This window comes from Styela clava, chromosome 3 (genome assembly GCF_964204865.1).
Source record: "Styela clava chromosome 3, kaStyClav1.hap1.2, whole genome shotgun sequence".
NCBI classification, from domain to species: domain Eukaryota; kingdom Metazoa; phylum Chordata; class Ascidiacea; order Stolidobranchia; family Styelidae; genus Styela; species Styela clava.
In genome coordinates, this window is record NC_135252.1 from 18,120,815 (window position 1) to 18,181,762 (window position 60,948).

A 60,948-nucleotide genomic window follows, 5' to 3' on the forward strand; every position below is an offset into this window, starting at 1 on the left:
TCTATAGACTTTGGAATTTTCCCTCATAGTTTGAAAACTGCCAAAGTTTCACCGGTATATAAATCTGGGGATAAAGAATGTACATCAAATTATCCAATATCAGTTCTATCCCCATTGACTTTAGTATTTGAAAGGCTTTTACATGCTAGACTAACCGAATTCATAGAAAGACATGGCATTATAAACAAATCCCAGTTTGGGTTCCAAAAACAACACTCCACTAATCATGCAATTCTCGATATGATTTCTTATTTCTATGATAAGTTAGAGAGTAGGGAATTTATCAGTGCTATTTTTCTTGACCTCAAAAAGGCATTCGATACCGTTGACCATAGCATACTAATTAGAAAAATGAACCATTATGGTTTTCGCGGCCACACGTCAAAATTTTTCCAGAGCTATCTGAGTTATCGCCAGCAGTGTGTAAAAATCGGATCAAGTTGCTCCGAGCTTGCAACTGTACAATGTGGAATTCCACAGGGTTCGATAATTGGCCCATTAATGTTCCTCCTTTTCGTCAATGATCTTCCGCACGCCACTAACTTGCTTGTCAAACTCTTTGCTGATGATACCGGATTGTTTGGAAGTTCAGCTTCTCCAAGTGATTTGGAATTGGGTATGAACTCTGAAATGGATAAAATTTCAACTTGGATGACTAACAATAAACTCACGATTAATGTCGAAAAATCTAAATGCCTATTGATTAGCCACAAAAATAATCGTAAAAATAAAATTCGACTTGAGATTAGCATTAATGGATCTCTACTCGAAAATGTGAACTCATTTAAATACCTTGGCATCCACATTGATGATCAAATGAAATGGGCCACCCATATTAACTATGTTGCTGGAAAGCTGGCAAGTGCAACTGGTATGTTATACAAACTTAGAAAATTTCTTACCATGCCAGTCCTTCGAATGGTCTATTTTTCTCTTTTCCAGTCATATCTACAGTATGGTATCATATCATGGGGTAACGCATCGACTACTCTCCTTCGAAGATTGGAGGTTTTACAAAACAAAGCAGTTCGATTCATATGTAACGCACCATTTCGGTCTAGACTAGATCCTTTATACCACAGATGTGGAATAATTAAACTTGGTCATATTCATGAATTTGAGGTATTGAAACTCATGCACCAGTACTTTGATGACAAACTTCCCATGGCATTCACCGAATTTTTTACGAAGCAGAGTAATATCCATTCCTACTCTACCAGATCGGCTTCATCAGGTTCATTCCATGTCCCAAGGTACTCCTCGAGCAGAACACAGAAATCCATTAAATATATAGGTGTGAAACTGTGGAACGCTTTACCTAATACCATTAGATCCCTAGCATATTGCACTTTTAAAAGAGACCTAAAAAATAAATATATCGGTGATTATCTCTCCTCTTATACCAGTACGGGTAACCATTGAAATTTCTACTAAGATCGCTTACGGTACTTTTTATTACCGTAACGACCTGGCCTACACTGGCTAACGTCAATCAACCCGAACAAAAATAGGTGCAAGGAGTCGGAATCCGAGAGTATCTGCTACACTAATAGTTGATTCAAAAATCGTTCAGAGTGGAGAGCGATAGCTTATTGCCCTTAACCTACGTTCGCTATTATTTTCAATGACCAGGCCGTTTTATCTTTTCCTCTTTATTATGTACATTATATAGATGTAATAGTTTGTTTGTATTCCTCATTAGACCTTATCAATTTTTCGTAAGTGTCTCCTAAATTGCATTTGCTGTAAATATTTTCGATTTACTGTTTGCCTTATATTGCTTTTAGTTGCATATTCCGCCAAACTTGCCCTTCCTATAATTTTTCTGTGCTTTTATCTTGCTTTCCTCGCGTTTTTATTAGTTGTTAGTAATTATTCCGTGAAAGTTACATTTTCTGTTTTACTGTGTCATAATTGCATACACTTCGAATGTCGCTGTAAATGTATCAGTTGTGACTTATTCCTAGGATTTATTCATTTTATCCGTCATTCAATTATATTTATTCTAACCTGTAGCGCTGTAGGTGTCGCTGCTTGAAGACCTTCTTAGGTCCCTCGCGACTCCGGTCACACAAAAACATGATTCGTACTGTAATTTATTCATTATGTCACTTCATATTTGAACATGTTTTTTTTGTGATGACAAAATAAACGATTGATTGATTGATTGATTGATTGATTTCTTGCAACGTCTGATGCAGGTATTGAAAATTCTGAATATTTTTTTTTGTTCATTGACTGTAACTTTCGGTTGTGTGCATTGGGAAACGTCACACATAGTTAAGTAAATAGTAAATACGTGCGATCAGAACCACTATGTGATATTTGTGTTTTTGTAGTTTTGTTTTTCGTTTGAAGCATAGGTATTTATTTCAGTTTAGCTTATAAACTATTCTTGTCAATAATATCTAGCATTGGATTCGTGACGTCAAGTTATATTTTCTTCAAGATAAAATTTGTGATGAATATTTTTTTTCAGGACTTTGGAAGACATTAAACAAGCCTTTTTATAAACTCACGTTTTACAACACCGATTCTACATGGCAGGCTGCAAAATCTTTTTGTGAGAACAAAGGATCAAGTCTGGTTCAACTTGATGTTATCTCTGTGAAAGATGACGTTGTTAATACAGTCAGAAGGTAACATTTTATTTCATTAAGACGCTGCTTATGGTATTTGCAGATTAGTACTTTTGATAATTTATTTCCGTCAGAGTTGCACTAAATTTTTAAATAACACATGTCAAGTCTATTAAAATGCATTTTCTATCATAAATTTTTTCAAATACATTTCCAATGTCATCAATCAGTAAAAGGTTTGTTATGCATTTAGAAATGATTTGAAATTCGAAGAAATAATTTTCATGAATTTTCTCCAAATATGATAATATTTCGGTTTGACTTTTTTGTAATCTTAGTTGTTACCGGTGATTTAGTATTAATAATTTTGACTCGTGGGGGAATGATTACTCCGATAAATTCAAAAATATATTAGTTCTTAAAAATTCTCAGTTTTGCATCAATTCAAATTAAAAGTTTTTTTACACAAATATAAATCTCTTGTATTCATTGGGATAAGTTAAATGCCATAATACATATCATTAAACCTATATAATTTATCTATAATAAAAAAATTCAATATTTTATAGATCTGGAGCAACTGATTTCTATTGAATTGGAGCAACAGATGAAGCCTCAGAAGGACAATGGAAATGGATAGATGGATCTTCAGCCTCGATTACTTGGTAAATATATTTTTTTGCATCCTATTAAATCTAACAACTGACAAGATAATGTATGTTTACCATTGCTCTCAATCATAGTTAAGAAATCACAACATAAGTAGCTTTCGAACATGAATATTTATTTTTACAAATGTTCTATTCTGAAGCTTTTTACCAAATAACTTCTTTTATTTTTTAATTAACGCTTTGGTACTTTATAGGAATTTAGGACAACCCAATGGAAAACGAAGAGAAAATCATCTAGTAATTGGCAATAACGGAAATTTTATGATTATGATAAAAATCGCCACGAAGGAATTATATGCATAAAAGGTCAGTAAACCAATCATAATATGTACAAATTTTGTGACATTTATTTGCCCAATTTCTATCATGATCAGTTTGTCAAAAAAATAGCTTCATCACTCGGGAATTGTTATGTAAATTGATCTTCTCAATATTATCATTATTTTAGACTAAATTGCGAAAACCAACGTCTAACTTTGTATGGAACAATTGAAATATATTTGTTTCTACAAAATCATTGCAAAATGTAATTCCGCAATTTGTAAATATTTTATAATTACTATTAATCTTTCAACGGATCCCGCAGTAAAAATACAATTAGTCAAGAGTGCTAGTGTAAACAATAACAAACATCTCATGAAAAATAATGGGATGAACGGTATATTTTTGCGGCAACTTATTAATAGTCCGACAATGCTCCAGCAATCGAGTGAGATCTTGTTACAAGCCATATTTAACGATGTTATGTACGAGAAAGTTATTATATAAATTTTGTAATTTTATGTCAAAATTTGATATAAAAATTGACAATACCTCTTTTAAATTAAACTGATGTATCTTTGTAGAATAGTTTGTAGATTATTTTACCCAAGATACGTCATATACATTCTTAATAAGTCACAAGATTTCAAATGAGCAAATGATATAATACATTGAAAATCCATTTTTTTTTTAATTTGAAGTGAATTTAATTCGACCCCTTGTTTCAATGAGCATAAATGCATACGCCCAAACAAAATAATAAGTTCAAACTCCATTGAACGTATAATGTTTTCGATAAACCAAAACATCAACCAACAATCATTCTTCTATACCCGGGATGGCGAACCACTGACCCGCGGGTCACAAAGTGACCCACCGCGTTTTATTTGTGACCCGCCAAGCGAAGGCACGAATGAAATAAGATAAAATGCTAACAGATCAGTGATAAAAATTGATAAAACCGGCTTTAATTTAATCTAACAATAACTAAACTATTATAATGTACCGGCAGTTAGACAGTCAGGAAGGGCTGCGATCGCTCATGTTCGAAATGTTGATTTCGGGCCGGTATGGTAATTTTCAAAACCCCTAACCTTGGACGCATGTATGCACCGCTGTGTACCGTTATTCAGCTATTGGGCCTGACATCGTTTATGACATAACAATGCAATTGATCTGTTCATTTCTCGCAACGCCTGTCTTTTTTGGAAGTGCATCTGCAGACTGTTTTAGGGGTTATACGAGAACTAGATGCTACTTTGCATTTATTAGTTTCTCGTCTACGATGCCGTTGTGAAAACAAAAACTTACAGACTTGAAATACAAATCTAGAAATCTGATATAACGATGAGGCAGTGTAAAAGTGGCTTAATGTGGTTGGAAGCTGGTCGAAAATTATAACACTATCAAAGCGGAATTACCTCCAAACACTAGAACCGTAAAATAATTTAACGCATCATCCTAAACGTTTTTGGTAATTCATGTGCGTGTTTTCGTACTCTAATATCATAAAACCGAGTGACATGAAAAGTCCCTGATAGAAATGCTGCATAAGAAAGCCCAAAACTACACCAACATCAGCTTATAAGATTTGTTTCAGAAGTTTCTTATAGATACAAACGTGAACTAAATATCTGTGACCCACTCTCTTCTGTTCCGCGAAAAAATTATAATTTTTGACCCATTCATCGAAAAAGGTTCGCCATCCCTGTTCTATACATTCATATTTTGTTTTAGCGATTCCCTTTACAATTTCCACGGGATTATACAGACTGACTGTTGTTGGAAGACCTCACCCTAAAGTTACTTATGAAACAGCTCGTGCAAAATGCGAAAATGTTCAATCACGAATTTTGAAATTTTCATCGGCCACAAATTCAATTATCAAGACCTATTCGGAGTGAGTAAATATCAAAAATTAATATTGATAAAGTAAATCTAAATATACTATTTTGGAAAATTCTAAACTATTTATGTAATTTAGTCGTTTCAGAACTGATGACAAGCTCTGGATGAATCCTAATTCAGATTCTGGTTCTATTTGCTATTCTCTATCATTGAAAGATTTCAATTCGAGAGCCACATATTGTTATGAGCAGCACTATTACATCTGTGAACAAGGTAGAACTAATTATATGAAACTTGATTCGAGTTTTTGTTTCCAAATAATATGTTTTAATTAATCTAGAAGTTTACTCTACCATGCCCTTTCCACCGAAGCTCAATGAATTACAATTTATATCAAATATATTTTGGTACTTAAATTTATATTTCATAAACTTCTTTAAAAATTACTTTATTGAAAATAAAATTCCAGGTAATCATTTATTTGTATTTATTGAAAATTTTTCAGTTAAAACGAAAGATATGCAACTATCATTATCGAACTTCATTGTTGATTCGAATACTGGCACGAAAGAAATAACGTGCATGGCATCCGGGTTTCCACTACCGACTGTTAAATGGATGAAAGGGAACATTGTAATAACTTCAACACCCTTGAACTATCATTCCAAAGTAGGACAAAAATTAGTGTTCAATCTAAAACAATTGACAATTGCAGACGAGGGACAATACAAATGTTTTGCATCAAATACAGTTGGGAAAACATTTTACGAGTTTACACGAACCCTTCATGTAAAAGGTGAGAAGATGTATACAGTATGCCACATATATAAATAAAATTTAGTAATAAACCAAAAAATTGCCATTGTAGAGTAGGAAGGAGAAATTCTTTTGGTATCACTTAACTATTCAATTCAATTATTATAAAAGTTGAGAATAGGAAAAATGTTCTGCATAGAAAAAATATATAAACAATATTAGTTTGTTCAAAGGGCACAAGGAACCATTTATTCGTTCGTTATTGCTCAACTACTTTTTCATAATGAAATGTGTAATGCTGATATGTGTTAAAAGATATACAAACATTTAACAGTTCTGGTGAATACAGGTTAAAACATATTTTCAGTTCCAAGTCAACCATCAATCACAAATATTATATCGTCGCCATGCAATTCCAATTTATTGGTCACTTGGAAACCACATGTCTGCGGAGTTGGAATTGAACACAGGTATCTGTCTGCATAGCGGCGCAAAATACGTTACCATCGCGTAAACTCACGAATAAAACAAACTAAATCTGAATAGCGTTGAAATTTGTCTGACATGGTAATTGCTAAATTTGCAGTATGTTTTTGGAAATTCGAATTTTTAATGTTTGTTTCAAGTGTTTGTAAATAATTTTGATACGTTTAGTTGTTGTCAATTGGTTTTAAATCGTCAATGCTTATTGGATCTCCGCTCTAGGGAGCCTTATGGTTGAAAATTCCAATAGGAGTTTCGCTGTTATTGTCCTACCGGATTGTTGTTTCGTTTTCATGGCATCAATAAAAAAACGCGACGATCGTTGGAAAATTTTTAGTATTTGTTTTAAATTTGTTGCTATTCATTGGTAAACTATCTTTAAATTTAAAATTCCGCGCAGAAGTAAATACGTATTCGCGTAAGACATTGTTCATTATCATTCATAAACAGTGAAAGACTTGGGAATTTCAGTGAACTTGATTGAATATTATACACAACACAGCTCTCACCCAAGAATACCTGGGATACGCGCGGAACTAAAATGAATTGACAGTTTCGGTATCCCGTATTTCCGTTCACTGTCGTTACGCAGTACGCTGTCGTTATAGGTGCAATATTGCGTGATTGGGACGTTTGATGATACGCGAGCTGCTTCATGTATCGTTATATCATAGATTTCAGATTATGGATCCGATCAACAGCAACAATTATAAAGTTTTCCTAACGACGCCGAATAATGTCTCCATGACGTCCTACGTGACTGGTTTGCAACCGTCAACATCTTATATTATTAAGGTAATTTATTGGAATATAGGATTTATAAATTTCAAATGGGTGAAATCTCTTTGTTACAAACGCCTATGGCTGTATGAAAATAAACAATTTGAGAATATCCGACTCTAAACTTTTAGATTGAGCCATGCTTAACAACCCCATCAACTTGCTTCAGCCATTATGCAACAATCACAAATGCAACCACTGGAGGTCTACCCGGTCCTGTTACAAACCCAAGTCTGACGATGACTTATGATGGTTCTTGCAATGTATCTTGGTCAACAGAGACGAATCCGGAATATATATCCGGGTTCAAGGTTCGTATACTGTGAACTGACGACGTGAATGAGTATTTGGCAAGACAATTTTTTATTTCTTCCTGTTCAAACGTGGATACTATCATGTGACATAGAAACCCCATTTGATCATTTAGATTTTAAAGTGGTTCAAGTTGATTTAGTTTAATTTAATTGCTTCAGCATATACAACTCTTTGAAATTGAACTCTATCTTTAGGACTATGGTTGATGCCGAAAAATAGAGAATAATGTTACGTAAATTATAAAAACAATTATACCTGGAAACTGATCATTTTATTTAAGCCTGCTATCAACTCAACAAAGGCCATAGTATCGTCATACTATAAAGATGATTTCGAAATAAATGAATTATTTCTACCATTTGAGAAAACTTCATATGTTCTTGCAAAGATTTTCAATAGAAAATACAATGTCTCTATTCAAGCTAAAACTTGTACAGGGTTTGGACCAGGGTCAGAGGCGGTGGGGGAATGTGTTACTGATACTAATGGTAATTCCGAATTTTCCTTAGTTATTCTACGTTTCAGGCTTTCGTAATTTGATATCACAATGAAATATAATTATTTCCGATTATGTATACTATACAGCATATACACAATATATATCGTCACGCTAATAACCGAATTGCGTAAGTCATTTTTAGCAGTTTTGAGAAAAACGTAAAAATCTTCCTAATGATATTGTTATGCCATTGAGAGTCAATAATTTGCCATGGTTCAATTTTTTGATCGTAGCCGGATTTAAAGTTAATTTGTATGACGCAGTTAAGTGGCGTCATAATGTCGCACTGTGACTTAGGCAGAAATGCGTCTATGACTTGGGGACATACGCAATTTTGCAACTTTACTATATACACCGGTCCTGAAAACTAAACATTCCAGAAACGAATGTAATTCTCAGTATCTACAATGTCTAATCCCCAAAATAGCTAATCAGTTTTATTTACATCTATTTTTGGTTTGAAAATATATATTTCATCAATTTAACACGTTCTGCACACCCACCGAAATAAGACTAAGATTAAATATAAAGAATAAAACAGCAATGCACCCAATAAGAAAGGTAACCAAGGTGAATTGAATTCGGACAGTGAATATCATAAGTGCACGTCTTCCTATACTGTAGTATAAATTCAAATTAATACGCGCTAAGCTAGAATCCGAGATGCAAAAACTCGAAAATACTTGCCGCGGTTATTTTGTCTTTGTGACGTCACAATAGTCCTGCGGTACCAATGATAATTCATTATGACGAAACAATTGTACAGATGTATATGTCATACTGAATCTCCATTTTTATGGGTTTCGGAATTCTTAAAATAAAATCTGAGGTAACAGACAGTTGCGCAGCAATACATAAATACCTATTTTTTAAAAAACTCAAAATCGCCAAAAATGACTTATGCAAATCGGTTATTAGTGTGACGATATCTTTATTGCATTTCCGCTTAGATTTAACTTGCAATTGCCGGCCAGATGCAATTTTATCAAATACGTAGATTACGTTGTAAAAATAATACCACACTCGAATAGTCTAGGCCAGGGTATTATCTCTTTATTTGAACGCAAAACGCATATGCTTACTGTATATGCTATAAATAAAATAAAAAAATTATGTAATTTACAGCATCATCCAACATTCAGGCACCAACTGCCAGAGATAAAATGACTAATTATGAAATTATGGGATTTTCTTGTTAGCAACACAAAAACATTTTTGTCGGTGATATATATAACTAACCTCATACATCTAGACATAGACACACAACCTCAAACACACACAAAAAAAAAGTTTTTTCCTGTAAACAACGAATTAAATAACTCTCACGATGTCAAAATTTTATTTATATTTACATTTATGTGGAAGATGTGAAATTTCAATTTTTTTGCATAATTTGTTAAGAAGCAACCCTCAACTAACTGGTCAAATGTTCATCGGTCAATTGCCTTCTTCTTCTGCCTTTGGTGAGCTTCATTTTGAAGAAAAATTATCTTATAGTAATGATGGCACCGAGCGAAACGGCGAAAGATTTAACGAAGCGACAAAAGCCGTGTGTGCATTTTTCACTGACAAGGGTCACACTAGATGACATGTCAGGCCATGTTGTGGCCCGCAGGCCGCCTGTTGCACAGCCCTGATTAATACCAATATTTTGGGGAATCAAAATCTGAATATTCAATCATAGTATGAAAAGTATGCTACTAATTTTTGTATTTCATTGCAAATGACAAAAGTGTAAAATATCGATTGAGTGTATATTTGATTTTCAATGAATACTTATATAATACTTATACAATACTTATATAAAAATAAAGTCAATATAAAATGTTCCTATTAACGCTTTTTATGTTTACAGTATCATCTATTCTACGAGCACCTACAACCGAAGAAAAGATAACTGACAATGGAACTTTAGCGATTTCAATTAACGTTCCAGATGAAACCAATGGCCCTGTGAGGTATCTAGCTTATCCTAAATGTTTTCCTAGTCAAAACAAATGTAAGTTTTGAACAATTCTAAAAATTAATCTTCACGAAAAAGCAACGCTATATTTCTAAAAATTAAAATGATAAATCATATATATTTTATTTATTTATTTATTGCTCGTAGTTTTACACTGGACATATTGATCTTTGTCAAGAATTACATTCTTCTTAATTTAATCATTTTGACTTTTATCTCTTATATATTACAGTTGTTTATTCATCATTGTTCACGGCAATATAGAAGCTAAATTTCTATCTTTAATCGAAAAATCACGTATGGCCGAACTGAGTTCTGGAAGACTGCAAGATGAATACATTGCAATTGCTCTAAATAGAAACAGGTTTGTCTAACTAACACAATTTATCAAGTAGACTATCAATATTGCGCAGGTTGCATTGTTTATTGGCGTAACTAATAATTTCCTGAATATATTGTTTATCACTGTTATAAGGAATGACTAAGTGGTCTTATGCGTAATAATTAATATATGGCATATTCTGCATAAATGTAAATTAATTGATTTTTGTTCTTTATGTATAGCTAAAACAGAGTAAAATTATTCAATAACATATATATTCGAGACCTATTCTTCACCTTCCTATAAATTTGCTTTGTTCATGACTGACTTCATGGTGATTTGTGATTAACATTAATGTAGTTAAATTAAAAACTATTCACGCACTGTACCAAGGTATTGATATAAATATAATCATTTTTTTTGCTTTTGAAGCATTAGGTCAAATCTTTCTACCATCAATCTTATTCTTGGAAACAAAAAGAACACCACATGCGACGCCAGTAAACCAAATCATCAACAACAAACAAACAGCTCTGACAATGTATATGAAGCATACAACAAAAGATTATCAAATTCGCAAACTTACAAGTGAGATAAACTGCGGCAGTTAGCAATTAATTGATTGTCTAATTTTTCTGTTTTAATTTATGATCATAAAAACAATATTTCTGATATCAGCCATTGATTGATTGAATATATTATGAGAATGCTGTCAGTTTGTAACTTATTGAGAAACCGCATAGATCTATTTTATTTTGCAGAATATTTCTTGTAACGGCAACACCGAGTAAAGACACAGTTCTATTCAAAGTCAGTGATGAACTTTTAATCGAAAAAATTGTTCCAGATACCAATCAAAGTAAATTTGCAATTTTCAATATTTAATCTGTTTCGCACATTAACGTTCTTTAATTAGATTACAACACAAATTGTGACACAATAGATTCACAGTGACAAATTTTTTTTTGTAACCGTTTAAACCGCCTTAAATTGAGGTTTGGATGATAGAGGAATGACATTTTGGTAAAAGTTAATCCTGGTCTTATTCCAAAGTACAAAATACATAATAAATTTTTACAGCTAGACGATTCATTCTAAAAGCTTCGGCAATTTTTTTCAATTCTTCAAATTTTATGCATTACTCGGTCATTACTCAACGGCTACGTTTTACATTCATTTCCATACAGATATCATCTTAGCAGTAGTAGTTGGAGGAATACTTGCTATTCTGTTTGCTTTTGGGTCTGTATATTATGTGAGGCATCGCAATAATCAAAAGAAATGCAAAACCCCCGAAACAATATCGAGCATTTCAATGAATGTTTCAAAAAAAGAAAAGACGGAATATGTATCAGCAGGTGAGAATGTCGACATAACTAAAACTCTTTAACATGTACAACTGGACTTTTGATGCCGATATTTGAACTGTAACCATTTTCTCATTATAAAAATTAGTCCATTTTTAATTCGTTTTTTTCACTTTATTTTGGTAAAATTAATCTTATTAGCACGAAGAACCTCATAATACATGACAATTGCTAATTTACTCGGAGCGGACCTATAAATCGTTTTGTCATTTTATAGTTTTGTCAATCAATCTCTTTCATCGTTAACTGCTGTACCAATTGTCTTGAAATTTGTCAGTGGTGAAAGATTGATGTTTTCGCAAGGAGTTTATTACTTAATTTATTTCATAACCTCCTGTTTATTACATGTAGCGGTTTTGCGGACGCAGGTGAATGTTTCTCGCGCTTAACCCCAGTAGGAGGTTTTTTGGGGGGTAGAGTAGACTATGGCAGAGGTACTGTAAAATATTTGTTGAAAATTTGTGACTTGGATCATTTGGTATTCAAATTCACGTTGAGACTGAAAGCATGAATCAATATCGTCACAGGACCCCGATATCCGGATGCAGGTAATGGTAAGTCACCGAATCTGTTCCACAGTTCCAGCTTTGTTTAGGATATGACTTTTGTTGTGAAATTGTGGGTAAAACAATTCGTTTGGCTTCCGTGTCCATATACATGAATATAGCCATAATGTTTATAAATAAAACATGAAAATGGAAAATATTAATGGGATATAACATAGGTATTTGAGTTTCCAATTACCTGATGCAAACACATATTACAACAGGTACTACAGATACACAACACCATCTGAATGCGTCAATCAACACTTATGAAACGATTGCTGATAATGGTTACGAGGAAATCTCTAATCGTCCAGAATGGAATCCATACGATATAGCAGTTAGCCAATATGAGACTGTTTTATGAGAGTTAATGTAATGTGATATATCAGTTCTCTTTTTTTGAAAAAAAAATTAAACAAATATTTTAGCTCTACGTTATTGATAGTGTAAGCCAGGGGTGCGCAACATTTTTGTCGGTGAGTCATATAACCAGCTTCAGACATCTGGGACACACGAAAAATCATCAAAATATAAAAAAAATTTCGTTTAACATTTTAGTTCGACACTCCGAGTTTTTGCATAGTTTGTTAACATAAGCTTCGACAGAAATTGTAGCAACCCTCACCTGACTGCTCGATATTATGTAGCTATACCCATGTGAGCACCTTTATGAACATTAGCAGTCTTATTATAATTTTATGCTTGATGGGGAAAAATCTGAGCGATGACAAGAGGCAAATTAAATCGCTTAACAGGCTGAGTTGTGGCCCGCAGACAGCATACCCTGTTATAACCCCCACTGGCACATATCAAAGAAGTAGTGAAATACGGAAATTTAAAATATTATGAAACAAAGCTCCAAAATCTAAAATTTATTTTTAATAAAAGTCATTGAATCTGCAACATTGCGTAGAAATTACTTTATAATACATTATGTATAAAATAAGTGAGTTCATATTCTAATCCTATTGAATTCATATTCAAAATCAAATTGATATGTAAATTCGTTAATATAGCCATTTGAAGTCTGTATCATTCGTATGTTCACCGATTCGACAAAAAGTTGAGCATTGGTGAGATCATGTGAAAATTTGCAAAATGGAAATAACATGTAGTGATTACAAATTTATTTTCAATATAAGTTATATAAACAATCTTTTCATACGGCCGTTCCATCCATGGTATAATATTGAAGGCATGTACTGGCTTTTGTTTCATTAGTTTCTAAGTAGTAATGATTCAATTTTCTTTTTCGTATACTTGCATTAAGATTTGAATCTAATTTTATTTTGGTTATGCAACTCATAAATATATACAAGTTAGCAAATATTATGTGTTCATTGGATTTTGAAGAATGTTACAAGATATTCCGATGAATACGTTTTTAGCACGGTAAAAAAACATTATAAGAGTTATATATTTCTTTTGCAGTCTATACTAATGAGTAGTTTTACAAGTTCAGAGTGATATTGGAAATATTTCCGACAAGTGGATGTTTCTACGATATTTAAAATTATATTCTTGACAAAAAAAATCGCGGCACGGAAACAATGTAAAAATATATACATACAACAGTAGACAAATGATTCCCAAATATGTAAAAATTAAAAAAGAAAACACAAGCACGATGTATGTACAATTAACAAGTGAAATCAAGAGATGCATAGGAAGTGTTATAGACTACCGGTTGTGGTACACTAATATATATGCATCATTTTGTGGTCTCTTTCAAACCATGACCTCTTTTAAACCATGGTGCCTGATACAAATTGTTTTGCAGCGTATAAAACTAAACAAAGAAAATATGAGCGATACCTGTATCATTGGCAAAATTTTTCAACAATAATTGCATATTCTTTGTATCAATCTTGGAAAACGGATGGAACTTTGGCAATTTTCCAACAGTTGGGGAATGCCATTTACGTAAACCCTATATAGCAGGGCTCCGCAACTACTTTTTAGCGCGACCCCCAAAAAAAAATTTCTAACTTCTCGCGACCCAAGCATTTGGTAAACATGTAATTAGTTATCGATTTTAAGACTAGTGTCGACACTAGCACTTTTCTTGCACAAAATTGTATGAAACTTATCACATAAAATTGTGAATAATAGCGTTTAATATGACTAATGCAATTTATAAGCTTTGTGTATAATACACAACTTATCAAATCGAGGTTTAATTTGGGAAACGGCAACGTGAAGATATTTTTCTACCTCTAGCCGTGATCTGTAATTGTATTTTATGTATGAAAACGCTGATAGGCGGGAAAAAATGTATTGGTTTTTTAATGAATTTTGGATGCTTTGCTGTAAGATATACGTGAAACCAATCTTTATACATTATTCGCTGTTATTTCGCTTATGTTTATGGTTTGAGTGATGTATTTCTATCCGATGATGGTGAGAAGATGAGTCTATTTTCGGGCGTTGATCCCCACTGCTATAAGTGCTCCGTACGGAGCCTCAGGGCTCCGCGAGCTATTCGTTCACTTAAAAAACTGACTTTGTTAATTTTGTATCTGTGAAGAAGCATTAACGTCACTAATAAAAGTTGACGACGGTAGTGTCGAAATGTGGTAGTGATTAAAATATAACATTATCTATAACTAAGGGCGCAGCAGCCATGGTTTTCTAAAAGGGAGTGGGTTCAGAATAGAAAATTCCCGAGCAACACTCATTGCTCAATCCATGGCCGACGCGAGAATTTAAAATGTCTTGTCATATCAATTCAATTGTTTTCATCGTTGCTCGCCTCTGAGTTGACTAATATACTACGGCAACCATGAAATACTTGTTAAACCGTCTACTAGCAATGAATGGATTGAAATCGTAATTTTGAGTTGCTCTTTCAGCACTTAGGATTATCGCAATGTTTCGTTGTTAAGGAAGAGTTTGCAGTTATGAAGCAAATTATATTTGATACCTTCATATCGAATTCAGTCTATGATAAATGTATCAGTGATTTCTAGATGCAGTGATGGGACAAATATCGGCCGACACAGTAAAATGATCAAAGACTTTAGATCAGGGGTCGGCAAACTACGGCCCGCGGGCCGGATTCGGGACCCTTAACTAAATTATATTAACAAAACAGCTTTATTGACGAATATATTCTTTACGTGACAAAATTTGTTTTGAGAAACTAAATTATACTATAACCTATAAAGTATATAATTCACAATCACTCGTTTAATGAGCCTATAATTGATTATAATAGGCAAACGAACGTACAAAAAATGATGCTGAGCGCAAATGGTTTAATGACGCTGAAAATATTCAAATGATCAGTACGCGTACTACTTGAAATTTCTGGGTGGAAAAATGTGATTCATTGGCCATTCCTCGCCTCGGCCAACAGCTCCACCTCCCTCAACCTTCCTATCCTCGACCCACTGTCCTATTTCCCCCAACCTTCCTATCCTCTCCAACCTTTTTATCTTCGACTCATTCCCTTATCTCCCTCAACTTTCCTATCGTCGATCCACTGCACTATCCACTTCAAACTTCCCACCCTCGACCCACTGTCCAACCTCCCTCAACTTACTTATCTTCAACCAACGGCGCTACAATCACGACTCGATCGTCAAAATGAACTTTACCATCTTGCGACCAACTTCCATGTGTTATACTGGTCGAGTATGCCAATGAGATGATTCAATCGTACGTCGACAAAACTTGATTGACGGCAATCGTAAATGTAGGCTTGAATCTCAATTGGTAATCAATAACCATGATTAGTGGCTTAAAAATGTGCTACTAATTAGGCTACTGATGGCATCGGGTTCGGGGTCATTGTTTTTAAAATTTTAACCGGCCATCCGATATCGACATATCTGAGTTCCTTTTCAGAAACTCATTCAATGTCGCCAAATTTATTTCACGTGACTGAAAAGGCTGAAAAGTCAAACATATAAGTCGCTTAGTGAGTGTAATCCCATCCAAACTATTTTTAAGCAATGAAATGTTTTGTCGTAGCTAGCGTTGCCAACTGCTTTTTAATTCAGCGTATAGTCCCGAATTGAGCTTATCTTATCTGCAACTTAATGAAGTTGCAAAGGACGCAGTTCGTACGTAATCTTCGGCATTGCATCCTCGGCATTTAGAACCAAGTCATAGAAAAGTCATCTCTGAGTGATTCCATTTTTGTATGTTAAATAGGCTCTTGGAACTAAGTCAGGAACGGTAACGACAATGTGAAGGCGGAATAACGTTAATAATATATGACTTGACAATATTATATAACTCTAGATTCTAGAAGCACGAAAATACCGCCATCATCAGTGAAATGCCATTCGAAGGCCTTTAAAACGAGCAACGTCTCACTCTATCTCCCAACACAAGCCAGAATATTTGCAATGTTTGTCTGAGCGACCAAAATCAAAACAATAAAGATCAAAGGTCGGGGTAAGGTCCATTGCGGGTCACAATCGATTCTATACAAATGTGGATTACGTTGTAAAAATCCCGCATCCCAAATCACATTTATTTATTAATAAATTTCATTTTTGTTCGTAATTTACAGCAGTGGTTCCCAAACTTGTTGTACCATCGCCACCCTGAAGTAGTTTATAACAATTTCATCGATCGCCGCCCAGCACTACAAAAAAATGTAAAGCCAAAAACGAATATATTACAGACCAAATAAGCGAGTCAGCTAGTTTATTATTATATCTAAAATTACCCCGTTTACTGGCGGAAAGGCGATTTCGTTGTTTTATAGCAATAGTAGCACGGCAGAAAATCTCTTTTCACCATATAGGAGGTCGGAAATGAAACAATCCAGGGTTTTACCTTCACAAAAACCGCCGTGTACTCTTGTCTTATAGCATTTAACTCCTTAATTAAATTCACCGCATTTCACATTAAAATAATGAGAAACAAAATTAATTTTTCTAAACTTATATTAACTATTTTTGTACATCTCGTTCATCCCTACAGCCTGATGACCTTCACCAAAATACATGATATATAAAGGTCTTCGGTAAAATTCATCCCCGATTCCTCATCCTACCACGTCCTCCAGTCCGATCACCAGTCCATAGAATTAATCAGCCGTTTGTTTTGGATTCGTGCACTTGGATGTGGAAGAAGTCGTGACCAACTATCGACTACGGCCCAGGGGTGTGCAAATTTTATGTCGCTCGCGGGACAAAATCTAGGGTTGCTGGTCTTTTGCGGGTCGCATATATTTTTTGAAAGTTAAAAACGGAACAGCGCGCGAAAACTGCGACAATTCGTGAACTCAACTCCTTCGTTCTACTGAAAAATTATTACAATGACATTTATTGTGACACTGTCTTGTTGCTGTATTACGCTTGATAGCTTTACGAAGACAACATTGGAACATTTTCTAAATGGGCATCACTAATCCTAGTTCTTTGTAATGTTCATTTTCGAAAATAATTGTTCGCAAAAATATGTACTTTCAAACATCGAAGTGAATATTTTCGCATGGTTTGTGAAATTTTGATGCGGATTTTTTTAAGTAGATACATTCTTACAAAAATTAAGCAGTGAACGAATCTCTCGAATAGAATATGAATTTAATTTCTTTATTGCATTGCAATATATTCGAATATTTACTGCGCTATTGAACCCCTGCACTCAACATAAACTTTTTTGCGTGTTTCCATTTGTCTAATTATAATTAAATTGTAGGCTCGTTAAACAAGTAAATGTTCAATAGAATTTTTAGGATATAATGAAATTCAGTCTAAACGTGTCTCACGATAAATTCTGTTACGTAAAAAATGTAATTTACTCCTCCGCTCAGACAAATTTCTCACTCACAGATTTTCAGGCGCGGTCGTGAACATTACCTCATTTTCGCATATTTGAATTATATTCGTTAGTTTTAGTTGTTTTTTCGGAAATTTAAATATAAATCAAAGAGGTCAATGATAACTTTGTCTTTCTAGAAGTTTCAGTTTAATTACAGTAATCAAAAATTAGTATAAAAATAGCTGTGATAGACATGCTAAAATTCTTTACCGGTACTTTTAAAAAACAAATTGTTGAATGGTATAAATTAGAATGATAGTTTGAAACAAATACCCAATTTAACAGGCAACAGGCAACAAGCGAAGCCACTCTTAGAATAAGCATCGAAACTTTTAAAATGGTAAAGTATAGGAAGAATTTTCCGGGGTCAAAGGTCGGGGAAAGGTCCATTCAGTGAAGCGTCCCGGGTCAGGTTATCTTACTCCGGCCGTATTTTGCCGACCACTGGGATATGCAAACAGCCGTACCTTACTGCGAAGACAGGTCCAGCAATCCTTTCGCCTGTGATAATCGCCCACGTGGTTCAAACCTATGAAAGCACGCAGAGTACGGCAATCAAGTGCACATTGCGCCGAACAAAAACAGGTTTCGCGAAATTGCCCCCCTATCGCCCCCTTCGACTTTTTCGCGCCCCTCTGTATCGTTTTCGCCCACCGGGGGAGAGGAGGGGGGCGATATCGCCCACTTTGGGAATCACTGATTTACAGCACCATCCAACATTCAAGCACCTGATAACTAGTTATGAAAAAAGTAATTCAGGAATATTGGGATTTTCAACTAACATTCCAGATGAAACAAATGGTCCTATAAGGTAATTTGGTTATATACTTCATGTCTCTCGTCAAAGTAAAACCGAATAAAGATGCAAATTGACGCTTACTATAGGACAAATTCACGCTATAAATCGAAGATGAATATATTGCAATAGCTTTGAACAGAACCAGGTATGATTCACGCATTAACGTTTTCAACAGGATAGCACATTATGTTAAGATTATGCAAAATAATTTTGTGGGATGATGTTCCTTCTTCTTGATTTGCTGCTTTGAATTTGTTTTAATGGCGTTAGGTGTATGTAGGCGTAACATAACAAACACACATAATGACAGTTTGATATTATATCCTGCAAAACTCTAATCACAATCCTTCTGGTGGGTTTGTTTTATATACAATGTAATCGATTTTTTTTAAATAAATAAATTTGTGAAAACTTACATTTATAATAACCCCAAGTATTAATAATATTTTTCTAGTAAACAGAATCATATATACCGGTATATATATTTCAATTATTTCGAGTCATGTCAATTAATTTGCCATGCATACCAACATCCAAGACAGATGAGTTGGGGAGAAAAGACTCTGCAGTTGTTGATAATACGATTCAACCAACCAAGGCATTCCCCTCTGTATTGTTTATTTTTTTTAGATCTAGGATTCAAAGGCTGTTATGGTCTCTACATAGGATCAATAAATAATTAATACCTAATAATATGAAATCAAAATTATCAAATTAATAATTGCTTGTTGTAGTTTTCCGAGAACTATATTTAACTGCGTAGATCTTACGCCTGCTGGCAGTTTGGTATTGCTTACAACGATACCACAATTGTTTGGGTTGTACTGTAGTTTGTAAATTCACAACTTCCCGTTTACTTATTTTTGACAAGCTTGTGCGAAAGATAGTGGATATATAAAGTTTAGCGTCAAACAATCTACGATATTGAACAAAAATAAATTATGGTTCAACTCCAGCCAAGGTATTGAGGAATAAATATTTTGTTTAAAATGAAGCTTAGCTATTTGGTAATACAAATTTCTCACATCATATCATTTTAATGTTGATTACTCATATTTCTTACTGATATTTGGTTAATGTCGATATTCTTATTTCACTTATCTAACATATTGGAATGCTGGAATAGGAGTTTTATTATCGAATGCTTGTTGTTGAAGTAACCTACGTAGACTCATCAAGTAGTTTGTATACACAACCAGAATTCATTAAATGTTGTCAAATCCGTGTCCGTGGGGTTTGAAACATATACATACAATGTGTCATGTTGGGAGTTAAGTATTATAAGTAGTGGCATCATATCATTATAATGTAGTTGAGCTAAGATAATGCTTATATAAGGTTTTATTGTAAATAGCATAACTAAATTATATAGCTTGATTTCAGTTTGAGAGATTTATTAAAGATATATTCTATTGTTCTCAATGATGTCTATTCGACGTAACTAAAATGTCCGAGTGCAATTACTGGTTTGTTCTCTTAACATTTCTTGCAACGTCTAATGCAGGTATTCAATTTTTTTATTTTGTTAATAAACTACAACTTTCGGTTGTATGCATTAAGCAATGTCCCAATTTGCTTGGTGATTAGTAAATACGCGCTATCACATCCACGATGTTATATTTTGTGGTTTTGCGTTTGTTTGAAAAATAGGCATTTATTTTAGTTTGGGCCACGAAGTAATTATTTACAATAATATCTCTCATGGGATTCTTGGCGTTAAATGTTATCTATTATCATTCCCAGATAACATTTATGATGAATGAATATTGTTTTCAGGACTTTGGAAGACTGTGAACAGGCCTTTTTATAAACTAACGTTTTACAACATTGATACTACATGGCAGGGGGCAATATCCTTTTGTAACAACAAAGGATCAAGTCTTGTTCAATTTGATGACAGCTCTGTAAAATATGATGTTATTAACACAGTCAAAAGGTAACGACTTATTTCATTAAGTCACTTACTATCGTCGCCTAAACACATTATTTTTGATGTAAAAACAAATATTTTATAGGAAGCGATGATTTTTTTAAGCCAATGATAAAGTTTGCTAGTTTTTTTTCTGCTTATGGTATTTGCAGATTCGTACTTTTGATAATTTAATTTCATCTGAGTTGCACTTAATAATTAAATTACACATGTCAAGACTATTGAAACGAAGCTCCATTTCACCATATTTTTTTTTTCAAATATGCTTCAATTAATGTAATCAATCAGTAAAAGTTTTCTTTTGAATTTAAAAATTAAATGCATTTATTCGAAAATTAGAAGAAATAATTTTAAGAAGTTTTTTTCAAATATCATTATATTTTGATTTGACGTTTATTTTGTAATCTCTGCTGTAGCCGGAGTTTGGAGTTTTGGTATCAATGAAGTATCACAATCCCTAATTTTTGTTTAACTTCGAACCGTGGTATGATTAATTACTCAGAATAATTCAGTAACATATTATTACTACAAAACTTTTCACCAATACTCAAGTTGATTTATTGTATCAATTTAAATTAAAACGTTGTCCATCCATTGCGTTTGCAATTTTCTTACCAATATAATGAATCTCTTGTACTCATTGAGATACGTTAAATGTCATAATTAATCGCACTATATTTATATGACTTATATACAATAAGAAAATTCAATATGTTATAGTTCTGGAGCAGCTGATTCATATTGGATCGGAGCAACAGATGAAGTCTCAGAAGGACATTGGAAATGGATAGATGGATCTACAGCATCGATTACTTCATGGTAAATTATTTTCTTCTATACAAGATCACCATTGTTTTTGCAAAATATATTTTGCAAGATTTCATTTGTAAATAAACAACAGTTGTAAAAGTAAATCAAATCCTCTATGGTGATAATAATGCTGCTGGCAATCTATGCTGACCAGTGACCATTGACCTCGGCCATAGTAAAAAAAAAATCTTTATAAACGACTTCATTACATTTATTTCTACACAGGCCCTTTTATAGAAAATTAAAACTTCCTCTATTAGTTTCTACTCCATTTGATACTTTGTAGGAATTCCGGAGATCCAAATGGCGGGAGGGTAGAAAATTATCTTGCAATTGGCAGGAACGGAAAATTATTTGATTATTCTTCAAGTCATCTCAAAGGTGTTATATGTATTAAAGGTCAGAAGAGCAATTCTGAATAATTGTGGATTTTATTTAAATATTTTCTTTCTGGTTCCATTTGCCAAAGAAACAAAAAATCTCCAATAGCTTCATTAGTATATTTAACGGCGTAATAACTTGTTTTAATACTATGGAAATAGGAAATTGATTTTTGCTATCTCATACATTAGCCAACTCGAAACTGTAAAGTTGAAAAAGTCTAACTTTGCACGAAACACTGAAAATACAATATTTTCAATAAAATTATTTCCAAATATGATACCCTACCAGGTAGGGCCTACTTCATTCAATTTTTAAAAATTGCGTATGCAACTTCGTACCGAAAAGATTCCGGTTCTTTTAAATAACAGTAGCTTATTATATCTCGTAAAATACCAGATATATATCAGAAACTGGTTGCACGGGGTATTGTTCAGAACGGGAGGCGCGCATAAGCTTCGCAAATAGTTGCAATTATGCTCCCTGATTCTCCATTTTAATCTTTATTAGGATACCAGCGGTGGTATGAGTATATTTAGTAAATAGTATTGGTATAACTGTAACAAAGATCATAAAAATTTATATAAACGGTATAATTTTGCAACAGCTCTTTCTTATAGCAACACTCAATACTGCTTGTCAATCTCGTCAATTAGCCATCATGGACAATTACAAATATAAATAGGAAACAGAATGTATGGTTAATTGTTTAGTGAATTTAATTTAACACTGTTATTTTTCAGATACATGAACCAATATGTTTGAACAAAATATTAATTCTAGTGAACATATAGTATTTTTTGTAGGTGAAACAGAACCCATGACCATTCTTGCTTACATTTTCATTGTATTTGTAGTGTTTCCCAATACAATTCCTCGGGATATATACAGACTGGAAGCAATTGGAAGACCTCCCATCAAAGTTACTTATGGAACAGCTCGTACAGTTTGCACGAATATTGGATCGAGAGTTTTGACATTTTCATCGGTCACAAATAATATCATCAAGACCCATTTAAATTCCGAGTAAGTAAATATCAAAAATGAAAATTGATTGGTTCTAGTAAAACTAAATATATATTATTCATGATATTTAAACATTTTAGCGCTGATGACAAGCTCTGGTTAAATCATAATTCCGGTTCTAGTTGCTATTCACTATCATTGAAAGATTTCAAATCGGAAGCCACATATTGTAACGACAAGCATTATTACATCTGCGAACAAGGTAGGATAAAACTAATTATATGCACTTGGTACAAAAATATTTTGTTTCAAATAAAATTCTTTCAAATATTCTGGCAGTTTACTCTACCATGCCCTTTTCCCTGAGACTCAATAAAATACGACTTATATTGAAAATATATCAAATATAATTAGGTAATAAAATTTATATTTCATAAATTTCTTCGAAATAAGCTTTATTGGAAATAAAATCATGTATTGTTATTTATTGAAATCTTTTCAGTTAAAACGCACGATATGCAGCTATCAATAACTAACTTCGTTGTGGATTCATATTCTGGCACAAAGGAAATATCGTGTGTGGCATCTGGGTTTCCACAACCGACTGTTAAATGGATGAAAGAAAAAACTGTACTTCATTCAACATCATACAATAACCAAGCTAAAGTTGGACAAAAATTAGTTTTGGATCTAAAACAATTGACAATTGCAGACGAAGGACAATACAAATGTTTCGCATCAAACACAGTTGGACAAACTCTTTACGAGTTTTCACGAACCCTTCGGATTAAAGGTTAGAGTCTGTACACAGAATTCCACATATATGAATAAAATTTTATAATAAACCAATAAATTGCCTTTGTGGAGTAGGATAGCCATCGACAAAGTTTATATAAAGAGTGAAAATATAGGAAAGATGTTGTGCATTAATGTTTGAATAAAATTTTATATAAAATACTTTTGTTTTATTGAGTAGAAGGAACTATTTATTCGTTCGTTATTGCTCAACTATTCTTTTATGAAATAATCTGTAATGCTACTATGTGTTAAAAGATATAACAAACATGAAACAGTTCTGATGAATACAGGTTTAATAACATATTTTCAGTTCCAAGTCAACCGTCAATCACGAAAAGTACTTCGTCGCCATGCAATTCCAATTTATTGATCACTTGGAAACCACATGTTCGTGGAGTTGGAATTCAACACAGGTATCTAGCGGCACAAAATACGACCAGATGTTCTTTTTCAGAAATAAACATATCTCACGTAAACTCACGATTATAAAAGGAAAAAACTGAAGCTGAATATAATAACTGAAGCGGAACGTTATAACGTTTCTTTCGGCTAACATCTTGAATGCCAAATTTGCGGTATATTTAAAAAAAACTAATTTAAAATGATTACTATCAATAAAATATCCTAACAACAAAAAAAAAACATTCTACACTAAATATCTACTAGATACTAATACAGTATTCAAAACACTGAATTTAGCTAATCGTTTTACTGGTGATTGTAAGTAATTTTAATACGTTTAGTTGTTTGTTGTCAGTTTGTTTCAAATTTTCTATGCTTATTGGATCTCCGCTCCAGCAGGCCGTTCTTGTTAAAATATCCAGGAGGTTTTTTCTTTCACCCTAGTAATGTGCGTTTCGCCGACCGGATTGCTGCTCGTTTCCATGGCATCAGCGAGAAAACGCGCCGATCATTGAAAAATTTCTAGTTTTTTCACAATTTGTTGTCATTATCTCTTAAACTACCAGAACCGGCAGCATCACACCGCTCTCCCAAGAATACCTGGGAAACGTGCAGTGCTCAAAATGGTATTGGTATATCGTTCAGTGTCGCTGCGAAGTGTCATTAATGTGCAATTATGCATGAATGTTAACATTTGCCAATATGAGGCTTGTGTTATGAACAATCGAATACTGTTATATTATAGATTTCAGATTATAGATCCTAACAACAGCAACAATAATGAAATTTTCTTGACGACGGCGAATAATGTCTCCATGACGTCCAACGTGACAAGTCTGCAACCGTCAACATCATATATTATTAAGGTAATTTTTCGGGATATAGGATTTATGGATTTTATTTGAACAAAAATTTCTCTGTTGCCAACGCTTATGGCGGTATGAAATACTAACAATTCGAAAATACCTGACTCTAAACTTTTAGATTGAGCCATGCCCAACCACTCCGTCAACTTGCCTCAGCCAATATGCCAGAAGCACAATTGCAACCACTGGAGGTCTACCCGGTCCTGTTACAAAACCAATTCTGGAGATGACTAACTATGGCTCTTGCAATGTATCTTGGTCAACAGTAATGAACCCGGAATATATATCCAGTTTCAAGGTTTGTATACTGTCTGCGTGAATGATTTACCGTATTTGACAAGACGACTTTTTATAACTTTGTTTTTAAACGTGGATACTATAATGTGTCATGAAAACGTCATTTGTTTTAGTATTTCCAGTTGATTTAGTTTAGTTCAAACTTGTTTCAGCATATAAAACTCTTTGAAATTGAACTTTATCTTTAATATTATGGCTGTTGCCGAAAAATACAAAATAATGTTACGTAAATTTAGAAAGAATTATACCTAAAAACTAATCATTTTATTTAAGCTCGTTATCAACTCAACAAAGGCCATAGTATCGTCATACTATAAAGATGATTTCGAAATAAATGAGTTATTTCTACCATCTGAGAAAACCTCATGTGTTCTTCCAAAGATTTTCAATAGAAAATACAATATATCTATTCAAGCTAAAACTTGTGCAGGGTTTGGACCAGGGTCAGAGGCGGTGGGAGAATGTGTCACCGATACTAACGGTAATTCAGATTTTTCTTTAGTTACTCTACGTTTCAGGCTTTCGTAATTTGATAACACAATAAAATATAATTATTTCCGATTATGAACGGTATACAGCATATACACAATATATATTTTATTGCATTTCCGCTAAGATTTAACTTGCAATTGCGGGTCAAATGCAATTTTAGTAAAAATATAGATTATGTTGTGAAAATAATACCGCACTCGAGTAGCCCAGGACATTATCTCTTTATTTGAACGCAAAACGTATATGCTTACCGTATATGCTAGGAATAAATAAAAAATTTACTTTTTTTGTAATTAACAGAACCATCTAACATTCAGACACCGACCGCCAGAGATAAAATGAATAATTCTGGAATTATGGGATTTTCTTGTTAACACCACAAAAATATTTTTTGTCGGTGATATATATATAACCAACCTCAGACATCTAGACACAGACACGCAAACTTTAAACACGCACAAAAAAATAGATGTTCCATGTGGACAACGAATTTCTTGCATAGTTTGTTAACAGCAGCTTCAACAGAAGTTGTAGCAACCTATAATTGACTGGTAAAATGTTCAAGGGTCAGTTGACTTCCCCATTTGCTTTTAGTGAGCTACATTTTGAAGAAAAATGTCTCATAGACAGGGTTACCATCCACCTTGAACCAAAAATAAGCACAGGTATGAAAAGGTTATTTTGGGGGGTACCCAACAACGGCGGGACGGCAGAATAAAAATGAGAAAGGAATCATACACCTTCTCATTCCCTTCTAGTCTCTTTCCCACTAATTCTTATCCATTCAAGTTTTTTTTATTGGAAGTCGCTTTGAACAAGGTTGCATGCAGCCCCGTAATCACAAAAAGCACGAAATCATAGGGGCGGAGGCCTCACAGGGCCCGGATCACAAGTCGAGAATACGCATCCAAACTCTAGAGCCAAAGAATCAGATAACCAAAGAAAGTGTTTCACTTCGTTTTGGCAGAGGGCATCAACGGATATCGAAAAGGGCTGATCTCCGAGTTCTGACAGCATTTTTTCTGAGCATATGGAGCAAGAACTCCTGTGACAATGGCTGTATGCGGCTGTAGGCGGAACTCGTGCTTACGCTTACTCATTGTTTAAATTATGGATTGTCCCTAAAAAGCAAGCAACTAGCAGAAACTATTGTAACCGAGTCACAGTTTGTATGGAAATACCGCAAACCCTACCGTTAACAGAAACGGTCTGCGATGAAAGTGAGTGAGACTGCGACATTAGGTCACGGTGGTACGTGGGTGGGTGATACTTCATAATAATACCACAGCAAATCGTGGATGCACATTACGTATAATAAAAAACATGGTCCCACGTTTTCACGGAAGTTTTGTACTCAAAACATCCATTTTTCTAAGACAAAATAAGCACGCAACTGAAAAATGAGCACTTTTCTTAGAAATGAGCACATTGTTACTTTATAAGACGAGGGCTAGAAAATAAGCACAAATCTTAGAAATAAGCACGATATGGTAACCCGCATAGTGATGGCACCGAGCGAAACGACGAAATATTTAACGATGCGACAAAAGCAAAAAAAAAATATATTTAACCCGTGTGAGCACTTTTTATGGACAAGGGCCACACTAGATGACTTGTTGGGCCATATTATGCCCCGCGGGCCGCCTATCGCACAGTCCTGATTTAAAGCAATATTTTGAAGACGCAAAATCTGAATAATCAAGCTAATATGAAAAGTAGGCTACTAATTTTTGTATTTCTTCGCAAATGGCAAAAGTGTGAAATATCGATTGAGTATATATTTAATTTTAAATGAGAATACAATACTTACATAAAAATAAAGTCAATATAAAATGTTCCCATTACCACTTTTTATGTTTGCAGTACCATCTATTCTACGAGCACCTACAACCGAAGAAAAGGTAGCTGACAATGGAACTTTAGCAATTTCAATTAACGCTCCAGATGAAAGCAATGGCCCTGTGAGGTATCTAGCCCATCCTAAATGTTTTTGATTGCCCAAAACAACTGTAAGTTTTGAACAATTCGAAAAATGAATCTCCTGGAATAAAACAACGCTATATTTCGAAAAAATAGAATAATAAATCATATTAATCTTATTTATTTATTGCTCGTATATTTACACGGGACATATTGCTTTTTGTCAAGACTACATTCTTCATAATTTAATGATTTTGACTTCTATCCCTTATATATTACAGTTGTTTATTCATCATTGTTCAAGGCAATATAAAAGCTAAATGCCTGTCTTTTATCGGAAAATCACGTATGGCCGAACTGAGTTCTCGAAGACTGCAAGATGAATACATTGCAATTGCTTTAAATAGAAACAGGTTTGTCTAACTAAAAACAATTCATTAAGTAGACTATCAATATTGCGCAGATCGCATTGTTTATTGTCGTAACCAATAATTTCCTGAATATATAGTTTATTACTGTTTGAAAAGGAATGACTAGGTGGACTTGTGTGTGATAATATATAGCAAAATCTGCATAAATGTGAATTGATGTGGAATTGATTTTTGTTATTTAGGTATAGCTAAAACAGTAAAATTATTGAATCAGATATATATTCGAGATATATGTTTCACCTTTCCATTAAGTTGATTTGTTCATAACTGACTCAATGGTGATTTGTCATTAACATTAATGTAGTTAAATTAAAAATTATTCACGCACCGTAGCAAGTTGTTGATATAAATATAATCATTTTGTTTGCTTTTGAAGCATTAGGTCAAATCGTTCTTCCATCAATCTTATTCTTGGAAACGGAAAAAACACTACATGCGACGCCAGTAAACCAAATCATCAACAACAAACAAACAGCTCTGACAATGTATATGAAGCATACAACAAAAGATTATCAAATTTGCAAACTTACAAGTGAGATAAACTGCAACAGTTAGCAATTCATTGATTGTGTAATTTTTCTGTTTTCATCCATGATCATAGAAACAATATTTCTCGATGGGAATGGGAAAGCTGCTAGTTTGTAACTTATTAGGAAACCGCATATATGTATTTTATTTTGCAGAATAATTCTTGTAACGTCAACATCGAGTAAAGACACGAATCTTTTCAAAGTCAGTGATGAACTTTTAATCGAGAAGATTGTTCCAGATAGCAATCAAAGTAAATTTGCAATTTTCAATATTTAATATGTCTCAGACAATAACGTACTTTAATTATATTGCAACACAAATTGTGATACAATAGATTCACAATGGCAAATGGCATTTTTTCGTAACCGTTTAAGTCGCCTTAAATTGGATTGGATAATAGAGGTATGACATTTTGGTAAAAGTTAATCCTGGTCTTATTCCAAAGTACAAAATACATAATAGTTTGTTACAGCTAGACGATTCATTCTAAAATCTTCGGCAATTTCTTTAAATTTTTTAAATTTTGTGCATTACTCAGTCATTACTCAACGGCAACGTTTTACATTCATTTTCATGCAGATATCATCTTAGGAGTGGTAGCTGGAGGAATACTTGCTATTCTGTTTGCTCTTGGGTGTCTATGTTATGTGAGGCATCGCAATAATCGAAAGAAATGCAAAAACCATGAAGCAATATCGAGCATTTCAATGAATGTTTCGAAGAAAGAAAAGACAGAATATGTATCAGCAGGTAGGAATGTCGACATAAACAAAACTCTTCAACATGTACAACTGGACTTTTGATGCCGATATGAAAACTGTAACCATTTTTTATTATAAAAATTGGTCAATTTTTATTTCGTTTTCCCCCACTTTATTCCGGTAAAATTGATCTTATTTGTACGAAGAACCACACAATATAGGACACCACTTGCTAATTTACACGGAGTGGACCTATAAATCGTTTTGTCATTTTATAGTTTTGTCAATCAATCTCTTTTATCGTTAACTACTGTACCAATTGTCACGAAATTTTCAGTGGTGAAAGATTGATGTTGTCGCGAGGAGTTTATTACTTAATTTAGTTCATAACTTCCTGTGTATTACATGTAGCGGTTTTGCGAACGCAGGTGAGCGTTCGCAAAGCGTGAAAATATTTGGTGATACATTTGTGACTCGGCTCATTTGGTATTCAAATTCACGTTGAGACTGAAAGCATGAATCATTATCGTAACAGGACCCTGATATCCGGATGCAGATAATGATAAGTCACCAAACCAGCCCCCAGTTCCAGGTTTGTTTAAGATGGAACTAGTTAAAAAATAATTCCCTTTGGCTTTCGTGTCCCTATATACGTATATAGCCATAATGCTTATAAATAAAACATGAAGATGGAAAATATTGATGGGATGTAACATATATATTCGAGTTTCCGATTACTTGATGCAAACACATATTACAACAGGTACTACAGATACACAACACCATCTGAATGCGTCAATCAACACTTATGAAACGATTGCTGATAATGGTTACGAGGAAATCTCTGATCGTGCAGAATGGAATCCATACGAAATAGCAGTTAGCCAATATGAGACTGTTTTATGAGAGTTAATGTAATGTGTTATATCATTTCTCTTTGTTGTGAAAAAAATTAAATATTTATTTTAGTTCTACGTTATTGATCAAATTGATCAATGATAGTGTGACCCAGGGGTGTGCAACATTTTCGTTGTTGGCTCATATAACCAACTTCAGACATCTGGGACACACTATAAATTTTAGTCGTTTAACATTTTTATTCGACACTTGAAATTTCGTATTTTTGCATAGTTTGTTAACATAAGCTTCGACAGAAATAGTAGCAACACTTACCTGACTGGTCGAATATTATGTATTTTTACCCATGTGAGCACCTTTATAAACATTAGTCCTATTAGAATTAAAGATTTCATAATTTAAAATGTTCTAAAATAAATCTACAAAATCTAGAATTTATAATCGTTATAAATTATTAAGTCATTGAATCAGCAACATTGCGCAGAATTTTTTTTATAGTATATTATGTATAAAATAAGTGAGTTCATATTCGGAACGAAAAAATCTGATTGATATGTCAATTTTTAAATAGTCATTTGAAGTCTGTATCATTCGTATGCTCACCGATTCGACGAAAGGTTGAGCATTGGTAAAATCATGTGAAAATTTGCAAAATGGAAATACCATGTAGTATATGCAAATTTATTTTCAATATAAGTTATATAAATAATATTTTCATACGGCCGTTCCATCCATGGTATAATATTGAAGGCATGTACTGGCTTTTGTTTCATTAGTTTCTAAGTAGTAATGATTCAATTTCCTTTTTCGTATACTTGCATTAAGATTTGAATCTTATTTTGGTTGATTATGAATGATGTTACAAGATATTCCGATGAATACGTTTTAATAGCACGGTAAAAAACACTATGAGAGTGATATATTTCCCTTGCAGCCTATACCAATGAGTAGTTTTGCAAGTTCAGAGTGATATTGGGAATATTTTCAAAAATGAGAATGGTATGCAGAATATTAAGGCAATTATAAGCGAACTTGTCAAAATTTACTACCTGATGCCGAATGCACGCGAACAACACAAGATGAAACTTTTAAAAGTAAGTTGTGAGGCATGGTGGGATCATAACAAACTCTTTATTTTCATCTATTAGAAATAATTTCCGACAAGTGGATGTTTCTAAAATATTTAAAATTATATTCATGACAAAAAAAAACGCGGCTCGCGGGGTAAAACAATGTAAAAATAGATACATACAACAATAGAAAAATGATTCCAAAATATGTAAAAATTTAAAAAAGAAAACACATACACGATGTATGTACAATTAACAGGTGAATACAAGAGATGCAAAGGAAGTGATATAGACTACCGGTTGTGGCGATTCTTCAATTAGAGATTAACACCAATAGCATCATTTTGAGGTCTCTTTTAAACCATGATATGACAATGATCATATGGTGCCTGATACAAATTGTTTTGCAGCGTATACAACTAAACAAAGAAAATATGAGCCATACCTGTATCATTGGCAAAATTTTTCAAAAATAATTGCATATTCTTTGTATCAATCTTGGAAAACGGATGGAACTTTGGCACTTTTCCAACAGTTGGGGAATGCCATTTACGTAAACGCTATATAGCAGGGTTCTGCAACTACTTTTTAGCGCAACCCAAAAAAAAATTTTCTTAACTTCTCGCGACCCAAGCATTTGGTGAACATGTAATTAGTTATCGATTTTAAGACTATTGTTAACACTAGAATTTTTCTTGCATAAAATTATATGAAACTTATCACATAAAATTGTGAATAATAGCGTTTATTATGACTAATGCAAATTATAAGCTTTGTGTATAATACACAACATATCAAATCGAGGAGGTTTAATTCGGAAGACGGCAACTTAAAGATATTTTTCTACCTCTAGCCTTGATCTGTAATTGTATTTTATGTATGAAAACGATGAGAGGCGGGAAAAAATGTATTGGTTTTTAACGGAATTTTGGATGATTTTCTGTAAGATACACGTGAAACCAATCTTTATACATTATTCGCTGTTATTCCGCTTATATGTATGGTTTGAGTGATGTATTTCTATCCGATGAGGGTGAGAAGATGAGTCTTTTATCGGGGGTTGATCCCCATTGCTATAAGTGCCTCAGGGCTCCGCGACCTATTCGTTCACTTCAAAACTGACTTGGTTAATTTTGTATCTGAGAATAAGCATTAACGTCAATAATAAAATTTGGCGACGATAGTGTCGAAACGTGGTAGTGATTAAAATATAACATTATCTATAACGAAGGGCGCAGCAGCCATGTTTTTTTAAAAGGGAGGGGGTTCAGGATAGAAAATTTCCGAGCAACACCCATCGCTCAATCCATGGCCGACTCGAGAATTTAAAATGTCTTGTCATATCAATTCAATCGTGTTCATCGTTGCTTGCTTTTGAGTTGACTAATATACTACGGCAACCATGAAATACTTGTTAAACCGTCTACTAGCAATGGACTGAAACCGTATTTTTGAGTTGCTCTTTCAGCACTTAGGATTATCGCAATGTTTCGTAGTCAAGAGAGAGTTTGCAGTTATGAAGCCAATTGTATTTGATACTTTCATATCGAATTTGGTCTATGCATAAATGTATCAGTGATTTCTAGATGCAGTGATGGGACAAATATCGGCCGACACAATAAAATGATCAAACTTTCATTGAAGGGTTTAGATCAGGGGTCGGCAAAGTACGGCCCGCGGGCCGGATTCGGCCCACGACGCCTCACTGAATTATATCACCAAAACAGCTTTATTGAAGAATATATTCGTTACGTGACAAAATTTGTTTTGAGAAACTAAATTATACTATAACCTAACAAGTATATAATTCACAATCACTCGTTTAATGAGCCTATAATTGATTATAATTAAAGAAATGGCAACAGAACATAAAAAAAAAATGATGCTGAGCGCAAATGGTTTAATGACGCTAAAAATATTCAAATGATCAGTCTTCGCGCACTGCTTTGAATTTCTGGGTGAAAAAATGAGATTCATTGGCCATTCCTTTGGTTTTTAACTTTCTAAAATAGGTGCGGCCCGCCAATTACTTGCAAGTGTTTCAACCTTTAATTTTGGCCAGCAAACGACAAAAGTTTGCCGACCGCTGGGTTAGACTTTAGAGCCAGTGAAGTTACACAGTCATCCCAACTCAAACCTCGACCCACTGCTCTATCTCCCTCCACTATCCTATTCTCGATCCGCTGCCCTGTCTCCCTCGCCTCGGCCAACTGCTCCAACTCCATCTACCTTCCCTATCCTCGACCCACCGCCCTATTTCCCTATCCTCGACCCACTGCCCTAATTCACCCAACTTTCCTATCCCCTACAACCTTTTTATCCTCGATTTATTGCCCTGTCTCCCTCAACTTTTCTATCCTTGATCAACTGCACTAAATGCCTCAAACTTCGCACCCTCGACCCACTGCCCGACCTACCTCAACTTACTTATCTTCGACCCACGACGCTATACCACTCAGTACCTAACCTAACGACGCTACAATCACGACTCGATCGTCAAAATGAACTTTACCATCTCGCGACCAACTTCCATGTGTTATACTGGTTGAATATGCCAATGAGATGATTCAATCGTACAACGACAAAACATGATTGACGCTATTCGTAAATGTAGGCTGGAATCTCAATTGGTAATCAATAACCATAATTAGTGTCTTGAAAATGTGTTACTAATTAGGCTACTGATGGAATCGGGTTTGGAGTCACTGTTTTTAAAATTTTAACATGCCATTCGATATCGACATATCCGACTTTCTTTTCAGAAGCTCATTCAATGTGGCCTGTATTTCCGTGCAAGGTAAAACGATGGGGAAATAATCAAATATTTGCGCGCTTGGTCTTTTTCAACGAATCTTCTACCATATTCTGTTGTATATACAAATTTCTTTTACGTGACTGAGAAGGCTGAAAAGTCAAAAACAGTCAAAAATATAAGTCGCTTAGTGAGTGTAATCCCTTCCAAACTATTTTTAAGCAATGAAATGTTTTGTCGTAGCTAGCGTTGCCAACTGCTCTTTAATCCAGCGTATAGTCCCAAAATTGAGCTTATCTTGTCAGCAACTTAATGAGGTCGCAAATGACGCAGTTCGTACGTAATAATGAAGAAATTTACTTTATACGTACCAGAGCACTATTGATTATTTTGGATCAGCATCATATTGTCACAAGACTCACGACATGGCCAATTATTAAGGGCATAAAACGGCTTGTAAAAATTTAGAAAACTGTCATTCCCAACAGGGGTCGGATAAATTGACCTTGTAGTCTTGCCCGCCCCCTCCCGATTATATTCTATAATTGGTCTTTCCATTTATTGTAATTTTGCATTTTTTGATATATTCGGAAAACAAAATATTCTCTCTCTCTCAACGAGATACCATCAGTAGCCCAATTAGTAACACATTTTTAAACTGCCAATTATGGTTATTGTTTACCATTTGAGATTCCAGCCTACATATACGAATAGCGTCAATCATGTTTTGTCGACGTACGATTGAATCATCTCATTGGCATACACGACCAGTATAACGTATGGAAGTTGGTGTGTTCAATGTGGCAATCGGGTCGTGGATAAAGCGCCGTTAGGTCAGGTACTGAGTAATATAGCACTGTAGGTCGAAGGCAGGTAAGTTGTGGCAGATGGGGCAGCGGGTCGAGGATAGGTAGGTCGAGGTAAAAGGGGCAGTGGGTCGAGGATAGGTAGGTCGGGGTAAAAGGGGCATTAGGTCGAGAAGAGAAAGGTTTGGCAAAATAGGGCAGTGGGTCGAGGATAAGAAGGTCGTGGGAGATAGGGTATTGGGTCGAGAATAGGAAAGTTGAGGGAGGTCGGTAAGTGGGTCTAGGATAGGTAGGTAGGTGGAGGTAGGGCAGTGGGTCGAGGAGAGTTTTTAAGTGAACGAATAGCTCGCGGAGGCCCTAAGTGTCTTTAACGGTGTCCTGAGGCTCCGTACAGAGCACTTTGAGAACCCAAAGTCTACGTAGTAGGATATAACAATGCGAACAACTAAGTAACAAATGTTTCCCCGACTTTTGATCTCTTGAATTCTTCCTCTTTACACTCTACCATTGCAAAATTATTGTTACTTATTTCAAAAATGATTTTGCGAGTTTAGGACTTATCATTACCAAAACACGACTAAAATATAACAAATAACACGCGAAAACCGACAAAACGAGGTAATATTCACAACCATGAAAATCTGTCCGAATGACTAAATCAGTGGTCGGCACCACTGGCCGCGGCCCATCACCGGTCCGCGGAAAGGTTACTACCGGTCCGCAGAAACGTGACGCAAAAGACGGACAGTGTCCTAACAACATCTTTAGCTGATTGAAATTTCAAACAATAATGAGTTGAAAAGAGTCTTTGCGATTTATAGGTTAGCTACTTTGGCAATCTTTTGGACAATACTGTTATCTGAATAACCCGGCATTGCAAAAAAAAGCTTTTACAGCCATTTTTACATTTATGTGAGATCGGGTTTTCAAAATCGACTACAAAATCGCAGTAGGCTAAAAGTAAGAAATAAGTTACTTGAATAACATCACTTTTATTTTTAAATTTAATATCAACTTAAATTTAAAACGTTTATTGTCAAATTCTGCACTTATGCTGATTGGCCAATGTTACGGCAGAAAATAAGTAAGTCTAAACTCGGGGGAAAATCCATAAATATAATTGGAGTTTTATAAAGTTGGTATAGCTAAATTCGATACACAGACTCGATGCTTATATTTATGGTAAATTTAAATTGTTTTGCGACCCAGCGTGGACAGCTCCGCGACCCCATTGGTTTGCGACCCCGTATTTGCGGACCCCTGCTATATAGGATACACTATATCGGGCGCATTTGTTAGATATATTTACATATCCTAATGCCCCATCTTTTGGTAGCATGAAATGTCTCTGGTCCACGAAGGAAAGATTCTTCTACTGGGTTTTGAAATTAGTCAAAAAAGATTTAATATAATGGGGAATATTTTCAGACTGTAGTTGGCATGCGAAGATAAAATAATTGTTAATATAATTGATGTACACTGGATCACATACTTCCGATCCATTGTCAGTTCTTACAATTTATTTGGAGATATTCTTTCGTTTTCGATATAAGGTAAATGTCCAATAAAATCCCAAGTACATTCAATATCATCGCAAATTTGTTTAAATTTATCAAAGTGATACAACTAGTTTTACCTCAGTTTAATAGAGTCCTAATAAAATATCTATAAGTTTTATTTGTTCCATGTTGAATATTGATGATTCTATAATTTCGCAACAATCGGATTTCAATGATATTTTCATATATCATTATCTTGATATTGACCCCCTTAAAATATAGAGAAGAAACTTTGTGGAATTGTGGTTAATATTCACCAATGTCACTTAGAATAATGAAGCTGGAAAATTTGTAAAGATATCATCAATTAGTGAACAAGATGAATGAGTCACTCTTGGTGGTGGTGTAATTAAATGAATTATATGATGGCCAGATGACAAATATTTATTTTATTTTCAACAAAATTATATTATTTTTTATCAATATATTTTATATTTTTTCCAATTATTTCTTTTTTGTAATGGCGTTTTTGGTTGTATTAAGTTTGCAGATATAGTTGACTAGTGTAAATAATATTATAGCCTATTATAGTGGACACTCTGAAAATAGAATGGTGAATCAACTGGGGTTGAATCTGTCAGCTGAACTCATAAAATCTGTTCATAACATCAATCTGTCTGTCAGTTGATTCAAAGAAGGACAAAGTTTCATATCCAATATCAACGATGTTCTTTCCGAACACCCAAGATGTAAAAGTCCAGCCGATCGTCGAGCAATATGTACTTCTTCAGCATCCAACTTAACAGAACACTACATATCCAATTTAGTCTCCATACTTTAGAGCACAATTTGAAAGACACTGCGCCTGAAAATACCGGCTATAATTGAACAACATATAAAACAAATTAGCTCTGGATCTCTCTTCAACCACCCCGACCAGCATTGGCATCCAGAAGTCTCTATCATCTCTGGACGAATATCAGTTATCGTCAATCAATGTCATTAAAGATGATTCTCGCAGCCAAAATCTCGTTGCCGGGCACACTATCTTGGTGTACTATGTATGCTTAGTCAGCGTTATATCGCAATTCTTCGTTATCATTGAGGCATATACTTTTTACAGGTGTCGCTGTCGAGTCATCTTATATGCCATAATCATTGTGGCATCTCGAGGTTAATTTCGATTTTCATGTTGTCAATACTTTGTATGATTGAGTTTAAGTAAATGTCTAATATTTCATAGTAATCGTGGTATCCTGTAATTCATTTTGAAACTTTTGCTGTTCTCTTTTGTATGATTGAGTCTAATTAGGAAAATGTTTCAGTAATTTCCCATAGTCTTTGTGGCATTTCCAGTTTATTCCGTATTCTTTTGTTGTCTTTTCCTTTTTTATATGATTGTATCAAACTTAGTAAATATTTAACGATAACAACTACTTGTCTATTTCCGTGAATAGTATTTTACGTCATTTTTCCAAAGAAACAAGACTGACAAGCTGAATCCAAACCAGACACGAGATATCGATCGTGAAAGTCGTAACACAGCTCGATTTTTACTACGACATGATGTCATATGTTTTCTGGTATTTATGCCAAATACACTATTTATGTATCTTTCGGTCTTTTCATGTTAGTTCATTCAAGAGAGTGATAACTGGCTATGTTTCTATTGCAGTGGGGCAAAAATAAATTTTTTTATTATTCTGCATCACTTTAATATATAAAGATGTGATGAAAACGATTTGCTTACTTTTCTAAAATGCGTTTTATCTGTCCTTTCAAACAAGTCTTTAGTGACATTTTGAATCGGAATAAGATGGGATATATTGTCTTCAAAAGATGCAGAGACTGTCGGCTCTCCGTTTTTCAACTGTGACGTCATAGAGGTATTCTCAGCTTTCAATGTGTCTTGAACGACTGAATAAACCCAGGTGGTCGTTACAATATCTCCTTCGTTGATATTATATACTTGAAAGCAATAATTCCTAGGTGGAATGGTCAATATAGGGTTCTATACATCTGATCTTGCCTATCTGAACGATTTATTACATCTGGTTATGTAGCTATACATTCTAACCTCATATAAATACTCAAATTCCAGAACCCATGACTACCTTTTTCTATATATGTGACGTATTCTCTCGATCAGATGAGACAATAACCTATTATTACTAGATCATACATTCGGACGGCGTAGAGTAATCATTACCAAGAAGTTACGATCAGGCATGCTCAACCAAAATAATTTTTGTCATTTTCACGATGATGGTTCAGGACGGATCATTCTGGCTTGCATTTGGGACCTTAGGAAGGGGCCTAGGGGCATGTAATTAATAATCTAGAGTTAAGTCATGACCCATGTGACACAGGGTACCCACTTATGGGCGGGCCGATCCAAAACGGTCTTTTTACTACGGCTGGGACAAAATTTTTTGGAAATTCTGATTCAACAGCCCACCACGGTAGGAAGAATAGCGATATCGCCTAACGCGGAAAGAGGCCTAGAATCCATTTCAGGTATACTTGATTGGTAATTCTAGCACGTTTTAATATGAAAAATGTAAAAATCTTTGAGGGCCTACCGTTTACAAAACGTGTATTGAGTTGTTCGGTTGCTATATTTGCTGCTTCAATGCAGCTACAAGGTTTCGCTTATTGGGTGACTCCTTTTCGCTCCCTCGTCTACTGCAACAAGCCGATATCCGTTTTTGTAATTTGTTATTTGCATTTTATTTATTTCATATCGTATATATATTTTATTTTGCATGACGAAAATAAATATCTGAACCTGGCCATGTCAAGATATTTGCCACGATATCCAAGAAAGAGGTATTGAGAAACCAATGATTAAATAATAAGTAATGAATATTTACATATTGAATCAAAATTATCACATTAATAATTTCTTGTTGTAGTTTACGGAGAACTCTTAATTAAATGTGAAGATTTACGCCTCCTTGTGTAAGGTGGCAGTTTGGTTAGTAATGTTAACAACAATACCACAATTGTTTGGTTGTATTGTAGTTTATATATTTAAAAGTTCTCTTTTACTTATTTTTGACAAGCTTATGCAAAAGATAGTGGATAGATAAAGTTCAGCGTCAAACAATCTACCATATTAAACAAAAATAAATTATGGTTTAACTCCAGTCGACGTATTGAAACATAAATATTTTGTTTAAAATGAAGCTCCGCTATTTGATAATACAAATTTCTAACATCATATCATTTTAATGTTGATAAATCATATTTTTTACTAATATTCGGTTAATGTCGATATTCTTATTTCACTTATCTAACATATTGAAATGATGAAATAGGACTTTTGATATCGAATGCTTGTTGTTGAAGTAACCTACGTAGACTCATCAGGTAGTTTGTATACACAACCAGGAATCTTTCAATGTTGTCAAAGCCGTGGTGCGTGGGGTGTGAAACATATACATACATTGTGTCATGTTGGGAGTTAAGTATTATAAGTGGTGGCATCATATCATTTTAATATAATTGAGCTATGATAATGCTGATATAAGGTTCTATTGTAAATAGCATAACTAAATTATATAGCTTGATTTCTGTTTGAGAGATTTATTAAAGATATATTCTATTGTTCTTGATGGTGACTATTTGACGCAACAAAAATGCCCGAGTGCAATTGCTGGTTTGCTCTCTTAACATTTCTTGCAACGTCTAATGCAGGTATTCAATTTCTTTATTTTGTTAATCAACTACAACTTTCGGTTGTATGCATTAAGCAATGTCCCAATTTGCTTGGTGATTAGTGAATACGCGCGATCACATTCACAATGTGAAATAGGCATTTATTTTAGATTGGGCCACGAAGTAATTATTTACAATAATATCTCTCATGGGATTCTTGGCGTCAAATGTTATTCTATTATCATTCCCAGATAACATTTATGATGAATGAATATTGTTTTCAGGACTATTGAAGACTGTAAACAGGCCTTTTTATAAACTAACATTTTACAACATTGGTTCTACATGGCAGGGGGCAATATCCTTTTGTAAGAATAAAGGATCAAGTCTTGTTCAACTTGATGATGGGTCTGTAAAATATGATGTTATTAACACAGTCAAAAGGTAACGACCTATTTCATTAGGACACTTACTATCGTCGCCTAAACACAATATTTTTGTTGTGAAAACGAATATTGTATAGGCAGCGAGGATTTTTTTAAAGCAACTGATAAAGTTTGCTAGTTTTTGCCCATGGCATTTGCAGATTAGTACTTGATAATTTAATTTCACCTGAGTTGCACTTAATAATTAAATAACACATGTCAAGTCTATGAAAAAAAGCTGCATTTCACCATATTTTTTTTTAATAATGCTTCAATTAATGTAATCAATGAGTAAGAGGTTTCTTCTGCAAAAATTATTTGAAAATTAGAAGAAATAATTTTAAGAAGTTTTTTCCAAATATCATTATATTTCAATTTAACGTTTTTTTTTGTAATCTCTTCTGTAACCGGAGTTTTAGTATCAATGAAGTATCTCAATCTCTTTTTTTTTGTTTAATTTTAGCCCGTGGTATGATTAATTACTCAGATTAATTCAATAATATATTAGTACTACAAAACTTTTCATCAATACTCAAGTTGATGTATTGCATCAATTAAAATTAAAACTTTGTCCATCCATTGCGTTTGCAATTTTCTTACCAATATAATGAATCTCGTGTATTTATTGAGATACGTTAAATGCCATAATACATGACAATATATTTATATGACTGATATAAAATAAGAAAAATCAATATGTTGTAGTCCTGGAGCAACTAATTTCTATTGGATTGGAGCAACAGATGAAGCATCAGAAGGACAATGGAAATGGATAGATGGATCTTCAGCATCGATTACTTCTTGGTAAATTATTTTCTTCTATACAATCTCCCCATTGTTTTTGCGAAATATATTTTGCAATATTTCATTTGTCAATAAACAAAAGTCGTAAAAGTAAATCAAATCCTAAATGGTGATAATAATGCTGCTGTCAATCATTGCTAGCCATTGTCCTCGGCCATAGGAGAAAAAAACATTTTTATAATTGACTTTGAACACATTTATTTTTACAAATTTTATCAAAAATTAAAACTTCCTCTATTAGTTTCTACTCTATTTGATACTTTGCAGGAATTCCGGAGAACCAAATGGGGGAAGGAGAGAAAATTATCTGGCAATTGGCAGGAACGGAAAACTATCTGATAATGCTTCAAGTTACCGCAAAGGGGTTGTATGCATTAAAGGTCGGAAAAGCAATTTCTTTCTGGTTCTATTTGTCAGAGAAACAAAATATCTCCAATAGCTTCATTAGTATATTTAACGACGAAATAACTTCGGTTTCAATACTACGGAAATAGGTAATTGCCAACTCGAAACTGTAAAGTTAAAAAAGTCTAACTTTGCACAAAACGCTGAAAATACAATATTTTCTATAAAATAATTTCCAAATATGATACCCTACCAGGTTGGGCCTACCTCATCCAATTTTAATACATTGCGTATGCAACTTCGTACCGAAAAGATTCCGGTTCCTTTAAATAACAGTAGCTTATTATATCTCGTAAAATACCAGATATATGTATGCAACTGTTGGCACGGGGTCTTGTTCAGAACGGGAGGCGCGCTTAAGCTTCGGAAATAGTTGCAATTATGCTCCCTGATTCTCCATTTTAATCTTTATTTGGATACCAGCGGTAGTATGATTATATTTAGTGAATAGTATTGATATAAACTGTAACAAAGATCATAAAAAAATTACAGAATGTAAGGACATTTTTGGGTATATTCAATTTAACACTGTTATTTTCCAGATATATGAACCACTATATTTGATCAAAATAATAATTCTAGTTAACATATAATATTTTTTGTAGGTGAAACAGAACCAACAACCATTCTCGCTTACATTTTCATTTTATTTGTAGTGTTTCCAAAAACAATTTCTCAGAATATATACAGACTGGAAGCAATTGGAAGACCTCCCATTAAAGTTACTTATGGAACAGCTCGTACAATTTGCGCGAATATTGGATCGCGAGTTTTGAAATTTTCATCGACCACAAATAATATCATCAAGTCTCATTTGAATTCTGAGTAAGTAAATATCAAAAATGAAAATTGACTGTATCTGGTAAAATCAAATATATATATCAATTTTTGAATATTCCAAAATGTTCATGATATTTAATCATTTCAGAACTGATGATAAGCTCTGGTTAAATCATAATTCTGGTTCTAGTTGCTATTCACTATCATTGAAAGATTACAAATCGAGAACCACACATTGTACTGACAAGCATTACTACATCTGCGAACAAGGTATAATGTGGCAAATTATTTGGAACTTTATTCCATTTATTGTTTCCAAATTAATTTATTTGGGTATTCTAGCAGTTTACTCTATCATGTAAAATACGATTTATATTCAAAATACATCAAATAGATTTGGGTACTAAAATTTATATTTCATAAAATTCTTTGAAAATTGCTTGATTAAAACTCTCAGGTCATCCTGTATTCGTATTTATTGAAAATTTTTCAGTTAAAACTCACGATATGCAGATATCAATATCGAACTTCATTGCTAATTCCTATTCTGGGGAAAAAGAAATAACGTGCATGGCATCTGGGTTTCCACCGCCGACTGTTAAATGGATGAGAGGAAAAACTGCACTTATTCCAACATCAATTAATAACCAAGCTAAAGTTGGACAAAGTTTAGTTTTAAATCCAAAACAATTGACAATTAAAGACGAAGGACAATACCAATGTTCCGCATCGAATAAAGTTGGACAAACTGTTTACGAGGTTACACGAATTCTCAATGTAAAAGGTGAGTGGCTTGACACAGAATGCACACATATATAAATAAAATAATAAACCAATAAATTGCTCTTATGGAGTAAGATGAACAAGTTCATTTGGCATTACTTGACTATTTCACCTAATCAATATAAAAGTTGCGAAAAGGAAAGATGTTGTGCATGGATGTATAAATTTATAAATAAATTGTATATTAAGCAAATAGTTCGGCTTTATAGGGCACAAGAAACCATTTATTCATTCGATATTTCTTAACTCTTCTTTTATAATGAAATCTGCAATTCTGTTATGTGATAAAAAGATATATAAACATGTAACAGTTTTGATGAATACAGGTTTAATGACATATTCACAGTTCCAAGTCAACCATCAATCACAAACATCACTTCGTCACCTTGCAATTCCAATTTATTGATCACTTGGATGCCACATGTTCGTGGAGTTGGAATCGAACACAGGTATTTAGCGGCACAAAATACGAAAAGATGTTTTATTCCAGAAATAGAAAAAATCTCACGTAAAATCACGATTTAAAAAGGAAGAAACTGAAGCTGATTAACGTTTTACTTGGGCTAACATGTTAAATGCTGAACTTGCGGTATGTTTTTAAAATATCCAAGTTATTTTAAATGATTACTGCCAATATCATGATAGCAGAAAAAAACCACTCAAAACTAAATATCATCTATGCTTATTAGATCTCCACTCTTGGAGGCCCTTCCGGTTGAAATATTCCGGGGGTTTTGCTGTGAGTACTGTGCGTTTCACCGACCAGTTTGTTGTTTCGTTTCCATGGCATCAGCGAAAAACCGCGCCGATCATTGATAAATTTGCGGTTTATTTTTAAAAAATCTAATTTTAAATTATTGCTACTAATAAAATATCTAATCTAGCTAAAATAAATATCTCTTTCTAAAATACTGATACAGTATTCAAAATTTCAGTTTTTTCTTAAATTTGTTGCCATTATTTGTTAAACTACCTCGAAAATTAAAACTCCCCGCAAAAGTAAATACTTATTACAAGAAGACGTTGTTCATCTATTTAATTCATAAACTGGGTAAGCCATGGGAATTTTAATGAACGTGATTGATTTTTAAACACAGTAAACCGTTCACCCGAGAATACCTGGGTGACGCGCAACACCAAAAATGAACTGGCAGTTTCGTTTTCCAGTTCTCTGTCGTTGAGAAATACGCTGTCGTTATAGGTGCAATATTGCGTGTTTGGTAACGGTTTGCTGATACGCGGGCCGCGTCATGTATTAGGGCAGATCCCGGGCGTCTACCGACTTGTTTAATGAACAATCAAATATCGTTCTATTATAGATTTCAGATTATGGATCCTATCAACAGCAACAATTTTAAAGTTTTCTTAACGACGCCGAATAATGTCTCCATGACGTCCATCGTGACAGGGCTGCAACCATCAACATTTTATATTATCAAGGTAATTTTTTGGTATATTGGATTTATAAATTTTGAATAGACTAAAATCTCTCTGTTGCAAACGCCTATGGCCGTATGAAAAATTAAAAATATCTGACTCTAAACTTTTAGATTGAGCCATGCTTAACAAATCCATCAACTTGCCGCAGCGATTACGCAATAACCACAAATGGAACCACTGGAGGTCTACCCGGTCCTGTTACAAATCCAAGTTTGGAGATGACTTATGGCGGTTGTTGCAATGTTTCGTGGTCGGCAGTAAAGAGCCCGGAATATATATCCGGCTTCAGGGTTTGTATTCTGTCTACTGACGGTGTGAATGAGTTAGCGCACTTGATAAGACGATTTTTTATCACTTTGTGTTTAAACGTAGAGACCATCATGTGAAATGAGAACGTCATTTCTTTTAGAATTTCAAGTTTAGAAATTCAAAGTTTAATTTCAGTTTAATTGTTTTGAAATATACAACTCTTTAAAATCTACTCTATCTTTAGGACTATGTTTGTTGCCGAAAAATAGAGAATAACGTTACATAAATTGTCAAAACAATTTGCCTAAAAACTAATCATAATATTTTAGCTCGTTGTCAACTCAACAAAAGCCATAGTGTCGTCATACTATGAAGATGATTTTAAAACAAATGAAATATTTCTATTACCCGAGAAAACCTCATATGTTCCTCCGAAGACTTTTAATAGAAAATACAATGTCTCTATTCAAGCAAAAACTTGTGCAGAGTTTGGACCAGAGTCAGAGGCGGTGGGGGAATGTGCCACCGACACTAATGGTAATTCAGATTTTTCCCTAGTTACTCTACGAATTCGTTTCAGGCTTTTGTAATTTGATATCACAATGAAACATAATTATTACCAAATACCACTCTTGTTCTCAGACTATTATGTCATTGGCATATGTTTTTGAGCTCTTTGACGGACCGTTTAACGCTTTTAATCGATTGTTACAATTGCGAATTAGGTCCCATTCTATAAAAATTCAGAACACAATTTAAAAAAATACCGCACTCAAGTAGCGCAGAATAATACTTTATTCAATCGCACTATTCATACGCGTAAAAATATATAAGAATAGAAACAGAAATGAATTTTTCACTGTTGTTTGTAATTTACAGCACCCTCCAACATTCAGGCACCAACAACCAAAGGTGATATTACTAATTCTGGAATATTTGGATTTTCAATTAACATTCCAGATGAAACAAATGGTCCTATAAGGTGATTTAATTATATACTTGATGTCTCTCGCCAAATTAAAAGTTGTTTTAGTGGCCCGAATAGAGATGCAAATTGACAATAAGTCAAATGTCTGACGTTTGCTTTTGGGCGAATTATGCTGCTATACGGGATTTAAAATATCAGTAACGGGTTGACCTCAATCAATCATCAAACAAATACTACTTGGCAGGGAAATAAGCAAAAAATTGTACGTCTCCGTTGTAATACATTGCAATGATAGTAATATCTATTCATAAATTCTGCTAAATTCTAATTTTTGATCACCATGTTATGATACACTATTAGCTGTTACTTTATCATCGTACAAGTCAACAAAAGAAGCAACACTAGGCCTGATCTCAACAATGCACGTATGGATAAACTGAATAATTTAGAAATCGAAGATGAATATATTGCAATGGCTTTGAACAGAACTAGGTAGGATTCATGCATGAACGTTTTCAACAGTATAGGACATTATGTTAAGATTATGGAAACTTATTTTGTGGAATTTGTTCCCTCTTGCCAAAATATATATTCTTCCTGATTTTCAGTTTCGAATTTGTGTAAATTAGGCATATGTAGGCTTAACATATCAATTACACATAATGACAATTTGATATTATATCCTGCAACACTCCGAACACAAAATTTCTGATGGGTTGTTTCGTATACGATTCAATCAAATATCTTTGCCTAAATAAATTTGTTAATAATTACATTCATTAAAATCCCGACTATCAAAAAATATTTTTTGGTAAACAGGATCAAGCATATATATACAATCAACTACGTCCGTGCCAAAATGTAATAAATATTTTCCATTTTAAAGCGTCGGGCGAAATCGTTCGAAAATAAGTCTGATTCTTGGAGATCAAGTAAAAACAAGGTGTGACATCAGCGGAAAAAACAACAGTGGTAATGGGAATAATTCAAATAATACGTATACTGCATATAACAAGAGATTGTCACTCTCTGAAAGTTACAGGTACGAGAATAAAGTTTTCGTTTCTCGAATAGTACACTTCATTGCTTCTGTATGGATATCCAAAAATGCCGAGTCCCACCTGCCCTACTTTTCTCACGTTCTTTTAAATATATTATAAATAAAGGTACAATAAGTTGGACGCACTATGTTTTAAATACCCCAGATGTATTGCAAGATTTTAGTGCTATTTAGTTATGAAATAAGATATAGATACATATATATATATATGCATATCAGCTGCAGATAAAAAAATCTTTAAAACCATACTTTAAAAAAAAATTCAAATATAAACAATATATTCTGTAATACTTGAACTAACTAGATGACACTGTTGTATGTTGCAGAATATTTCTTGTGACTTCTACACCTACGAAAGAAAGTGTTTCATTCGGTGCTAGTGAAGGACTCTGGATCGGGAAACCTTTTGCAGGCGATTAAACAAATTTAACTTTTGGTTTCTTTGTCAAAAGTGGAAGATTTTTTGCAGAAATTGAAAATTCACATTGGAATTTCTTGCAAACACCACACAATTATTTTCTGGTGGCGAGCCATGTGAATAATCTCAGACATCTAGACTCACAAACCCTTGAAGCACACAAATAAACCTTTTCATTGCACACAACGAATCAAATAATTCTTTTAACTCAAACTTTATTTTATCAGCGTTTGGGTGGGCTGAGCCTTTTTTTTTAAATGAGCTTTGAATCGCAAAAATTGTCCCAGATAACAATCAAAGTAAATTTGCGATCTCAATGTTTTATACATTCCATATTAACATACTCAGCTAAATTAGATTTCAACACAAATGGTGACGCAATAGATTGATCATGAAAACTATTTCTTTGTATGCATGAGCGTGAAGGTAAAGTTTGATCACTTGAGGTTTCGATATTATTGTTAAAGTTTGTTTAAATAAATATACAAAATACATAGAAGTTTGTGACAGATCGAGGATTTATTTTAAAAGCTTTGAAGATTACTTTCGATTCTTTAAATTTCATATGGCTATACTTGACGGCTATGATTTACTTTTCATACAGATATCATCTTAGTGGTAGCCGGAGGAATAGTTGCTATTCTGTCTGCTGTTGGGTGTCTATGTTATGTGAGACATCGAAATAATGAAAGGGAAAACAAAGTCCATGAAGCAATATCAAGCATTTCATTGAACGTTTCGAAACAAGAAAAAATAGAACATGTATCAGCAGGTAAATGCCAACTTTACTTTTGGTGGATTCGATTTAGGTGTATATAGATCATGTATTTACAAAATTAATATGAATTAAATAAAACATGCGTAATTAAATTGAAAGGACATCGCATTGTTTCAAATCAAAACTTTCAAGTTCTTTCATATATGTACGACAGGACTTTTGATGGCAATATGTACTCTTAAATTAGAAAAATCGGTTCTCAACACCTTACTTCGATAAATTTAATCATTTTATTATGTAGAAAGTCGCAATATATGATAATTTTTAAATACAAGAAACGGAATTGCTTTGAAATTTTCAATGGTGAATGATTGTCGAGAGGAGGTTAAATTATATAGGAGGTTTAATTATATATAAACTTCCAGTGGACTCTTGTTCATAGATAAAACAATAAAATTAAAGATATTAAATAGATATAACATATATATTTGAATATCCAATTCCTTGATTCAAATTCATAATAAAACAGGTACTACAGATACACAACAACATCTGAATACGTCAATCAACACTTATGAAACGATTGCTGAAGCATCAAATGGTTACGAAGACATCACTGATCCTCCAGAATGGAATCCATACGAGATAGCAATTAGCCAATATGAGACAGTTTTATGAGAGTTAATGTAATGAAATGTATCTATTCCTTTTGTTTTGGATAAAAATTAAATAAATATTTTGGTTCTACGATATTGATCAATGATAGTGTAACCCAGGGGTGCGCAACATTTTTGTCGGTGGGTCACATAACCAACTTCAGACATCTAGGCCACAAAAAAATCCTTATATTGCAAAATTTTATTCATTTAACATTTTAGTGGGAAACTTGAAATTTCGAATTTATGCATAGTTTGTTAACATCAGCTTCGGCAGAAATTGAGCAACTCTCACCTGACTGGTCAAATATTATGTATTTTTTACCCATGTGAGCACCTTTATGAACATAAACAGTCTTATTAGAATTTTCTACTTTATGGGAAAAAATCCAAGTTGCTTAACCGGCTGAGTTGTGGCCTGCGGACAGCCTGTTGTACAACCCTGTAATAACCCCCCTTAATTAACACCTGACACAAAAGCGAAATGTGGAAATATCAAATATTCTGATCAGCAAATATTAGGTAAAAATTGTTTTGTGATAAATTCTGCATAAAATAAGTGAGTTCATGTTCTGTTAATCGACATGAGCGAGAAAATCTAATTTATATGTCAATTTTTATTATAGCCATTTGAGGTCTGTAACAGTCGTATTCTTACCGATGAAAAGTAGAGCATTGGTGAGATCATGTGAAAACTCACAAATTGGAAATATCATGTAGCAAGAGCAAATTTATTTTTCATGTAATTTAAATAAACAACCTTTTCATACTGGCGTTCCATGCATGTTAGTATTGAAGGAAAGTTCTCTCTTTTGTTATATCAGTTTTCAATTGGTAGTGATTTGATTTTCACTTTTGTTATACTTGCGTTAGGATTTAATTTCATTTTGAATGTGCAACTCTACAATATATACCATTGTCGAATATTGTGTGCAATAGAGAGTCACCTCACGAATAGGATTCAAATTTTCGAAATTATAAACAAACCATGTATGTTGAACATGTCCACGAGTAACTATTTGCATGCTTCAGGCATATAAACGTGTTTAATCTTTAATTTCTTTTATTAATGCACGCACATAGGAAATAACAGGTGTAGAGGTAGGTAGGTGTTCATTCGTCAGCTGAAAAATAGTTTGCACGAAACTTGAATTATGTAGCTACAATGCATTCTGGAGGATAAACGGTTAGAGACAAGTTTGCGTGACCGGTTTGTGTCAATCAAATAATGTCTCTTGCGTAAGCACTGTAATGTGGAAGAATCCATACATCTTTCTCGATAAACAACCATCATCTTTCATTTCTCAGCACAACGTAGTGACATAACAAATAACATTTCAAATATCGAAAACATACTGTAACTAATTGTAATTGTGTGACTGCCGTCGCTAGGTGCATGTAAAGACCCTCATGCAGAGATAGCTGCAACGATGATTAAGATTGTCAAGTAAACATTAGTAAATGCAGAATCATATACATACAACAATTTAGTAGACTATTGATCCCCAAATGTATTACAAATATTTCATTAATATATATATAGGGTTACCATATTTTTGTGACTCCAAATCGGGACGCCTCGAAAGACAACGACCCCTTGGCTGTGATTTTATAACTTCACATTTTCCGATTTTATTACATAGGCCTACATTCCTATATTTAAAGCTGTCTCGGCTCTCTTTATTGACCATATTGTTATTAAAATTTCATGCGCATATTCTGTCAAAATATCGGGTTCGGTTCGAAAAATAGGAAGGAATTGACGTTAACGATACCGGTACAAATAATTCGAATTTAGACTAATTAGTATTGGTTTTACATGCGATACGTCTGCCATCAATTGGATTTAGCGGGAAACGAACGCATTCACCTTCAGTAAGTAGGCTAGCGCTGCGCTACACAGAAACAACAGCAACGAGAACATGTTTGTTTATTATGCTGGAAAAGCGGAACTTTTGGCTGACTTATCGGGACGGCGGGACAAAACGCTGAAAAGCGGGACTGTCCCACCTAAAGCGGGACGTATGGTAAGCCTATATATATTTATGTGAATATTTTAAAAAAGGGATACACATACATATACGATGGGTGTACAATTAACAAGTCAATTCACGTGTCAGATGCAAAAAAAGTGGTGTAGAGTCTACACTGTAGACCACGGTTGTAGGGGTTCTTTGATGAGATATAATACCAATCAATCATTATACATCATTTTAAGGTCTATTTTTATCTATGATATGAGAGCGAATTTATGGATTTTGCAACACCTATGGGCTATAACATACGAAGGAGGATAGAGGATTTGCTACAATAACATAGTTATAAATGGAATAGAGAGAAATGAGATAATCGCATAGCTTATGTAATTAGAAATTTTCAAGCTTAAATAATAAAACCTGATGCTCTAGCAGCCTTTTAAAATTTTGGTGGGTATATTCTCTCATCCTAATGAGGTACGTACATATAGCCAGGAATGTTTATGATCTATGGAAGTGAAAATTATTTGACAATATTCCTAAGAATAGTCTAAAAAGATTTATTATAATGGGTAATATTTTCAGACGGTAGTTGGCATGTGGAGAATGATTGGTAATCTTTTTTGATATTAGTTAAATAAATGCCCAATAAACTCCCAAGTACATTCAATATTACCCCAAATTTCTTCAAATTTATCAAAGTAATACAACTTTTATTACCACAATTATCGAAGTCCTAATTAAATATCTGTAAGTTTTATCTGATCTGTGTGTGTGTGTGTGGTATGGTAATATATGGCGAGAAATATTGTTGCCCTTTTAAATTGAGTTTTATACAATTTACGTTTCTTTTTAATGGAAACGCAAATCCCTTCAGACTCAATGGTTTCTTTGATGTTTGAGTATCAATAGTTGTTCGAATAATTTCTATTTTTATATCCTGATGCTGGCCCCCGTAAAATTTGGAGCAGAAATATTGCAGAACGGTGGGTAAGGAACACTGATGTCACTCATTAATTTGAGCTAATTTAAGCTTGGTGATGGACTAATGATGTTATATATAGTTATCTGAATCGTAATCACTGAAATTACACGTCCTAAAGTTTTACCTATTTTTGCCCATGTCAAGATATTTACCGCAACATTCAAGGATTCTGCATTAGTTTCTATATTACGTTTATTTTTTTATTTTAAATTTTGCATTCAAAAGTTGCTATAGTCTTTCCACAAGATCAATAATTAAGTGATGAATTATCATATGAAATCTAAATTACCACAATAATATTAGTCTGTAACGGTAATTTGCTTTTAACTATACTTGTGAGACCGCAGCTTGGTTAGTAAATATAAAGGAAAATAACACAATTATTTGGTTCCCAATATATGTAATTCTACAAATTTATTTTATTACGGATTAAAAATAAACATCGTTAGGCTTTGAACAATCTTTCTTATTCAAACAAAAATATGATGAGTTAACGCCAGTCAGCGTATTGAAGCATGATCATTTCAAAATAAAGCTCCGCAATTTGGTCATACTAATTTGTCTTATCAATCAGACTGTTGTTGATTATTCATATTTGTTACTAGACCCAATTATGGTTGGTTAAAGTCGGGTATTCGTGAATAAAACTCGTTGAAACGCTGGCATAAGATTTTTGATATCTAACGCATTGCTTATCATTGAAGTAACTCTACGTAGTCTGATGAAATATTGTGTATACATAGCCAGAAATCTACCAATGTCGTCAAATCCGTTGCGTGGGGTGTGATACATATACATACAATGCGGGATGTTTCGAGTTGAGTATGATTAGTAGTGGCATCATATAAGTATACTCTAGTTGAACTATAAGAATTCTGATTTAAGGTTCTGTTATAAATAGCAATAAATATTGATTTCTTTTTGAATTACGTATGACAGCTTGGTCGTATTGTATTTTATAATGGCAATTTGACGCAACTAAGATGCTTGGGCGCAATTGCTGGTTTGTTTTGTCAACATTTCTTGCAATATCAAATGCAGGTATGAACAATTTTCATTTTTATTTGTTTTTGTACTGTTAAAAATAATATCTAACAAGTTGTATGCATTATGCTATACCGCATTTTGCTGATTTTCTGGTATTCGTAGTTTCGCTTTCGGTTGCATAGCATATAATGCAATTTTGGTAAAGTATGCATTTTCGATATTATTGAAATCCCAGGCGTCTAATGTTATTTTTTATTGTGCACAAAAACTTATAATCTGCGCAATCAACAAATAATATTTGGATTATTATTTATTTTCCAGGACTTTGGAGGACAGTGGACAGGCCCTTTTACAAACTCACCTTTTATACAACTGCCTATACCTGGTCAGAAGCCAAATCTTTTTGTGCGACTATAGGATCAAGTCTTGTTCAACTCGATGTTAGCTCTATACAAAATGACGTACTTACCACAGTCAGAAAGTAATGATTTATTTAACATATACTCTCACAGTCAATACGAAAATATAGGGTTACTGACTCCATAAGCTTTATCAAAGTTTAACAGAATTCGTCTATTGGTATTTGTATATTTGTATTTTTTTTATTGTACTGAAAAAATAAATACTCATATTGTGTCTATTGAAATAAATACGTAAAATTATTAATGCCTTGCTGGTAATCTGTAACTAATTCGGGGAATGTAATGAATAATGTGTAATTAGTTGATTTGGAAGCGCAACAACCTCTCAAATAAAGCTAAGTTTTCTATCATACACTCACTAAAATATGTTTGCATATATTGTCAACAATAAAAATATATTAATTTAATGATCTATACGTTATATATATTTGATTTTTGTTCGTAACAAATGTTTCAGCTGTAGTCGGTGTAAAAATATCAATGATTATTCAAATATATTTTTTATTCTGATATGTGATCGATTGCTTACACAAAGTAATTCGGCAGCAAAAACAGAAAAAACTATAAACTAGAAGCAATTCAGCCTGGGAGAAACTGCTTCAATTTAGGGCAAGTACAAAAAGCAAGTTTGTAACACATATCATGTTAACAACTTCCTTTCTCAAAATGACTGTCTTTCATTTATTGGAATAATTTAAATTCATCAAAATACAGCTAATCACTTCTGCATAACTAATAACGAAACACATATGTTGTAGTTCTGGTTCCACGAATTTATATTGGATTGGAGCCACAGACGAAGTCTCAGAAGGACATTGGAAATGGGTGGATGGATCTTCAGCGTCGATTACTTCTTGGTAAACAGTTTTCCCATACACATGAGGCGACTCATTTTACACCATACATTTTCAATGTTTTGTTTATGTTGTTGCATTCAAGTCGTAAATACGGATAAGACAATGTATACTGACTATTACTCTAAAAATACATTTTCATAGAAATCTTTCGATTATTAAATTTATTCACAGGAACTTGGATTCAAAAGAACCGAATGGGGGAAATAGAGAAAATTATCTCGCAATTGACAAAAACGGAAAATTGTATGATTATGGTTCAGAAGGCCCAAACCGAATTATATGCATGAAAGGTCAGCAAATCTATCAAGTCAAATTATTAAGTTCAAGGTGGTATACATTTAGGCTTTGAATGTTCTTCAAATGTTTGAAGTGCTCTAATTGATTTTTTAAGTTCTCCTTCGAGAGAAAGAAGTTTGGTGAACACCGGCTTAGAGTTTAATGCGGTAGACTCACCTGTGTTGACATGGCAGATTACACATCTTGGGTTCAAATGTCATGTCTCGTACTATTATATATATATATGTTGTTTTGAGAGCCAAAACAGCCACCAACATTTATTCTTGCTCACATTTTTATCCTATTTTGTTTTAGTGTTTCCCAAAACAATTTCTCGGGATATATACAGATTGGAAGCAATTGGAAGACATCCCATTAAAGATACTTATGGAAAAGCCAGTACAGTTTGCGCGAATATTGGATCGCGAGTTTTGACATATTCATTGGCCACAAATGATATCATCAAGAACCGTCTAAATTCCGAGTAATTATCGAAAATAAAAATTGATTGGCTCGGGTAAAATTAAATATATTAATTTTCGAATACTCGAATGATATTTAAACATTTCAGCACTGATGACAAGCTCTGGTTAAATCAAAATTCCGGTTCTAGTTGCTATTCACTATCATTGAAAGATTACAAATCGCGAACCACACATTGTTTTGAGGAGCATTACTACCTCTGCGAACAAGGTATAATATGATGGAATTTAATCAAGTTATTGTTGCCAATAATTTACTTATTCTAGCAGTTTACTCTGCCATGCCCTGTCTCCTGAAGCTCATTAAAATACGATTTAGTTTCAAAATACATCAAATATATTTGGTTAGGCCACTAAAATTTCTTTGAAAAGTGCTTTATTAAAAATAAAATCTTAGCTCATCCTTATATGTATTGGTATTTATTGAAAAATTTCCAGCTGGACCGCATGATATGCAGTTATCTTTAACTAACTTCATTGTGGATTCTTATTTTGGCACAAAAGAAATATCGTGCACGGTATCTGGGTTTCCATCACCGACTGTTAAATGGATGAAAGGAAAAACTGCACTTAATTCAACATCATACAATAACCAAGCTGAAGTTATACAAAAATTAGTTTTAAATCTAAAACAATTGACAATTGAAGACGAAGGACAATACAAATGTTTTGCATCAAATATAGTTGGACAAAAATTTTCACGAATTCTTAATGTAAAAGGTGAGTGGCTGTAAACAGTTGCTTTTATGGAGTAGGCTGGACAAGTTCATTTGGTATTACTTAACTATTCGACTAAAATAAAATATCAAAGGTGAGAATAGGAAAGATGTTGTTCATGAATGAATGAATATAAAAATAAAATTTTATATCAAGCAATTAGATTTGCTCTATTGAGAAATATATATTTGGGAACCATTTATTTGTTCGTTGTTGCTCTACTACTCTTTATAATGAAATCTGTAATGCTACTATGTGTTTTAAGATATACAAACTTGTAACAATTCTGGTGAATACAGGTTTAATAACATATTTTCAGTTCCAAGTCAACCGTCAATTACAAACATTACATCGTCACCTTGCAATTCCAATTTATTGGTCACTTGGAAGTCACATGTTCGTGGAGTTGGAATTGCACACAGGTATCTAGCTATACACATGACTGAGTCTGAGTATTTTTACCAAGTTGTTAAATTGCGGTTCAAAATACGACCGGATGTTCGCATCTAGAAATAAACACATCCCACGTAAACTCACGACTCAAAACGGAAGAAACTGAAGCTGAATAAAGTTTTAAATGGGCTGACATGTTAAATGCAAAATTTTCGGTATATTTTATGAAAAATGTATTTTTGAATCATTACTATTCATAAAATATCATAAGAGCAAAAACAAAACATTCAACACTAAATATCTTCTAGAATCTAGAACTGCACTGCATTTTATTACGCGAACGTATGTTATTATTTTATGTTCCACCCATTTCAATTTTTTGCCGGCACATCATTTGATAGTTTTTCCGTATTTGAAATGTTTTCAAGTGTGCCTTTTTGTCTAAAATCATAGTGATTGGCCGACTTTACGCAGATATATGGTATTATTTTCCCACTCATTTCAATATTTAACGGTCCGCGAACACATTTTATTTAATTTTCCCGGTCCGCCAGGGTAGAAAGGTTGGGAACCACTGTTCGAGAAACTAATACAGTATTTAAAATTCATGATTCGGGGCAGTACACCGCTCACCCAAGAATATCGGGGATACGCGCAGAACTCAAAATGAATTGGCATTTTTGTATCCCGTTCACTGTCGTTACGAATGACGCTGTCGTTATGGGTGCGATATTGCGTGGATGGTAGCAGTTTGCCGATAAGAGGCCGCTTCACGTATCAGCGAAGATCCCGTGCGTCTACCGGATTGTTGGACACGTTTAGTGGACATAACGATTGTTCCAAAATTTTGTTGGTATTGTTATTTTTCTCCATCATTTTTAAAAAATCGCTTTTATCTTCGATTACTGGACCAATTGCTTTGAAATTTTCAGTGGTTAAAGATAAATTTTTTTTCCAGAAAGCTATTACCTTTTTTTGCTTTGACGTCAACAAAATTATTGCCATTGGGTGGCGCTACGTGTCCATATATTTGAGCATAGCTCTCTTGTTTTATAAGCAAATGAATACCGTTATATCATAGTTTTCAGCTTATGGATCCTATCAACAGCAAAAATTATAAAGTTTTTTTAACGACGCCGAATAATGTCTCCATGACGTCTATCGTGACAGGTCTGCAACCGTCAACATCTTATGTTATTAAGGTAATTCTTTGGTATATTGGATTTATAAATTTTAAATGGACTAAAATATCTCTGTTGCAAACGCCTAGGGCCGTATGAAAAATTAAAAAAACCTGACCCCAAATTTTAGATTGAGCCATGCTTAACAAATCCATCAACTTGCCGCAGAGATTACGCAATAACCACAAATGCAACCACTGGAGGTCTACCCGGTCCTGTTACAAATCCAACTTTGGAGATGACTTATGGCGGTTCTTGCAATGTTTCGTGGTCGGCAGTAAAGAGCCCTGATTATATATCCGGCTTCAAGGTTTGTATACTGTCTACTGACGGTGTGAACGATATAACGTATTTGACAAGACGATTTTTTATCACTTTGTGTTTAAACGTAGAGACCATCATGTGAATGGAGAACGTCATATTTTTTAGAATTTCAAGTTTAGAAATTCAAAGTTTAATTTCAGTTTAATTGTTTTGACATATACAACTCTTTAAAATCTACTCTATCTTTAGGACTATGTTTGATGCCGAAAAATAGAGAATAATGTTACGTGAATTGTCAAAACAATTTGCCTAAAAACTATTCATATTATTTTAGCTCGTTATCAACTCAACAAAAGCCATAGTGTCGTCATACTATGAAGATGATTTTAAAACAAATAAAATATTTCTACTACCTGAAAAAACCTCATATGTTCTTCCGAAGATTTTTAATAGAAAATACATTGTCTCTATTCAAGCAAAAACTTGTGCAGGGTTTGGACCAGAGTCAGAGGCGGTGGTGGAATGTGTCACCGACACTAATGGTAATTCAGATCTTTCCCTAGTTACTCTACGAATTCGTTTCAGGCTTTTGTAATTTGATATCACAATGAAACATAATTATTACCAAATACCACTCTTGTTCTCAGACTATTATGTCATTGGCATATGTTTTTGAGCTATTTGACGGACCGTTTAACGCTTTTGATCTATTGTTACAATTGCGAAATAGGTCCCATTCCATAAAATTTCATAGTACAGTTTAAAAATAATGCACTCAAGTAGCGCAGAATAATACTTTATCCAATCGCATAATGCATTTGCGTAAAAATAAATAGGAATAGAAATAGAAATGAAATTTTTACTGTTGTTTGTAATTTACAGCACCATTCAACATTCAGGCACCAACAACCAGGGGTGAAATTACTAATTCTGGAATATTTGGGTTTTTAATCAACATTCCAGATGAAACAAATGGTCCTATAAGGTGATTTAGTTATATACTTGAAGTCTCTCGCCAAATCAAAAGTTGTTTTAGTGGCCCGAATAGAGATGCAAATTGACAATAAGTCAAATGTCTGGCGATGCCTTCTACGTTTTCCTTTGGGCGAATTATGATGCTATATGGTATTTGAAATATCAGTTACGGGTTGTCCTCAATCAATCATCAAACAAATACTACTTGGCAGGAAAATAAGCAAAAAATTGTACGTCTCCGTTGTAATACCGTGCAAAGATAGTAATATCTATCCATAAATTGTACTAATTGTTGATCACCATGTTATTATACACTATTAGCTGTTACTTTATCATCGTACAAGTCAACGAAAGAAGCAACACTAGGCCTGATCTCAACAATGCACGTATGGATAAACTGAATAATTTAGAAATCGAAGATGAATATATTGCAATAGCTTTGAACAGAACCAGGTAAGATTCATGCATGAACGTTTTCAACAGTATAGCACATTATGTTAAGATTATGGAAACTTATTTTGTGGAATATGTCCTCTATTGCCAAAACATATTATCTTCCTTATTTTCAGTTTCGAATTTGTGTAAATTAGGCAAATGTAGGCGTATCATAACAATTACACATAATGACAGTTTGATATTATATCCTGCAACACTCCGAACACAAACTTTCTGATGGGTTTGTTTCGTATACGATTTAATCAAATATAGTTGCCTAAATAAATTCGTTAATAGTTACATTCATTAAAATCCCGACTATCAAAAAATATTTTTAGTAAACAGAATCGAGCATATATATACAACCAACTACGTCCGTGCCAAACTGTAATTAATATTCTCCATTTTAAAGCGTCGGGCGAAATCATTCGAAAATAAGTCTGATTCTTGGAGATCAATTAAAAACAAGGTGTGACATTAGCGGTAAAAACAACAGTGGTAATTGGAATAATTCAAAACATACGTATACTGCATATAACAAGAGATTGTCACTCTCTGAAAGTTACAGGTACGAGAATAAAGTTTTCGTTTCTCGAATAGTACACGTCATCGCTTCTGTATGGATATTCAAAAATGCCGAGTCCCACCTGCCCTACTTTTTCCACGTTCTTTTAAATTTATTATAAATAAAGGATTTAATAAGTTGGACGCACCATTTTTTAAATACCGCAAATGTATTGCAAGATTTTAGTGCTATTTAATTATGAAATAATATATAGATACATATATATGCATATCAGCTGCATATAAAAAAATCTTTAAAACCATATTCAATAATATATTTTGTAATACTTGAACTAACTAGATGCCACTGTTGTATGTTGCAGAATATTTCTTGTGACTTCTACACCTACGAAAGAAAGTGTTTCATTCGGTGCTAGTGAAGGACTCCAGATCGGGAAACCTTTTGCAGGCGATTAAACAAATTTAACTTTTGGTTTGTTTGTCAAAAGTGGAAGATTTTTGCAGAAATTAAAAATTCACATTGAAATATCTTGCAAACACCACAAAATTATTTTCTGCTGGCGAGCCATGTGAATAATCTCAGACATCTAGACACACCAACCTTTGAAGCACACAAAAAAAAAACTTTTCAATGTACACAACGAATCAAATAATTCTCACAATGCAAAATTTTATTTATTCAGCGGTTGGGTGGGCTGAGCGTTTTTAAATGAGCTTTGAATCGCAAGGATTGTCCAAGATAACAATCAAATTAAATTTGCGATCTCAATGTTTTATACATTCCATATTAACATATTCAGCTTAATTAGATATCAACACAAATGGTGACGCAATAGATTGATCATGAAAACTATTTCTTTGTATGCATGAGCGTAAAGGTATGGTTTGACGACTTGACGTATCGATATTATTGTTAAAGTTTGTTTAAATATATAATAGGTGGTATTGTAATATATAAAATACATAGAAGTTTGTTACAGATCGAGGATTTATTTTAAAAGCTTTGAAAATTTCTTTCAATTGTTTAAATTTCATATTACTATACTTAACGGCTATGTTTTACTTTTCATACAGATATCATCTTAGCAGTGGTAGCTGGAGGAATACTTGCTATTCTGTCTGCGTTTGGGTGTCTATGTTATGTGAGACATCGAAATAATAGAAGGAAAGACAAAGTTCATGGGACTATTCCAAGCATTTCATTGAACGTTTCGAAACAAGAAAAGATAGAACATGTATCAGCAGGTAAATATGCCAACTTTACTTTTGGTGGAATCGATTTGGAGTATATAGATCATGTATTACAAAATTCTAATGAATAAAATAAAACATGGCTAATTAAATTGAAAAGACATCGCATTGTATCAAATCAAAACTTTCAAGTTCTTTCATATATGTACGACAAGACTTTTGATGGCAATATGTACTCATAAATTAGAAAGATCGGTCTATTGTAAAACTAATTTCTCAACACCTTACTTCGATAAATTTAATTATATTATTATGTAGAAACCCGCAATAAATGATAATTTTTAAATAGAAAAAACGGAATTGCTTTGAAATACTTTTGAAATTTTCAATGGTTGATGATTGTCGAGAGGAGGTTACTATTTTAATTATATATAAACTCTTTTATTGGAAACTATTTCAAAACTCCAAACTATT

General features: G+C 33.5%; 6 protein-coding genes and 1 long non-coding RNA gene across 7 annotated transcripts; all 7 read left to right on the plus strand.

Moving 5' to 3' along the window:
* The first annotated feature begins 3,455 nt into the window (after positions 1–3,455).
* LOC120343327 (roundabout homolog 2-like) lies at positions 3,456–30,723 on the plus strand. The gene is made up of 14 exons (XM_078110734.1): positions 3,456–3,556; positions 5,249–5,411; positions 5,496–5,632; positions 5,865–6,155; positions 6,483–6,585; positions 7,273–7,393; positions 7,510–7,689; positions 25,696–25,903; positions 27,778–27,880; positions 28,116–28,247; positions 28,642–28,797; positions 28,949–29,046; positions 29,376–29,546; positions 30,261–30,723. Exons 3-14 carry the CDS (start codon positions 5,524–5,526, stop codon positions 30,401–30,403), a joined length of 1,815 nt encoding a protein of 604 aa, XP_077966860.1. The 5' UTR covers positions 3,456–3,556; positions 5,249–5,411; positions 5,496–5,523; the 3' UTR covers positions 30,404–30,723.
* Positions 7,718–13,243, plus strand: LOC144420779 (uncharacterized). Its single transcript, XM_078110410.1, has 8 exons — positions 7,718–7,822; positions 7,974–8,181; positions 10,048–10,150; positions 10,388–10,519; positions 10,910–11,065; positions 11,239–11,336; positions 11,665–11,835; positions 12,614–13,243. Exons 1-8 carry the CDS (start codon positions 7,718–7,720, stop codon positions 12,754–12,756), a joined length of 1,116 nt encoding a protein of 371 aa, XP_077966536.1. The 3' UTR covers positions 12,757–13,243.
* Positions 20,340–25,444, plus strand: LOC120343349 (uncharacterized). Its single transcript, XM_078110412.1, has 10 exons — positions 20,340–20,476; positions 20,749–20,908; positions 21,623–21,721; positions 21,999–22,111; positions 22,951–23,119; positions 23,200–23,321; positions 23,562–23,852; positions 24,168–24,270; positions 25,005–25,125; positions 25,244–25,444. Exons 1-10 carry the CDS (start codon positions 20,419–20,421, stop codon positions 25,442–25,444), a joined length of 1,437 nt encoding a protein of 478 aa, XP_077966538.1. The 5' UTR covers positions 20,340–20,418.
* A 9,286-nt stretch (positions 30,724–40,009) lies between the features above and the next one.
* LOC144420899 (uncharacterized) lies at positions 40,010–44,907 on the plus strand. The gene is made up of 9 exons (XM_078110735.1): positions 40,010–40,181; positions 40,427–40,586; positions 41,273–41,371; positions 41,639–41,751; positions 42,433–42,601; positions 42,705–42,826; positions 43,050–43,340; positions 43,686–43,788; positions 44,659–44,907. Exons 1-9 carry the CDS (start codon positions 40,124–40,126, stop codon positions 44,816–44,818), a joined length of 1,275 nt encoding a protein of 424 aa, XP_077966861.1. The 5' UTR covers positions 40,010–40,123; the 3' UTR covers positions 44,819–44,907.
* Positions 44,901–47,513, plus strand: LOC144421117 (uncharacterized). Its single transcript, XM_078111352.1, has 6 exons — positions 44,901–45,069; positions 45,358–45,565; positions 45,908–46,010; positions 46,317–46,448; positions 46,843–46,998; positions 47,343–47,513. Exons 1-6 carry the CDS (start codon positions 44,998–45,000, stop codon positions 47,434–47,436), a joined length of 765 nt encoding a protein of 254 aa, XP_077967478.1. The 5' UTR covers positions 44,901–44,997; the 3' UTR covers positions 47,437–47,513.
* A 538-nt stretch (positions 47,514–48,051) lies between these two features.
* LOC144420760 (uncharacterized) lies at positions 48,052–49,474 on the plus strand. The gene is made up of 3 exons (XR_013474725.1): positions 48,052–48,206; positions 48,682–49,224; positions 49,402–49,474. It is a non-coding gene; the product is annotated as an uncharacterized LOC144420760 (long non-coding RNA).
* A 3,234-nt stretch (positions 49,475–52,708) lies between these two features.
* Positions 52,709–60,302, plus strand: LOC144420900 (uncharacterized). The gene is made up of 14 exons (XM_078110736.1): positions 52,709–52,810; positions 53,078–53,237; positions 53,937–54,035; positions 54,207–54,325; positions 54,627–54,782; positions 55,232–55,513; positions 55,830–55,932; positions 56,985–57,105; positions 57,215–57,394; positions 57,683–57,890; positions 58,231–58,333; positions 58,645–58,776; positions 59,171–59,326; positions 59,646–60,302. Exons 1-14 carry the CDS (start codon positions 52,753–52,755, stop codon positions 59,737–59,739), a joined length of 1,971 nt encoding a protein of 656 aa, XP_077966862.1. The 5' UTR covers positions 52,709–52,752; the 3' UTR covers positions 59,740–60,302.
* Positions 60,303–60,948: the final 646 nt, after the last annotated feature.

Excerpts from the sequence above, each read along its gene's own strand:
- LOC120343327 (XM_078110734.1), top strand. The coding sequence starts at position 5,524 with ATGAATCCTAATTCAGATTCTGGTTCTATTTGCTATTCTCTATCATTG. Across the intron at positions 7,394-7,509 it reads CAACATCTTATATTATTAAG|ATTGAGCCATGCTTAACAAC; the intron begins GTAATTTATTGG and ends CTAAACTTTTAG. Across the intron at positions 7,690-25,695 it reads AATATATATCCGGGTTCAAG|CTCGTTATCAACTCAACAAA; the intron begins GTTCGTATACTG and ends ATTTTATTTAAG.
- LOC144420779 (XM_078110410.1), top strand. The coding sequence starts at position 7,718 with ATGAGTATTTGGCAAGACAATTTTTTATTTCTTCCTGTTCAAACGTGG. Across the intron at positions 7,823-7,973 it reads TAGATTTTAAAGTGGTTCAA|CCTGCTATCAACTCAACAAA; the intron begins GTTGATTTAGTT and ends ATTTTATTTAAG. Across the intron at positions 10,520-10,909 it reads ATTGCTCTAAATAGAAACAG|CATTAGGTCAAATCTTTCTA; the intron begins GTTTGTCTAACT and ends TTGCTTTTGAAG.
- LOC120343349 (XM_078110412.1), top strand. The coding sequence starts at position 20,419 with ATGTCCGAGTGCAATTACTGGTTTGTTCTCTTAACATTTCTTGCAACG. Across the intron at positions 21,722-21,998 it reads ACAGCATCGATTACTTCATG|GAATTCCGGAGATCCAAATG; the intron begins GTAAATTATTTT and ends GATACTTTGTAG. Across the intron at positions 23,853-24,167 it reads ACGAACCCTTCGGATTAAAG|TTCCAAGTCAACCGTCAATC; the intron begins GTTAGAGTCTGT and ends ACATATTTTCAG.
- LOC144420899 (XM_078110735.1), top strand. The coding sequence starts at position 40,124 with ATGCCCGAGTGCAATTGCTGGTTTGCTCTCTTAACATTTCTTGCAACG. Across the intron at positions 40,182-40,426 it reads TCTTGCAACGTCTAATGCAG|GACTATTGAAGACTGTAAAC; the intron begins GTATTCAATTTC and ends TATTGTTTTCAG. Across the intron at positions 43,341-43,685 it reads ACGAATTCTCAATGTAAAAG|TTCCAAGTCAACCATCAATC; the intron begins GTGAGTGGCTTG and ends ACATATTCACAG.
- LOC144421117 (XM_078111352.1), top strand. The coding sequence starts at position 44,998 with ATGACTTATGGCGGTTGTTGCAATGTTTCGTGGTCGGCAGTAAAGAGC. Across the intron at positions 45,070-45,357 it reads AATATATATCCGGCTTCAGG|CTCGTTGTCAACTCAACAAA; the intron begins GTTTGTATTCTG and ends ATAATATTTTAG. Across the intron at positions 45,566-45,907 it reads ATGTGCCACCGACACTAATG|CACCCTCCAACATTCAGGCA; the intron begins GTAATTCAGATT and ends TGTAATTTACAG.
- LOC144420900 (XM_078110736.1), top strand. The coding sequence starts at position 52,753 with ATGCTTGGGCGCAATTGCTGGTTTGTTTTGTCAACATTTCTTGCAATA. Across the intron at positions 58,334-58,644 it reads GAAACAAATGGTCCTATAAG|CTGTTACTTTATCATCGTAC; the intron begins GTGATTTAGTTA and ends ATACACTATTAG. Across the intron at positions 58,777-59,170 it reads ATAGCTTTGAACAGAACCAG|CGTCGGGCGAAATCATTCGA; the intron begins GTAAGATTCATG and ends TCCATTTTAAAG.